General features: G+C 44.5%; 3 protein-coding genes, 1 long non-coding RNA gene and 1 pseudogene across 5 annotated transcripts in view; 2 read left to right on the forward strand and 3 right to left on the reverse strand.

Moving 5' to 3' along the window:
* The window catches only part of LOC135551536 (forkhead box protein G1-like), a 1606-nt gene extending 90 nt beyond the window's left edge, over window positions 1–1516 (reverse strand). Inside the window, exon 1 of the mRNA XM_064982743.1 lies at window positions 1–1516. This exon is cut by the window's left edge and continues 90 nt beyond it. Within this exon, the coding sequence (XP_064838815.1) occupies window positions 1–1287 (1287 nt within the window). The 5' untranslated portion in view covers window positions 1288–1516.
* A 349-nt stretch (window positions 1517–1865) lies between these two features.
* Window positions 1866–3392, reverse strand: LOC135553015 (uncharacterized). Of its 2 annotated transcripts, none has more exons than XR_010457544.1 (3): window positions 3190–3392; window positions 2857–3071; window positions 1866–2593 (listed from the first exon to the last, which is right to left on the reverse strand). It is a non-coding gene; the product is annotated as an uncharacterized LOC135553015 (long non-coding RNA). The 2 variants fall into 2 exon arrangements; XR_010457543.1 differs by having other exon boundaries at window positions 1867–2593; window positions 3223–3392.
* Window positions 3393–21283: 17891 nt separating this feature from the next.
* On the forward strand, window positions 21284–34916 carry LOC135553418 (uncharacterized). The gene is made up of 5 exons (XM_064985546.1): window positions 21284–21319; window positions 29927–30156; window positions 30418–30475; window positions 34328–34619; window positions 34846–34916. The coding sequence occupies exons 1-5, from the start codon at window positions 21284–21286 to the stop codon at window positions 34914–34916; spliced, it is 687 nt and encodes a 228-aa protein (XP_064841618.1).
* Window positions 34917–39266: 4350 nt separating this feature from the next.
* LOC135553016 (C5a anaphylatoxin chemotactic receptor 1-like) lies at window positions 39267–43332 on the forward strand. The gene is given in 3 exon segments (XM_064985052.1): window positions 39267–39369; window positions 41573–42262; window positions 42265–43332. Coding segments are annotated over 2 exon segments (1050 nt in total). The 5' UTR covers window positions 39267–39369; window positions 41573–41584; the 3' UTR covers window positions 42637–43332.
* Window positions 43333–44459: 1127 nt separating this feature from the next.
* On the reverse strand, window positions 44460–56828 carry LOC135551538 (dapper homolog 3-like; annotated as a pseudogene).
* Window positions 56829–64452: the final 7624 nt, after the last annotated feature.

The following is a 64452-nucleotide window of genomic DNA, read 5'->3' on the forward strand; positions in this document are numbered from 1 at the left end:
AAGATTTGTGTTGAGGGTGCTCGTGTGGCTGCTTGGAAGAAAATAATTAGGGAACCCCATGCATAAACTCCCCAAGCAATCCGATGGTCCATTCTTTCCGGAGTAAATGTGTCCGGCAGGAGATGCCTTGGATGAGGGGTAGTCCTCCTGGCACCATGCTTTGAACGTCACCGGGTGGGGTACCTGGTGATGCGAGTAAAAATAACTCGCTTGTCCGGAGAGCAGGTTAAAGGAACAAGGGTTAGGGAGAGACAAAGTGCATGGCAACGATGAAGAGGCGAATGTTGTGGCTGCGCTCATTTGGTGATGGCGACAGTACTGCGCATCTCCACCCATGCCAACATAAGACGACTCTTGGTTTGTTTGGAAGAGTCGGTCTGCCCTAGCATTTATGGCACTCACGGTGGTGTGGTGTGACCGTTGAGAAAGGATCGAGGTGGCATAGTTGGACTGATGGGGCCCTACATATGACCCTGTGCCCGGGTATGAGTGCGCAGGATGTTGAAGGTTTAGAAACGATGGCACCGGCCAATAAAATGACCCAGTGAACGCAAGCCCGGCGGCAGTGGTGATCAAACGGGAATCCCGTTTAATTGCCAGCTTTGCCCGGGTGCCTGCCGTGGAACGGCACCGGAGTTTACCAGTTGTGCCAGCTATGAACATGTTCTCACTTGAAGGGTCAAGCATCCAGTAGTTGCCTTTGCCTGGGTCATCATAATGGCGAGGTATTTTGACAAAGCACTTGTTCAGACTCAGGTTATGTCGGATGGAATTCTGCCATCCTTGTCTATTTTCTTGATAGTAAGGGAAATGACCTATGATGAACTCATAAATGCCGTTGAGGGTTAGCCTTCGCTCCGGGCTCTGGCTAATAGCCATCATTATCAGAGCGTTATAGCTGAAAGGAGGTTTCTCCGGTTTGGCTTTTCCCTCTACTCCTCCACATGTCTTCACCTCTCCAACTCTCTCCGTATCTTCTCCGTCTTCCCTTTTGAAATTTCTGGAGACTCGTTTGTCCTCTTGGACGGCGTATTCTTTATTATCACAGTTTTTGTCTCTATGTAAATCATATTTTCCATCTTGAGGACTAACTTCTTTAGGCCTAGCAGATAGCCCCGAAGAAATGTGTTTTCTGGAAAGGGGCTTAGAGCATCGGGAAAGGATCCCATCCAGTGCGGCGCCGTCGTCACTCATCACTCCCTCTCGTCGAAACAGCAGGCTGCTGATGCTGAATGAAGACTTGTTGAAAAATCTGACAGGGGCTTTCAAATCCTCCATATTCAACATCACCCAGTTCCCACGGTGTCTGGCAGTCTGAAGAGAAGGAATGTCTAAATCCACGAAATAAGACGCACAACGTGTTAGGGTGCGAAAGACAAAATGCGCCCCTTGTGCGCTGCCAACTTCACTGACTGATCGATGAACTCACAGGTTCAATTATAACACTTCCGAGGAGCGCGACACTCAAACCTCTCACCTGCGTCTCGCCCTTTGGTACTGCCTCTCTCTACTCCTTTCCATCTGTTTACACAATAACCTGGCAAACAGCCAATCAAAGACGAATTAGGTGAAGGTGTGTAAGTAATTCAGGAGGAGGTAAACTCTTAAGGTAAGTAAACAGAGAATTTAAAAGAGACAATAGGTGCGGGGCAGCTTGTGACGCCCAGACGTCTGCCTGCAGGGCATGCGGCTTCCTGCACAACAGTTGACAAGTAAGAATTGTTGTAACGTCAAGGCGTACAGCATGAAGCTGCATTTATGTTTCATATTTTCCTCTCTTTTCTCCCCCTTGATCCTACACCATGCAATACAAGCGTACACTTGTTTGGAATGTTGTGCCTTTAAACATCGCTTACAATGTTGAAACATTTACAGGTAGGCCTACAAGCTTTTCTCCCTTTGACAAATTATGTTTTATTTATTTTTTTGTGTGATTTACGAAGCCATTTCAATTAAATCCCAAAAGCCAGTTTTCTGTCAATAGTTAGCATTTTTTCAGCAGCATATTTTTTTGTGTGTATTTACTCTATTCATGTGAGTTACTCTTACACCTTTCTCAGTTCTTATTTCCTAGAAAACTTTATAGCAGCACACTCATAGAAAAAGGAATATAATGGTATGTGGACAATTTTATGTGAATACCAAAATAAATAATAACGTTTAGTCTTAATATTTCTACTAAACAGATGCATTTTACAACTTTAATATTTGACCTCTACAATTACACTGTGAATGGGTGGCAACTTACAACAGATCATTTCAGAATCTGTTTGCACATCAATTGCCACATCAATTTCCAGGACCGAGTTTAGGTAACCCTGCTAGTATCGGCCATGGCTACGATGTTCTGGGTAATCTCTTCCACCAGCCAACTCTGTCTTTCGAACCAGTAGCAATTGAGTCTGTGGATGATGTTATGTTCAGGGAAATTTGAGATGTTTTAGTGCAGCATATAGTCTCTCCCTAGGACATTCGGTATCCCTCAAGTCTCTGTGCCCAAGTAGGATAAATACAGGGTGAAAATGTCCCTGGGAAACCCCACACTGCAGGAGTTGTTTAACAGATGACAGGGCTGCTGGACTGGGGCTCTCATCTGAAACAGAGAAGCATAACCCATTGGTACCAAGGCCTTACACACTGTAAGGACCGAGACAATATTGTGTTTTTTACTGTTGAAGTTGCCCATGAAGGCAATGGCCAAAGAGTTGTGGTTGTTGCCCTTGGTATGTGTGCCCACAACACCACAGCCACGGCCCTCATACACTGTGCAATCTCTCCAATAAGAAAGCTGCAAATGCCAGAAAACAGTTATTATGCATATAGTATTATCCTAACACAATGAATGATGGAAAATACCTGGAAAGGAGAGGTCACTCACTTGTATCCAATGTCATCAAAGTTCCTATCCTGCATATGCATTCTCTCTATGTGGATGAGCTGGTCCATACATTATTGGATGCCCCCGCAATGCAGTGCCGTGTGGTGTACGACAACTCTTTGAGCAGGATACTTGAGGGTCTCCCGGCATTGAGGGGCTGCTGCTCCCCACTGTCCCCGAGTAACCACCTCTACTGAAATACATACACATGGGTAACTAACCACAATAAATCTGTACCATATCCAAACTGTAGACCTAACAATTCACTTTAGTTTACCCATTCATAACAAAGTATCATCAGAAATCATTACCTTTCGACGGAACTCATATAGGTACTTCCTTACCAGTGACTCTTGCGTCCATGTATTATACTATCCAGAATTACTTTTCATTTCGTCACTAGAGGTCATTGAAAAGAGGCAGTTTCCTTGACGTTCCTCAGAATAAGTGACTTGTTAACAACATATTGTTCAAGGGCATGTGGACTGTGTTTCTCCAGCGAGTTATTACATGTTCTGCGTACTTTCCTTTCATGTGCATGCCAATCATATTATTCATGCTTTCCCCAATGACACTAAAACACTCAGTGGGTCTAAAACGCATTGAAAAATACACTGCAGTGGCCAAACAGATATGCCTAGATACAAAAAGGGAAGTCGAAGCTACACCACTAAAGAGTAACATTTCATATGCCCATCTATAAAAGATAATACCTTTTTTACCTTCTATATTTTAGCTCTTTTTTTGGATGCAAGTATTGCAACAGAGATCAGGTCACATGATTGCGTAACAATGGACATTCAGGAAACATTTCAAATACACAACAGTGGCATGCAGTCTTAGAGAAGTCTTTCAATCAAGTTTTTGAAAGAAAACAGTAGCATTTCATAACAAAAGTTTGTCTTTTTTAATTTCAAATACATGTAAAAAGTACTAGAGCTAATACATTAACACAATTATGTCCCAACAGGTGTTCCTCCACAACATGGTAAGAAATGGCATTTAAATTGTCCATACAAATCTTAGCAGTTCCTGTACGTACACTCCAACAAGATGATGAAGATCTAACACACAAAGTTAGTATTCCTGTAAAAGTTTCTGATTTGGCAGAGTATTTTAGGCCCACACAACCACCAGTCTTTCTGTTTTCAGCAACAGTGAACCCCAGTGAGACATGGTGGACTGTTAGGCAACAGCAAAGATTGTGGATGCATACATCAGACCTCCTTGTGGCCACACTGCCACCTTGTGGCCGCATTTGAAAAGAGAGGGAAGAGATCAATATTTTAGATTTATCTGGGAGATACCTAGTCAATTGTACAACTGAATGCATTCACATGAAATGTATCTTCCACATATAACCCAACCCCTCTGAATCAGAGGTGCGGGGGCTGCCATAATCGACATCCACGTCTTCAGCGCCCGGGGAACAGTGGGTTAACTGCCTTGCTCAGGGGCAGAATGACAGATTTCTACCTTGTCAGCTGACATTATTTTGAAATGATAGTTTGTGAATATAAATAGTGTGGAGAAATTGCCTGGTTTCAGAGAGCTAGAGGAGGGAGATAGAGAACGAGGGTTTGTTTGAGTGTGTTTGTGTTGGCCACCGTCACTTTGGGCAGGGGTCCAAGTGTTGGATCCTGGAACACATCTGCAATGATCTGCTCAGCTCACTAAGGAGAGAAGAGATATAGAGAAGAGACAGACCTGCCAACCCTGTCCAAGTTTTAAGAGTACCCTCAGCGCTCGTGCGTGTGCTGTTTGTGATCGCAAAATTTCTTTATTGACAGCGTTCCATTTACACATATGGTGAAAGTCACAATCAATATCTAATTAGAAAGAACGCACAAAGGGCCTTTATTCTTGGAGTTTTTAAAAACATTTTATTAAACAAATAATAACAAGTTATTTGTTAAAAACCTCTTGAGGATAGGGAGACGCTAGCGTCTCAACTGGCCAATTGCCAGGGGAAATGCAGAGCGCCAGATTCAAATAAAATGATATAAAATTCAAACTTTCATTAAATCACACATGTAAGATACTCAATTAAAGCTACAATCGTTGTGAATCCAGCCAACATGTCAGATTTTAAAAATGATTTTCGGCGAAAACATAAGAAGCTATTATCTGATAGCATGCACCCATCTTCACCAGTAGTAAACAAAAGAGCTAGCGTAGCAGGCTCTACACAAAACGCTGAAATAAAATATAAAATATGCATTACCTTTGACGAGATTCTTTTGTTGGCACTCTAATATGTCCCATAAACATCACAATTGGTCCTTTTGTATGATTAATTCCGTCCATATATATCGAAAATGTACATTTATAAAGCCCGTTTGATCCATAAAAAAACAGCTTAAGAAAAACGCAACGTCACTACAAAATATTTCAAAAGTTGCCTATAAACTTTGCCAAAATATTTCAAACTACTTTTGTTATACAACGTTAGGTATTCTTAAACGTTAATAATCGATCAAATTGTAGACGGGGCAATCTGTATTCAATACATGAACGAAAAGAAACCAACTCACAAAAGGGTCCCCCGTTCCGAGTTGGCCTGCTTCCTGTTAAGACAAAGAAATAACCTCAGCCATATTCCAAACACTGGCGACATCGTGTGGAAGATGTAGGAACTGAAAGTATATTTCTATTAAATTTCTAATGGCAAAGATAATTTTAATTTTTTAAATTTTTATTTCACCTTTATTTAACCAGGTAGGCTAGTTGAGAACAAGTTCTCATTTGCAACTGCGACCTGGCCAAGATAAAGCATAGCAATGTAAGCAGACAACACATAGTTACACATGGAGTAAACAATTAACAAGTCAATAACACAGTAGGAGGGAAAAAAAGGGGGAGTCTATATACATTGTGTGCAAAAGGCATGAGGTAGGCGAATTTTGCAGATTAACACTGGAGTGATAAATGATCAGATGGTCATGTACAGGTAGAGATATTGGTGTGCAAAAGAGCAGAAAAGTAAATAAATAAAAACAGTATGGGGATGAGGTAGGTAAAAATGGGTGGGCTATTTGCCGATAGACTATGTACAGCTGCAGCGATCGGTTAGCTGCTCAGATAGCAGATGTTTGAAGTTGGTGAGGGAGATAAAAGTCTCCAACTTCAGCGATTTTTGCAATTCGTTCCAGTCACAAGCAGCAGAGAACTGGAACGAAAGGCGGTCAAATGAGGTGTTGGCTTTAGGGATGATCAGTGAGATTCACCTGCTCGAACGCGTGCTACGGATGGGTGTTGCCATTGTGACCAGTGAACTGAGATAAGGCGGAGCTTTACCTAGCATGGACTTGTAGATGACCTGGAGCCAGTGGGTCTGGCGACGAATATGTAGCGAGGGCCAGTCGACTAGAGCGTACAAGTCGCAGTGGTGGGTAGTATAAGGTGCTTTAGTGACAAAACGGATGGCACTGTGATAAACTGCATCCAGTTTGCTGAGTAGAGAGTTGGAAGCAATTTTGTAGATGACATCGCCGAAGTCGAGGATCGGTAGGATAGTCAGTTTTACTAGGGTAAGTTTGGCGGCGTGAGTGAAGGAGGCTTTGTTGCGGAATAGAAAGCCGACTCTTGATTTGATTTTCGATTGGAGATGTTTGATATGAGTCTGGAAGGAGAGTTTACAGTCTAGCCAGACACCTAGGTACTTATAGATGTCCACATATTCAAGGTTGGAACCATCCAGGGTGGTGATGCTGGTCAGGCGTGCGAGTGCAGGCATCGAACGGTTGAAAAGCACGCATTTGGTTTTACTAGCGTTTAAGAGCAGTTGGAGGCCACGGAAGGAGTGTTGTATGGCATCGAAGCTCGTTTGGAGGTTAGATAGCACAGTGTCCAAGGACGGGCCGGAAGTATATAGAATGGTGTCGTCTGCGTAGAGGTGGATCAGGGAAGCGCCCGCAGCAAGAGCAACATCATTGATATATACAGAAAAAAGAGTCGGCCCGAGGATTGAACCCTGTGGCACCCCCATAGAGACTTCCAGAGGACCGGACAGCATGCCCTCCGATTTGACACACTGAACTCTTGTCTGCAAAGTAATTGGTGAACCAGGCAAGGCAGTCATCCGAAAAACCGAGGCTACTGAGTCTGCCGATAAGAATATGGTGATTGACCGAGTCGAAAGCCTTGGCAAGGACGATGAAGACGGCTGCACAGTACTGTCTTTTATCGATGGCGGTTATGATATCGTTTAGTACCTTGAGCGTGGCTGAGATGCACCCGTGACCGGCTCGGAAACCAGATTGCACAGCGGAGAAGGTACGGTGGGATTCGAGATGGTCAGTGACCTGTTTGTTGACTTGGCTTTCGAAGACCTTAGATAGGCAGGGCAGGATGGATATAGGTCTGTAACAGTTTGGGTCCAGGGTGTCTCCCCCTTTGAAGATGGGGATGACTGCGGCAGCTTTCCAGTCCTTGGGGATCTCAGACGATATGAAAGAGAGGTTGAACAGGCTGGTAATAGGGGTTGCGACAATGGCGGCGGATAGTTTCAGAAATAGAGGGTCCAGATTGTCAAGCCCAGATGATTTGTACGGGTCCAGGTTTTGCAGCTCTTTCAGAACATCTGCTATCTGAATGTGGGTAAAGGAGAACCTGGAGAGGCTTGGGCGAGTAGCTGCGGGGGGGCGGAGCTGTTGTCTGAGGTTGGAGTAGCCAGGCGGAAGGCATGGCCAGCCGTTGAGAAATGCTTGTTGAAGTTTTCGATAATCATGGATTTATCGGTGGTGACCGTGTTACCTAGCCTCAGTGCAGTGGGCAGCTGGGAGGAGGTGCTCTTGTTCTCCATGGACTTCACAGTGTCCCAGAACTTTTTGGAGTTGGAGCTACAGGATGCAAACTTCTGCCTGAAGAAGCTGGCCTTAGCTTTCCTGACTGACTGCATGTATTGGTTCCTGACTTCCATGAACAGTTGCATATTGCGGGGACTGTTCGATGCTATTGCAGTCCGCCACAGGATGTTTTTGTGCTGGTCGAGGGCAGTCAGGTCTGGAGTGAACCAAGGGCTATATCTGTTCTTAGTTCTGCATTTTATGAACGGAGCATGCTTATCTAAAATGGTGAGGAAGTTACTTTTAAAGAATGACCAGGCATCCTCAACTGACGGGATGAGGTCAATGTCCTTCCAGGATACCCGGGCCTGGTCGATTAGAAAGGCCTGCTCACAGAAGTGTTTTAGGGAGCGTTTGACAGTGATGATGGGTGGTCGTTTGACTGCGGCTCCGTAGCGGATACAGGCAATGAGGCAGTGATCGCTGAGATCCTGGTTGAAGACAGCGGAGGTGTATTTGGAATGCCAGTTGGTCAGGATGACGTCTATGAGGGTGCCCTTGTTTACAGATTTAGGGTTGTACCTGGTGGGTTCCTTGATGATTTGTGTGAGATTGAGGGCATCTAGCTTAGATTGTAGGACTGCCGGGGTGTTAAGCATATCCCAGTTTAGGTCACCTAACAGAACAAACTCTGAAGCTAGATGGGGGGCAATCAAATCACAAATGGTGTCCAGGGCACAGCTGGGTGCTGAGGGGGGTCGGTAGCAGGCAGCAACAGTGAGAGACTTATTTCTGGAGAGAGTAATTTTCAGGATTAGTAGTTCGAACTGTTTGGGTATGGACCTGGAAAGTATGACATTACTTTGCAGGCTATCTCTGCAGTAGACTGCAACTCCTCCCCCTTTGGCAGTTCTATCTTGACGGAAGATGTTATAGTTGGGTATGGAAATCTCAGAATTTTTGGTGGCCTTCCTGAGCCAGGATTCAGACACGGCAAGGACATCAGGGTTAGCAGAGTGTGCTAAAGCAGTGAGTAAAACAAACTTAGGGAGGAGGCTTCTGATGTTGACATGCATGAAACCAAGGCTTTTTCGATCACAGAAGTCAACAAATGAGGGTGCCTGGGGACATGCAGGGCCTGGGTTTACCTCCACATCACCCGCGGAACAGAGGAGGAGTAGTATGAGGGTGCGGCTAAAGGCTATCAAAACTGGTCGCCTAGAGCGTTGGGGACAGAGAATGAAAGGAGCAGATTTCTGGGCATGGTAGAATATATTCAGGGCATAATGCCCAGACAGGGGTATGGGGTAATACAGGGAAGAGAGATGGGAACAAAAAACATAATAATTCTGAACAGTTAGTCCTCGGGGTTTTGCCTGCTACATAAGTTCTGTTATACTCCCATACATGATTCAAATAGTTTTAGAAACTTCAGAGTGTTTTCTATTCAAATCTATGAATAATATACATATTTTATATTCTTGGCATGAGTAGCAGGAAGTTGAAATTGGGCACGCTATTTACCCAAAAGTGAAAATTCTGCCCCCTAGCTTTTTAAAGTACAACATGTACAACGTCTTATCCGCGATAAAAAAAAAAAACATACTCTGATAAAAGAACAAATGTTTGATGCAGGGCATCAGTATCAAATAAACATGTTATCCATAATAAAAACAAAAAAGCTATGATAGGAAACAGTGGGTAGAGGAACGCTTGTCACCTCTCAAACAGGGCCAATCACTAGAGCCAGCTCACAAGTATTGGCTTTTTCGACACGGTTCCTAAACAACACTAAAAGCAAACTCATTTTGAAAGCATAAAAACAAAATCATATTATAGCATCGACACAGACGAAGGGAATCTGAACGCTGTTCGCTAGAAGAGTCAGGTGTTTCAGACTATGTAAAATTGCCTTTTGTATTTCTTTGAAGCGCCTACGTAATTTCAGATTTTCGAAATTGATAAAATCTCAAATCTAGTGCAAAGGCATTTTAGAAACATTGCCTCTATAGCTAATACCGGACACTCTTTAATTCTTCATCGCACAGTCTTCTAAACTCCCGACTCCATTTAATGCCAAGATGCTTATATTTATTATTATACCTTTGTAATGATTTTTGCGACGTGGATCATGAGTACAGTTCCAGTCTATCAGGTTGCGTGATCCTCGTAATGTTACGTGAAAAATGCAACTCATGGGACGCAAAATTAAATGTATATCACACTCGCACAAATGCGACCAGTTATTTTTCCTATTAGCATTTAATTTATTTCACTAGCAAATCTATTGAACTGCTGGCACTTTAGAGCCCACTGAATGTCCATATTATGTTCGCTAACGTTAGCTTAAAACAATTACTGTTTACCTTTCCACAACACACGGACTCGAAAATGGATTTGTCACGTGTTAACGTACAGCTGACAGTCGGCAAACTCAGCATCACAACAAACAGGAGGGGCAGACACGAGGTAGCTACGTCGAATGATGATGTATTAATTTTCATGTCCTTTGACGCAAACTCAGTACATGTTTGTGTGTTGCAGCTCGAGAATCGGGATGTTAGATTTACTCAGTGGATTTATTTTTTATTAAATGTTTTTTTTTTAAACAAAAAAAAACAGGCCCTATTAATTTCTTCGTACTTTGAACTCGGATCTCGTACCTGCATACATGGACAGAGAATTGCGTAGTTGGTACGCAACATGAGTGCTTGTTGGCAGCCCTGCAGATATGAGACAGATGTGAGACAGAGAGGATATAGATATGAGACAGGGAGAAGATACAGATACTAGACAGAGAGTGTGAGGGAGAGATGAGCAGTGCTTAATTTAAGCAGGACCCTTCACCTCTCAGATTTGACTGTATTTGTTCCGGCACCTATTTGTCCATATCCGGTACCTCTCGCGACATGATTTATACATTATTTCACTGTTCGCACTGTAGTCATTCTAATGAAAGCGATCAGCATTAAATCGAGCCTCCTCGTTATTTATCCCGTACCCCAGAAAGACCATCATGTAAAAGAGCGGTGAGCCTTCTATGTTATCCTCCTATCCTCTTATTTGTACATATAGGTTATGGGGTAGGGCCAGTGGCATAAGTAACGAAGAGTAGTGTCGTGAATATGTCTCTAAGTAATAACGCCACGTAGCCTAGTCGTCTCCCTACTGAATTTAAATCGTGGGAAAGCCAAACATTTTTTAAATAATCAAAGGCAAACAAGTTTGACATTTTTCAAGTCCAAAAAAATAGAGAAAGAAGGTGAATCGAACCCAGAACGAGCCAGAGAACTGTCAGTGCAGGACGAGAGGAGTGAGGGGCAAACTGTTCCTGATGGCGATGCTAATCCCGCCAGTTCAGCATCACCATCGGCACCTCCACTAGCTAGTAGGCCTATTAGCGAGTCAGACTCAGGGGGAGAGATGATACAGAAATGAGAAAGAGAGATGAGACAGAGAAAAGACAGATGGCCTAATTGGCCATGACAGAGGTTTATTTGAGTGTCTGAGCATAAGTGGTGGGAAATGGGGATCACCTACTCAACCTAGTGGTTGATCTTTTTTAAATAGATTTTTATTTCACCTTTATTTAACCAGGTAGGCCAGTTGAGAACAAGTTCTCATTTACAACTGCGACCTGGCCAAGATAAAGCAAAGCAGTGCGACAATAATAACAACACAGACTTACACATGTATAGTCAATAACACAATAGAAAATCTGTATACAGTGTGTGCAAATGAAGTAAGGAGGTTCGGCAATAAATAGGTCGTAGTGGCGAAGTAATGACAATTTAGCAGTTAACACTGGAGTGATAGATGTGTAGATGAGGATGTGCAAGTATAAATACTGATGTAAATACTGGTGTGCAAAAGAGCAGAGAAAAAACCAAAAATATGGAGATGAGGTATTTTTTATTTCACCTTTATTTAATTAACCAGGTAGGCAAGTTGAGAACAAGTTCTCATTTACAATTGCGACCTGGCCAAGATAAATCAAAGCAGTTCGACACATACAACGACACAGAGTTACACATGGAGTGAAGCAAACATACAGTCAATAAATACAGTATAAACAAGTCTATATACGATGTGAGCAAATGAGGTGAGATAAGGGAGGTAAAGGCAAAAAAAGGCCAAGGTGGCAAAGTAAATACAATATAGCAAGTAAAACACTGGAATGGTAGATTTGCAGTGGAAGAACGTGCAAAGTAGAAATAAAAATAATAGGGTGCAAAGGAGCAAAATAAATACAGTAGGGAAAGAGGTAGTTGTTTGGGCTAAATGATAGGTGGGCTATGTACAAGTGCAGTAATCTGTGAGCTGCTCTGACAGTTGGTGCTTAAAGCTAGTGAGGGAGATAAGTGTTTCCAGTTTCAGAGATTTTTGTAGTTCGTTCCAGTCATTGGCAGCAGAGAACTGGAAGGAGAGGCGGCCAAAGAAAGAATTGGTTTTGGGGGTGACCAGAGAGATATACCTGCTGGAGCGCGTGCTACAGGTGGGTGATGCTATGGTGACCAGCGAGCTGAGATAAAGGGGACTTTAACTAGCAGGGTCTTGTAGATGACATGGAGCCAGTGGGTTTGGCAACGAGTATGAAGCGAGGGCCAGCCAACGACAGCGTACAGGTCGCAATGGTGGGTAGTATATGGGGCTTTGGTGACAAAATGGATTGCACTGTGATAGACTGCATCCAATTTGTTGAGTAGGGTATTGGAGGCTATTTTGTAAATGACATCGCCGAAGTCGAGGATTGGTAGGATGGTCAGTTTTACAAGGGTATGTTTGGCAGCATGAGTGAAGGATGCTTTGTTGCGAAATAGGAAGCCAATTCTAGATTTAACTTTGGATTGGAGATGTTTGATGTGGGTCTGGAAGGAGAGTTTACAGTCTAATCAGACACCTAGGTATTTGTAGTTGTCCATGTATTCTAAGTCAGAGCCGTCCAGAGTAGTGATGTTGGACAGGCGGGCAGGTGCAGGCAGCGATCGGTTGAAGAGCATGCATTTAGTTTTACTTGTATTTAAGAGCAGTTGGAGGCTATGGAAGGAGAGTTGTATGGCATTGAAGCTTGCCTGGAGTGTTGTTAACAGTGTCCAAAGAAGGGCCAGAAGTATACAGAATGGTGTCGTCTGCGTAGAGGAACACTCCGACATCATTGATATATACAGAGAAAAGAGTCGGCCCGAGAATTGAACCCTGTGGCACCCCCATAGAGACTGCCAGAGGTCCGGACAACAGGCCCTCTGATTTGACACACTGAACTCTATCTGAGAAGTAGTTAGTGAACCAGGCGAGGCAGTCATTAGAGAAACCAAGGCTGTTGAGTCTGCCGATAAGAATACGGTGATTGACAGTCGAAAGGTCAGGTCGATGAAGACGGCTGCACAGTACTGTTTTTTATTAATGGTAGTTATGATATCGTTTAGGACCTTGAGCGTGTCTGAGGTGCACCCGTGACCAGCTCGGAAACCGGATTGCATAGCGGAGAAGGTACGGTGGGATTCGAGGTGGTCGATGATCTGTTTGTTCACTTGGCTTTCAAATACTTTAGAAAGGCAGGGCAGGATGGATATAGGTCTGTAACAGTTTGGGTCTAGAGTGCCTCCCCCTTTGAAGAGGGGGATGACCGCAGCCGCTTTCCAATCTTTTGGAATCTCAGACGATACGAAAGAGAGGTTGAACAGACTAGTAATAGGGGTTGCGACAATGGCGGTGGATAATTTTAGGATGAGAGTGAGAGTGAGAGTGTCCAGATTGTCTAGCCCAGCTGATTTGTAGGGATCCAAATTCTGCAGCTCCTTCAGGACATCAGCTGTCTGGATTTGGGTGAAGGAGAAGCGGGGGATCTATGCATCTATGTCTTATTGACATAGATGCAGCTGTTGTCTGCATCTGGTTGATAGTCACAGTTCCTGCACTGTCGAGATACACACAACAGTCAAAAATGTCTACTACATTCATGCATTTACTTGTTTAAACAATTTAATGCCCAAACACTTCCAAACCAATAAGGTAGTGCATGAAACTAGCTAGCTAATCCATTTGGAGGGGGTATGAATGAACATCAGTCATCACACTTACTGCATAGAGCAGGATGCGATTCTCCTTGTCTTCTTTGGGATACAACATGTTGTTGTTGTAACAGAATGGAACAATTTTGTTATAATATTATAACTAGGTAGACTATCCTGGTCCTGTCAGAGAAGAAGACTGCAACAAAATATAATCGCTACTAGCTAGTCTTTAGCTAGCAGGATAATGTTATCTAGCTACTACTAACTTAGTTATGCATCTTCTAACTTTAGAGCTTCTTACTGTTCTTGACAAAATCGGATCCCAACAAATCCTCTATAGCCATTTGAATTTGTTTACAAATATAATCTACTAAATAATATCATAACTCAGTTTCAGGCTATCAAGCTAGCTATCTAGCATCAGCATCACATAAATGGTTTTTACGGTTCACGGGATTTCAGAAACGTTCTAAATAAAAGTTCCCCACTTATTAGTAGAAAAGTGTCAATAACCTGTATTTGTTAATGATATATGAAAAATAATTTTCTAAACATTAACAATTATTCATATTTGTTCATATTTAAGTGGCATTTGCATTAAATTGCGGTCAAATAAATTCCCCCAATGTGAATCACTGCATATGGAATACATAATGGCTTATAGAGCAAAAACTATTCTGGGTGCTGCAGTAAACGTATTGTAGAGAATACTCAGTAGGCTCTGTCTATAGAATGTATATATGGTGTCATATCACGGGGCTCTGAATAATACGGAGTGTCCACCCATTCCATTGGCCACAGTGCACATTATTGTATATGGAATACATATTGGCATAAAGGGCAAAAGATATTGCAGTAAAAGTAATGTAGGCAATACTCAATAGGGTTTGTATATATACTCAATAGGTAAAGTATATATGGTGTCATTTCATGATGCTCTGAATAATTACTCCACCCTATAAACCAATATGTATTCCAAATACAGGGATTTACATTGAGGCCAATGTAATGAGCCGAGTAAAAGGCCAGCAACACTCAGTATTATTCAGAGCCCCGTGAAATGACAACAAATAGGTTCGACAGACCCTATTGAGTACTCTCCAACCCACTTTTACATCGGAACAAATCATATTTTTTCTCTATAAGCCAATATGTAATGCATATAAAGTGATTTGTACTTTGGCTGTAAGGGATTTCCTCCTCTTCTTCCGAAGAGGAGAGGCGAAAAGGATCAGAGGACCAACATGCGGCGTGGTAAGTGTCCATGGTTCTTTTTAATACGTAAAGGTACACATGAACAACTGACTACAAAAACAAGAAATGTGAAAAACCCCAAACAGTCCTATCTGGTGCAGACACAGAGACAGGAACAATCACCCACAAACACACAGTGAAACCCAGGCTACCTAAGTATGATTCTCAATCAGAGACAACTAATGACACCTGCCTCTGATTGAGAACCATACTAGGCCGAAACATAGAAATACCCAAATCATAGAAAAACAAACATAGACTGCCCACCCCAACTCACGCCCTGACCATACTAAATAAAGACAAAACAAAGGAAATAAAGGTCAGAACGTGACATTGGCTTATGTAATGGGTGGAGTAAAAGGTCAGCAACACTCCGTATTATCCAGAGCCCCATGAAATGACACCATATATACATTCTACAGACCCTACTGAGTACTCCCCAACCCACTACACATAAATAATAGTTTTTCCTGTACAGTGCTATATTGGTACCATTTCGTGTCCAGGCACTCCATTTTAAGCTGTTTGACCACAGTAAAAGTCCAGCAACACTTTCTATGAACTAGCTTTTGTTCTCTGATTTGCACTCATGAGTCTCTAGTAACTAGACTGGACTCTGGTTTTATGGACACACATCGATCGTTTTTGCTGTACAGTGCAATTTTTTGTGCAATCCAACAAAAATACAATAAGACTTTTTTTAAACATTCATTTCAAATTGCATCCTTGAACAATATATAGTAATAATGTAGTTATATGAACATAATTTTAACATTATGCACTATGCAAAGCTGCAAAAAATATAGATTTTGTATCATACACATAGCGTTTTACCGCACGCTTTTATTTTAAAGGCAAACTGGAAGTGTGGATAGATAACAGCTAGTGTTGACGCTAATCAATCTCCCGTTTTGATGTTTTATTAATTTAATATTTTAGAAAAAAATTATCGAAGTATATATTCTTGGGGGGTTCTTTTTTACATTTTATTTGTATTAACAACAAATCAATAAGTACATGAGGGACTTATAAATAAATTCTTATTTATAATGATAGCTTACCCCGACCAAACCCTAACGACGCTGGGCCAATTTTGCGCTGCAAATCACGGCCGGTTGTGATACAGACTGGAATCAAACCAGAGTCTGTAGTGACAACTCTAGCACTGAGATTACATTTGTGAATATGACATTTGGCCAAAAGGATAATGAAATTAATTACATAAGTGGTTTTACTTGCTCAGGTTCAAGGAGACATGCCATTCCACTGAACCTGCCCAGGAGACGCTTCCTTAGCCACTGAAGATCCTCCAGTGTGGGACCTTGGGACAGAGGGTTGTAGTCTTCGACTGGCTTCCTCCACTTGCATTCCCACATCCGTACGGCCGATATTGTGAACTGCCAAAATAGGCTGCATGGCTACACTTATGAGCTCCACAGAAGCATTCGCATGTGGCAGAGAGAATCCTCTGGTCACCTACCTGCCAAGAGGAAGGTGCCACATGCCTTTCAATGCATAACTTTGAACACCTTGAAATGCATTTGTTGTAAGTAATCTTCTATGTAAAAAAAGTTTGATTTGATTGATGACATTACAGCTGTAATTTTCACGAGGACAAGTAGTGTTTTTACAAACTTTTTATTGATAACTTTAGATTTTATTGCTTGACATATCAATCATATAGTGGGAAGAATCCTATAAAAACGGTTATAAACATGTCATAATGTCATAACAGCTGACATAACTTGTCATAACCTGTCATAATGTGGTCATAGCACTGTCATGACCCATATATTTACACCGGTTGTGACATATATTGCGTTATTTTATGGCTGGTTATGTCAAAACCTACATTTATTCAAATGATTTTTCCTTTAGTTTGAAAGTTTGTTTCTTAAATCTTTAGTAGTTTTTGTAATTAATTTTTTACAGTCATGTTTTTTTCATCATATTTTCAATAACTTGTAGAAAATACACTTTATGACACTCATGAAGAATTATGACCATCCTGTGTCATTTTACTTGGACTAAGAAAAAACACTATGACACGGTCAAGAAGCATTATGACCATCATAAGCAAATAAGCCAGTCATTTTACTGTCATCAGTCATCAGTCAAAAAGAGGGTGTCTTGTCCTGCTCCTGAAATCAGTTCCTCTATTCATCACAGTCATCAGCAACAGAGCATTGGGGTAGGTACATGTCTGACATAAATGTTTGCACAATTACAATGATAATTTAATGTGGTAAATAAAAAATAAATATATACAGTGACTTCAGAAAGTATTCAGGCCCCTTGACTTTCTCCACATTTTGTTACGTTACAGCCGAATCCTAAAATTGATTTTTTTTTTTTGTCTACAGACAATACCCCAGTAATGACCAAGCGAAAACAGATTTTTTTAAAATGTTTGCAAATATATTACAAATAAATAAACAGAACTACCTTATTTACATAAGTATTCAGACCCTTTGCTATGAGACTCGAAATTGAGGTCATGTGTATCTTGTTTCCATTGATCATCCTTGAGATGTTTCTATACCTTGATTGGAGTCCACCTGTGGTATATTCAATTGATTGAATATGATTTAGAAAGGCACACACTTGTCTATATAAGGTCCCACAATTGACAGTGCATGTCAGAGTAAAAACCAAGACATAAGGTCAAATGAATTGTCCGTAGAGCTCCGAGACAGGATTGTGTTGAGGCACAGATCTGGGGAAGGGTACCAAAGAATTTCTACAGCATTGAAGGTCCACAAGAACACAGTGGCCTCCACATCATTCTTAAATGGATGAAGTTTGGAACCACCAAGACTCTTCCTAGAGCTGGCCACCCGGCCAAACAGAGCAATCGGGGGAGAATGGCTTTGGTCAGGTCGGTGACCAAGAACCAGGTGGTCACTGTGACAGAGCTCTAGAATTCATCTGTGGAGATAGGAGAACCTTCCAGAAGGACAACCATCTCTGCAGCACTCCACCAATCAGGCTTTTATGATAGAGTGGCCAGACGGAAGCCACTCCTCAGTAAAAAGGCACATGACAGCCCACTTGGAGTTGGCCAAAAATGAGCTAAAGACTCAGACCATGAGAAACAAGATTCTCTGGTCTGATGTTACCAAGATTGAACGCTTTGGCCTGAATGCCAAGTGTAACGTCTGGTGGAAACCTGGCACCATCCCTACGGTGAAGCATTGTGGTGGCAGCAACATGCTGTGGGGAGGTTTTTCCATCGGCAGGGACTGAGAGACTAGTCAGGATCAAGGCAAAGATGAATGGAGCAAAGTACAGAGAGATCCTTGATGAAAATCTGCTCCAGAGCGCTCAGGACCTCAGACTGGGGCGAAGGTTCACCTTCCAACAGGACAACGACCCTAAGCACACAGCCAAAACAATGCAGTGGCTTCTGGACAAGTCTCTGAATGTCCTTGAGTGGCTCAGCCAGAGCCCGGACTTGAACACGATCGAACATCTCTGGAGAGACCTGAAAATAGCTGTGCAGCAACGCTCCCCATCCAACCTGACAGAGCTTGAGAGGATCTGCAGAGAAGAATGGGAGACTCCCTTAGGCTATGGTGTAATGGAATGTTTAGCCTTGTGTGGTAAGTTGTGGGTTTTGACACTCCTATGTATGTCATAACCAGCCATAAAATAACTACGGTGGTCGTTTTTGTGGGTTTTTGCACTCTTATGTAGCTAGGTGTCATAACCAGCCATAAAATGTGCAATATATTTCCCAACAGGTCTAAATATACTGTATGTGTCATGACAGTGTTATGACCATATTATAACAGGTTATGACAAGTTGTGTCAGCTGTTATGACATATTATGATATGGTTATGACCGTGTCATAACATGTTATGTTGCTGCAAGTAAAGCGTTCCCACATGTACCACTCCTTATAAATAAATACTGTGCCTTTGAAGATTTGTCTTGTGTCATGAAACTAGAATACAGGCTGGATGTCTAAACAAAGTCAATTCTGAATGTCAATACCACTCACGGAAACATGGACATGTTTTTCACATAGTCGGCTCAGTGATTTGAACTAGCGCCCTTTCAGTTACTGGCCCAATGCTCTTAACTGCTAGGCTACCTGGAATCGTTTCATTTCCTTCACCGACACTCAGACTATTTGAAGAGTACATGGAGTTTGGATTGCAGCCTATAGCCTAATTTCATCTGTCAAATAGGTAGGCCTACCTCTTATTTCTTAAATAGGAAGAAAATTGATCCAATATAAATCCCTCTTGTTGTTAGTAAAGTCAAACTATAATGAAGACAGTTTAAATGAATTATTCCTACTCTAATATGCCTACTTTCAGCACCATGATTGTTTCGATTTATTGTGCCGCGGCTGCCTGCTTTAAGTTTCAGCACCAAGTTACTTGAATCTGTGTTTCTGTGAGGTCAATACCTCTGATAAAAAAATATTGGGCAAAAAACATTGTTTTTCTTCAAATCAATTATAGTGGTAGCAAGCTATCAAAGTTAACATCAGGTCCTCCTTTTCATATTCATGCTGTCCTTCTCAGGCTGAACAGAACATATAGTCTAATCCGCAAGCACGATATCGCATTTGTTGGACTAGGCCTAAATCAACAATTATTTATCACACCATCCCAGCAGTGCAAAAGACTCAGGAAGGAAGTTAATTTCCTTAGAAATAGACTATGGATCATTTGAATCATTTGATTGAGACCACACTAAATAGCCTATAGGCGCACTTGATATTGTGCGCCCAGCGGCGAATCAGAGATGAGGGGTGGCATTGGACACACATATTTAACCTAATAAACCACAAATGCTAAAACAGAGAAATATTGACATTTCATCAATTACAAATTAGATGACCCTTCTCTAGACTAGAGTAAAGAAATTCAAAACCCTCCCCCTGACTGGAATGTAAAAAACATGATCCTCCCCCCTTTTCCTCCAGGTCCCCATTATGTAAATTGAGATCCATCCCTTTTATTCTCTGACAATTACAAATGCGTTATTGATGTTAACTGATAAAATATGATGAGTTGAACACAAGTAAATGGGCACTGCATACATACAGACCAGGACTACCCCATAAGAAACCCAACAAACACAGTGTCATTATCTTCAGTAGCAAAAATGTCATGCTTTGTAGGCCCCCACAGATTAACCCAAACATGGTCTCCTTTAGGGAGCTCAATCACACTACCAATGCTGGCTATCTGGCAACAATTGTCTGGCAGGCTGGTATGGTATGCTGAGACTACCCACTGGCCATTCTTTAAGATATTATACTGGGCACGCCCGTAGGTGGACATATACAGTGTGAAGTGGTACAAGCCAGCTAGTAGCCTTTTGTGACGAGGGGGCAGTATTTTCATTTTTGGAAAAATAACGTTTCCGTAGTAAACGGGATATTTTGTCAGGACAAGATGCTAGAATATGCATATAATTGACAGCTTAGGATAGAAAACACTCTAAAGTTTCCAAAACTGTAAAAATATTGTCTGTGAGTATAACAGAACTGATATTGCAGGCGAAAGCCTGAGAAAAATCCAATCCGGAAGTGCCTCATGTTTTGAAAGCGCTGCGTTCCAATGCGTCCCTATTGAGAAAGTGAATGGGCTATCACCCAGATTACTTTTTCTCCGTATTCCCCAAGGTGTCTACAGCATTGTGACGTAGTTTTACGCATTTATGTTGAAGAATACCTGTAAGCGGCTACATTGCGCAACTGGTCACCTGATGGGTCCCAGAGTGATTCTCGCGTAAAATACAGAGGTAGCCATTATTCCAATCGGTCCTACTGAAAAACCAATTATCCCGGTGGATATATTATCGAATAGATATTTGTAAAACACCTTGAGGATTGATTATAAACATTTGCCATGTTTCTGTCGATATTATGGAGCTAATTTGGAATATTTTTTCTGAGTTTGTGACTGCAATTTCCGGGTGATTTCTCAGCCAAACGTGAAGAACAAACTGAGCTATTTCACCTACAAAAATAATATTTTTGGAAAAAAGGAACATTGGCTATCTAACTGGGAGTCTCGTGAGTGAAAACATCCGAAGCTCATCAAAGGTAAACGATTTAATTTGATTGCTTTTCTGATTTCTGTGACCAAGTTACCTGCTGCTAGCTGGACAAAATGCTATGCAAGGCTATCGATAAACTTACACATATGCTTGTCTAGCTTTGGCTGTAAAGCATATTTTGAAAATCTGAGATGACAGGGTGATTAACAAAAGGCTAAGCTGTGTCTCAATATTTCACTTGTGATTTTCATGAATAGGAATATTTTCTAGGAATATTTATGTCCGTTGCGTTATGCTAATTAGTGTCAGTCGATGATTACGCACCCTCATGCGGGATGGGGAGTCACTAGAGACTAGCGAGCAGGTGAGTGGGAAAACAGGCTACCTAAGTATGGTTCTCAATCGGAGACAACGATTGACAGCTGCCTCTGATTTTGGAACCATACCAGGCCAAACACATAGAAATACAAACATAGAATACCCACCCACATCACACCCTGATCAAACTAAAAATAGAAACATACAAAGCAATCTACGGTCAGGGCGTGACACTCAAAGATTTGCCAATAAGATATGTACGAATTCTTCCTTTTCACAGCAATTATGATGATTAAATACAGGAAAATAAAGATGCCATAAGATATACAGTGCCTTGCGAAAGTAGTCGGCCCCCTTGAACTTTGCAACCTTTTGCCACATTTCAGACTTCAAACATAAAGATATAAAACTGTATTCTTTTGTGAAGAATCAACAACAAGTGGGACACAATCATGAAGTGGAACGACATTTATTGGATATTTCAAACTTTTTTAACAAATCAAAAACGGAAAAATTGGGCGTGCAAAATTATTCAGCCCCCATAAGTTAATACTTTGTAGCGCCACCTTTTGCTGCGATTACAGCTGTAAGTCGCTTGGGGTATGTGTTCAGGGTGATGAGCTGTGTTGCTTTTACGCCAAACATAACGTTTTGCATTGTTGACAAAAAGTTCAATTTTGGTTTCATCTGACCAGAGCACCTTCTTCCACATGTTTGGTGTGTCTCCCAGGTGGCTTGTGGCAAACTTTAAACAACAGTTTTTATGGATATCTTTAAGAAATGGCTTTCTTCTTGCCACTATTCCATAAAGGCCACATTTGTGCAATATACAACTGATTGTTGTCCTATGGACAGAGTCTCCCACCTCAGCTGTATATCTCTGCAGTTCATCCAGAGTGATCATGGGCCTCTTGGCTGCATCTCTGATCAGTCTTCTCCTTGTATGAGCTGAAAGTTGAGGGACGGCCAGGTCTTGGTAGATTTTCAGTGGTCTGGTACTCCTTCCATTTCAATATTATCGCTTGCACAGTGCTCCTTGGGATGTTTAAAGCTTGGGAAATCTTTTTGTATCCAAATCCAGCTTTAAACTTCTTCACAACAGTATCTCGGACCTGCCTGGTGTGTTCCTTGTTCTTCATGATGCTCTCTGCGCTTTTAACAGACCTCTGAGACTATCACAGTGCAGGTGCATTTATACGGAGACTTGATTACACACAGGTGGATTGTATTTATCATCATTAGTCATTTAGGTCAACATTGGATCATTCAGAGATCCTCACTGAACTTCTGGAGAGAGTTTGCTGCACTGAAAGTAAAGGGGCTGAATAATTTTGCACGCCCAATTCTTCAGTTTTTGATTCGTTAAAAAAGTTTGAAATATCCAATAAATGTCGGCAGTGTAGCCTAGTGGTTAGAGCGTTGGACTAGCAACCAGAAGGTTGTGAGTTCAAACCCCCGAGCTGACAAGGTACAAATCTGTTGTTCTGCCCCTGAACAGGCAGTTAACCCACTGTTCCCAGGCTGTCATTGAAAATAAAAATCTGTTCTTAACTGACTTGCCTGGTTAAATAAAGGTTAAAAAAAGAAAAAAAAAAGAAATGATTGTGTCCCACTTGTTGACTCTTCACAAAAAAAATACAGTTTTATATTTTTATGTTTGAAGCCTGAAATGTGGCAAAAGGTCGCAAAGTTCAAGGGGGCTGAATACTTTCGCAAGGCACTGTATATCTTATGCACTTATCTTGTCAACTTTATAACAGCATAAAACAGAGTTAGAAGGCCTACTTGGTATAGGACTCGCTGGGCCACCGCTGCAACCCTCGGTTGGATCAGGATTGGTGGGTTTGGGTTCTGTGTTCCAGAATACAATATAGTTGTTTAGCTCCCTTTCACTGTAAAGATTTGTCAGGGACATTCATCATATGCCATATACAAATGCATTGGACTATTGCATACACACAGAGATCTAGGATATATTGTATATATATATATATTTCTTATACATTTCACATCATAGGCCTCTTAAAAAACAACTACTTAGGTGAACAAAGGTTAAATGACATTCAATTACAAAGATTAATTGCACAACTAACCTGTATTTCATAAGAAATGTAGTTAGGTATTTAGGTCACTATTGTGTGTAGGTTAGTACCAGGCTTAAGGTTTCCATTATTGTCTCCACAGCCATGTTCAAAATCCATGTGCAACTACTGCTGAGGATGAGTTTCCTTCTATAGAAAAGATAAATGTATTGAAATGGAGCAGAGGCAAATTAATTGTTGTTGTGTTAGAAAGTCATATGTCATTTCATTCTGTTCTAATTACAGAGTAAATTTCTCACAGGCACTAGAGAAGCTTAACCAAGTTTAATTCTTCCCAAAGTGTCGACACAGCTGTGTCCAGACAAAGACATGTTCCCACCAGGATTGATGGGTTAAATACTCCACTTTGGACACTCCTCCTTCTCTCCAATCCTTACATCTTACGGTTCCACAGGAAGAAGATAGTAGGGTAATAAACCATAATTTCTCCCTTCAGGGGTTCTGACCTGACCTCAACCTCTCCTTCACCTAATCCACAGAATTCCTTTCGAGTTCCCCTATAGCAATGCTGTGACCTCCTCCCATCCACCCAACACATTCCAAAGCCATCTGTCTTTCTACAGAGAACCATTAACCGCTGACATATAAACCAGTCTCTTCCACTTTTGTTATATACTATGCTTATGCATATAACAATGTTCAAAGTTGACCCAGAATCCAACAATTCCCATGCATTAATGAACTAGCTGTTGTAAAATATGAATTATGTCTGCATTATGAATGTACATTTGGAAAGAAATCTCAATACATCAAATATATTTTTAATGTATACAACAGTAGTTAGTTTTACCTGTGAACATCTTGCAGAGGTGATGTTCTAAATATTCTGACTGGTTTGACAACTTGGCTGCTTACAGACAGACATGTAGAGTTGGGGCTAGTTTTAAGGTGTGCAAGATGTAACCAGAATGAAAGCTAGAATAAAACGATAAAGCTTGGAGATGATTTGCGTAAATTCCATTTAGATAATTAAGATAAGAGGAGAATGTGGTGTGTTTGAAAAATGTACAGTTAGAAACAGCTTTACGCCATCACAACATGCACTGTATATGCAGAGTGTAAGCAAAATAAACAGGAGTTGAACTGCACCTTTGAAAAAAGGTGTATTGTCAAGCATTCTCAAGCACATTCTTGAGATTCTTTTCAGCACTTTCAACACTCTAATAACAACAGCAGAGTTTTTGTGAGTGAAGTGTTGACATTCAGAAAATGTGTTACGTCATTTGATACAGGGATGAAAAGGAGATTTTGGAGTCCCCAAACTTTTTAATTACACTTTCATCAGAAATATATTGTCAAATTTCAACCTAAAGTAGTAGAACTCTGCCCCAAGTAAGTAAAAGGGAAGTGGACAAAAAAATGATTCAGACAGGAAACAAAAGAGCAGTTGGTGAGCTATGTTTCTGGATGAATGAACCAGTACAACGGGTACTGTTGGCAAAATGTGTCCACTGATAGTCAAACATGGTGACAACACTCGGACTCAACTACATTTTCACAAGATTGATACTGACAAAAATGTCAGAGGACAGAACGATTTGCTTGGTCCTCTGATTGTAAAAAGAGTATAGCAGGTGTCTGTAAAGGGGTGAGGTACACAATGATACAATGTGTTCTTACCCTAATAAACCGGTCAACATGAGGACATGGCATGGTCCTCTCCACTGTGGAGACTGTGTAGATATCACATAGATGGTATAGAAAACCATCTTTGTAGATACCATTCTGACTACATAACCTCATGGCTCTTGACCTCTCATGTCATGTCTCAATCTGTGTCTGAGGGTTGATATCATGATTTTGATTGTGACCATCGGGGGGGTTACATCAGAGAAATTGGGAACCAGTTCATATGCGTCATACCAAACTGTCAGTACTTCTTGTGACATCGACATAAACAGCTGAGCTGTTCTTGTTTATTCATGTTCTGTACGTAATATGTCATGGTTCATATTTTGTGTGGACCCCAGGAAGTGTGGCAGCTGCTTTTGCAACAACAAAAAAAAGAACCATTGACGTACATACTGTTAGGTTCTAAATTAACCTTATCAAATTTAACGGACAATTAGTAAAGCTCAAACCAAAATTATTCACCCATTGAGTCATTCAGCTACAGAAGAAAAAAAACATTGTCATGACGTTGGCCTGGGGGGTATGTTTATGACAGTCATAAATACCTCTTCCCCTCTTTTTCCTCTCTCTACCCTACTTCAAAACCCTTGGTTAACAGAGAGATTCGGGGAACATCAGAAGGTGGGGGGAAATGAACTATATTCTGGTAATGCGACCAATTGAACATATGCTGTGGTACTTAATGAATATGATGTCAGTTCAATGATCAGATGACATAAACTCTACAGTGGAAAGTCTACACATCAGAGTTATCGGATTCACATGGAATTGTTGTTCAATTTAAATGTTTGAATATGAAATTATTTGTGATGGGATGAAATGTGATTTTAGCTTCTAAAATGTGACCAGTGGCCCGCCCTGTGAAGGGACATGGGCTATAAAACTTTACAAACACGCCTTCCTCTCCCTTCCTATATAAGCCCTTGATGACAATATAACTTTCTGTTCCGAAGACGTGAGGATGACGGTCCTATGTCAGAATGGTTCAGATAATAACTACAGAATGAAGCCAACATCAGCGTGAGCTTTGGTTGTGAATGGTATGAACTTTGAACTCTTATCCACTACAGAAGTGATACCTCCTAGCCGTTGAGTTAGCAACAGCAGATGCAAACGAGGGTTAGGAAGGAACAGACAGAGTATCCCGTTTATCACACAACGACGTTACTACAACATATCCAATTGACCACCAGAGACATTCTTCAAAGGTCTCGGTTGGGCAACACGGCCTTCCATCTACCACCAACCTACCGAAGCGCAGCTCAGAGTAAATGTTTATTGCATTTTCCTTTTCCAAATGGGCAGTAATTTAGAATGCATAAGATACTGTATTTACGATAGCACAGCTTCTTCCCTTTGTTCCTCAGTCTTCCCTGTAACGGTTTACGGCCCCTGGCTGACTGGCGGCACTGGCGGCCCCTGGCTGACTGGCGGCACTGGCGGCCCCTGGCTGACTGGCGGCACTGGCGGCTCCTTGCAGACTGGTGGCACTGGCGGCTCCTTGCAGACTGGCGGCACTGGCGGCTCCTTGCAGACTGGCGGCACTGGCGGCGCTGGGCAGACTGGCGGCACTGGCGGCGCTGGGCAGATTGGCGGCACTGGCGGCGCTGGGCAGACGGGTGGCTCAGGCGGAGCTGGGCAGACGGGTGGCTCAGGCGGCGCTGGGAAGACGGGTAGCTCAGATGGCGCTGGGCAAATGGGTAGCTCAGGTGGCGTTGGGCAGACTGGCGATTCTGATGGCGTTGGGCAAACGGGAAGCTCCGGCAACGCTGGAGAGGAAGGCTCTGGCAGCGCTGGACTGAGTAGCTCTGGCGCCTCTGGAATGAGGGGCTCTAGCGCCTCTTGACTGAGGGGAGGGAGCTCTGGCAGCGCCGAACAGGCGGGAGACTCCGGCAGCGCTGGAGAGGAGGAAGTCTCTGGCAGCGCTGGACAGGCGGGGCGCACTGTAGGCCTGATGCATGGTGCTGGCACTGGCGGTACTGGGCCGAGGACACGCACAGGAAGCCTGGTGCGGGGAGCTGCCACCGGAGGGCTGGGCGTGGAGGTTGTACTGGATAGACCGGACCGTGCAGGCGCACTGGAGCTCTTGAGCACCAAGTCTGCCCAACCTTACCCGGTTGAATGCTCCCGGTCGCCCTGCCAGTGCGGCGAGGTGGAATAGCCCGCACTGGGCTATGCAGGCGAACCGGGGACACCGTGCGCAAGGCTGGTGCCATGTAAGCCGGCCCAAGGAGACGCACTGGAGACCAGATGCGTAGAGCCGGCTTCATGGCACTTGACTCAATGCTCACTCTAGCCCGGCCCGATACGCGGAGCTGGTATGTACCGCACCGGGCTATGCACCCGCACTGGAGATACTGTGCGCTCCACAGCATAACACAGTGCCTTCCCGGTTTCTCTCGCCCCCCGGTAAGCACAGGAAGTTGGCGCAGGTCTCCTACCTGGCTTCGCCACACTTCCTGTGTGCCACCCCCCAATAAATTTTTGGGGCTGACTCTCGGGCTTCCATCCACGCCGCCGTGCTGCCTCCTCATACCAGCGCCTCTCTGCCTTCACCGCCTCCAGCTCTTCTTTGGGGCGGCGATATTCTCCAGGCTGTGCCCAGGGTCCTTTTCCGTCCAATTCTTCCTCCCATGTCCATTCCTCCTCGCGCTGCTCCTGCTGCCGCTTCTCCTGCTGCACCTTGGGGCGGCGACACTCCCCTGGCTTTGCCCAGGGTCCTCTCCCGTCGAGGATTTCTTCCCAAGTCCAGAAGTCTTTATTTCGCTGCTCCTGCTGCTGCCCGTTACCATGCCGCTTGGTCCTGTTGTGGTGGGTGATTCTGTAACGGTTTTCTTGACTTGAAGGAGAGGTGGACCAACATGCAGCGTGGTTTCTATTCATGGTTCTTCAATTAAGAAAACTGTACATGAATAGACTAACAAAACAATAAACGTGAGAAAACCTAAACAGCCCTATCTGGTGCAAACACAGAGACAGGAACAATCACCCACAAACACACAGTGAAACCCAGGCTACCTAATTATGATTCTCAATCAGAGACAACTAATGACACCTGCCTCTGATTGAGAACCATACTAGGCCGAAACATAGAAATACCCAAATCATAGAAAAACAAACATAGACTGCCCACCCCAACTCACGCCCTGACCATACTAAATAATGACAAAACAAAGGAAATAAAGGTCAGAACGTGACATTCCCGCTCTTTCACTCAAACCCTGCCCCTTTTCTTTTGTGTAACCAGCTGTCATATTTGTTCCGCCAGCTAGGGACGTTTTGTAATCAAGTTATGATTGAATTATGTGTATGTGTAATTCTGTGTGATTAGTTAGGTATTTAGTAAATAAATAATTAAACCCAATTTTGTATTGCTGATTCAACTTGTTAGCCAGTATTTGTGCAGATCACTAAGAATTTACAACTTCCAGATGAGACTGAATTAAGATGAGGATTAATATTTACTGCTATTGATGTAAAATATTACTAGGTCTTTAAGAGGTTATTCGGAAGATAACAGCTCTATAAATATTATTTTGTGGTGTCCGATTCTCTAGTTTACATTTACATGATTAGCTCAATCAGGTGATATTAATTACGGAGAAATTATTTTATAGAATAGCATGTCATATCACTTAATCCGGCATAGCCAAAGACACAACACCATATTCACACAAGCACTGATATTTAACCCTTTCTCCTATGCTGAGCCCCTCCTTACACATCTGAACCAATAAACCTCTGTTGATATCCAGAAGATGAGTGATATATGTTCTTCCTCACTTCATCTAACCTGATTTCTTCCCAAATTCCTCACTCCTCTCCAACTCATGGCTGTCATGGTGACTTGTACCAGACTGTGTCTCTTCTCCTCCCATAGGATCCCTAATGGCTAACAATAACATATCCTGACATAATGTAAACATTATACATTACCCCCTCTCCCTCAGTGAAATTAATAAGTATATTTCATAATTTCAAATGTTAAGAAATCGAACCAATCAATTCTATGATGTCCTATAGTTCACTGAGATAAATCAATCAGGCAACTAGGTTAATAGTATCATGCGTTAACATATCAATCAGTGGCTTCTGCACAGGTGCGTGATTGGAAAATCAATCAGTGAGGCCATTAAACAGGTTGGCTGGCAGTGGTCGGTCCTTTCTCTGCCTGAACCACAGGATGTGTACTGTGGGGATTACAGTGCTGTGACTGATGTTGCGTTTGAGTGGACATGGCTTTCCTGCTGCCTGCTGCTATATATATCTCCACCACACCACTGAGCCTTTGATCCCAGGGCTAATTCCCTTGAATTGTCCAAATCCACTCTGACGAGAGTGACAGCACACACTGGGAGAGAGAGACAGAAAAAAATATATATGTAGAGAGAGAGGGGGAGAGAGAGAGAGGGATAGAGAGAGATGTGGTGGGGGCACAGCCTACCTATTCTTGACTGAAGGAGTGAAACGTCTCTTCAGCAGACTGCGTGTGAGCAGCCGCACACTTACACTCACTGAGCTAATGTAACAGTGCTCAGTCAACGCCGAGCTGTATGGTGTGCCTGTTTCATGTTCCCCAGAACTTCTGCACTGTGTGCCCACTTGGCGGAGGGACAAGCAGACCTGGCTGACGTCACCCACCCAGCCCGCGTAATCAAAAGAGACAATAATCCCACAATCACACTACTGCAAAGCCCTGCCCGTGGAGAGAGAGAGCGAGAGAGAGGGAGAGGGAAAAGGAGAGGTGGAGAGAGAGATAGAAAGAGGTGGAGGGAGAGAGGGAGAGGGAGAGGGTGAGGGAGAGAGGGGCAGCTGTTAGACAGAGAAGCCCGGAGGCTGTGGACTGGTGGACACATGTTTCTTGTCTTTTAGGTCAGTCCCGTGTTGACCCACAGAGGGAGCGACCTTACTGACCACAGAGTCTCCACCGTCAGAACCCCTCCCACGTGGACCCCATCACAGCCCATCCAGGCGTCGCCCTGGAGACCAGCTGCTCTCCTGAGGGGCCGGCAGAGGGAGAGTGCTGTAGGAGCTGCACCCCTCCGTCTGCACCACCTCCTCTGCCCTCTATGCCCACCATGGGAGTGACCACCTTGGAAGACCTGGAGGTGTGCCAGGATGGGGAGGACTTCTGCCTGGCCACAGAAGGGTAAGACTCCTCTCTGATTGTGTGTGTGGATCACACAGGTATGCAGTGATGCTTTAGTTGTAGTTGATGATGACTGTTATGGAGATGGAGACCTGTGTCAGGACCTCATAGTAGAGTGTAGAAATTATACTAAGAAGGCACCAGTAGCAAAGTTTATAGATAGTGTGGACTTTTGTGGAAGTAGAGAGTCAAACTGGTGAATGGGTGTGTGTATCAGTAGTGGAACTGAAAATGTTTGTGTTATCTGTGGTCTGTCATCAGTTTACACATGGTGATTTGTTCCTGTTTCCTGCCCCCAATCCTCCCATGCTACCGTGAAGTGAGTAACTGTGTTAGCTTGTTACTGACAGGCTGGCAGAGGATTGTTCAGGAGGCAGAGAGGAGATTACATCTAGGCTAAGCCAGCTGACAATTTTACGTCACAGACGACACACAAACAGCTTAGCCATGCACATAGCACAGATACTATGTCAATAACATATCATAAAATGAATCGGGTCAAGAACATGGTATCTGTTAAGCTGAAACCAACTTCACAGAAAACTGGACATGACTGTAAAAGTGGTTTATACAGTTGTTCTGCCACTTTGAAAGAGTCTCTTACAGCCCAGCCTCATTAGAACGAAAGACATGTCAACAGGAGTGAGTGAGGGCCACAGTGACAGCAGGCCATAATACTAGACTGGCACTGGGAGGAGCGGTGAGGGTTAGGAGACAGATATTCAGTCCCTCTCAATCCTCTGGCAGCTTTCATGGAAAACATAAACATATTTAAAGAGGATATAACTCAGGCTCATACAGTGAATGTGAAAATAAGTTTCTCCCTAATCACATGACTTAAGAGTGTTATCTAACATGGAAGTTGAAGGCCATAGATCCCCAGGTTAAGAAGGGACAGTCGAACCAGATGGGGGGTGTGTGTGTGTGTGTGTGTGTGTGTGTGTGTGTGTGTGTGTGTGTGTGTGTGTGTGTGTGTGTGTGTGTGTGTGTGTGTGTGTGGGGGGGGGGGGTTACATTTCACCTGGATCTGACCCATGTATGGCAAATGACTCTCGGGGAATGTGTCTGTTTGGCCATCAGAGGAAAGCTGGCATCACAGGGAAGTCATATGAGCTTTTAGCATGGAAGCTCAGCTTTGGACGCATTCTGATGGCCACATTCTGCCAGTCCGTGACATAATGAAAAAAAGATGGACGAGGACATATTCTATTTTTATATGATCAAACCGCCCTGGCAGCCATAAGCAATCTAATCTGAAGCTCAGCACTCAGTGCTAAGTGTGTGTGTGTGTGTAGGGGCCATGTGAAAGTGGTGACTAAGTTCACCACAACTGGGATTCACTCTGGTACCCCAAAGACCAGCCCCAGCCAATCAGCTATTGCACTGACCCCTCTGGCCAAAGAAGGGCCTGTTTCAAATTGATAAGGGGCATGTAATGTGGCCTCCATTTATGGGCATGAGGGGCTAGAGAGAATTATGCTGAGAAAACCAGATGTGGTTGTCATGAGGTACACTAGTGAATATGTACTTAAAGAGGTCATTGGGGTGAGTAGTTTCCTGCTGTCCGTTTGTAACTGGCAATATGCTTGAGCCAGTTTGACAAGACCAGAGTGACAGAGACAGTGTGTGTATAGTACTCGCACCAAGTTGGTCTCACTGGGAAAGGTGTGTGTACGGGAGGGGTTGGTCGATGAGAGGGATAAGGGGAGCAACAGGAAGAGGGAGGGAGGGATAGAGGGCAAGCAAGCATCTGTCAACAACAACTGTGTGACTGCAGGATGTCCAGAGCCTGCTGGTTGAAGTGACAAGGCTTCTGAGCATCGTGAGAAAGTCAATTAGTCATCCAGGTAAAAACATGATGATCCTTCAAGGTTGTGTCTGGTAAACACAGGGAGGGTTCCATATAAGGGAAAAATCTAGGGTTTTTCTGGTGCAGGATAGCCAAACGAGGGTTCAATCAGTTCCACCTGTTCCAAGGTTTTCTGTAGGTCAATAGAATGTATTCCTCTCTGAGACACTTGTGAATGCAGAATTGTGTATGTGTACAGTGTAGTGTCATTTATTCCACTCTGAGACACTTGTGCATGCAGAATTGTGTATGTGTACAGTGTAGTGTCATGTATTCCTCTCTGAGACACTTGTGCGTGCAGAATTGTGTATGTGTACAGTGTTGTCTCATGACTTCGGTCATAAAACCCCCTTTCCCTCTCTTCCCCCCATCGGTTTATAACCCCCATAAATACCTTTCCGCTTCTCTCTCCACTCTACAAAAATGTACTTTTGAAAATCCATTGTTACCACAGAGAGAGACTTTGCAATACAGTAACATCAAAAGGTTGGGAATGGAACAATATTCCTGTAATCCAACCAGTTGAAAGTATCCGTTGGTACTGAAAGAATATAATGTCAGATCAGTTGTTGTCTGGGACATTTTTACCGATGACAGGACAACATAAATTGTATCTTGGAAAAGTCTACACATCCTAGTTATCAGATTTACATGGAATTGTTGTGCAATTTAAATGTTTAAATATGACACTTTTTGTGAAAAGATTAAATGTAATTTTAGCCTTCTAAATTAGATAATTGTTTTCACAAGTAAACTATGCTTACTCAGTGGCCACGCTGAAGTGAACAGATATTGGTTGGAGAGGGATGAAACCTCTCTCTTCTCTTCTCTTTTACGTAATGAAATTTACATGAGACCAGAACAGGTGAAGATGACGATCAGCATGCTGGAAGGATGAATTTCTACTAGACCAGCCAGAATTCAGCACAAGCTGATTATGGCAAAATTGTATGAACTCTTATTCACTAAAGAAGAAGTTATACATCCTAGAAGTTGATTTATCAGCTGCAGCTGTAAGCAGATCGTCATCTTCACGTGTTCTGGTCTCATGTAAATTTCATTATGTAGAAGAGAAGAGAAGAGAGGGGTTTCATCCCTCTCCAACCAAGGAAAGGACAGACAACCTCCTGAGAACGACAGACTTCAACGTATCCGCTCTACAACACTACGACCAGAAATATTCTGCAAAGGACAATTGTGATCTCTGCTGGGCAAACCAGTCTTCCATCTTCGACTCACCTATCGAAGTGCAGCTCAGTGTAAAATATATATCTTGTCTTTTCCTTTTCAGAATGAGCAGTTATTAGAATGCATACGATTCTGTATTTACGGTAGCATAGCTTCTCAAGGTCCGATAGAGACCCAATCCCCTTTATCCCTCAGTCTTCCCGCTCTTTCATTCAAACCCAACCCCCTTTCTTTGTGTAACCAGCCGTCATATCGGTTTCGTCCGCTAGGGACTTTTTCTTTTATGACATGATTAGTAATCGATGTATGATCCATCCTATGTATATGTAATTATGTGATTATTTAGGTGTTTAGTAAATAAATAATTATGCCAATTTTTGTATTGCTGATTCAACTTGTTAGCTAGCATTCGTGAAGATAACCAAGAGTTTTACGACATTCATATGAGACTGAGTAAGGTGACAATTAATAATTGACTGCTATTGATATACAAGATCTTCAGATCTTTAAGCGTTTATTTGGAACCTGGTGCCCCAGGTTATTAACGAGTTAATTGTTGCAATGTATAATTCAATCAAGTAATCAATCAAACGTTAGGTAATCGATTTGATAAAATAGCCTGTCATATAATTTAATCGGTCAGAGACACTACATTAGTATGAGTATGCGTCTGTCTACTCAGCCATGTAAAGTGATACATCAATGTTGAGTGTGAATGTGTTTCTGTCTTCATGTGCCGTGTTCCTGTAGTTCATCCCAGTGGCTTTGTATACTGTGTGTGTTATCAGTTAGCTGAACTATCTTTTACACACAGAAGGATGGAGGTGCTTGGTGCCCAGGAGTCATCGATGGGCGAGATGTCACCGCAGAGGAATAACGAGAACAGGTTATCTTTCCAGGTACATATCCGCCCAGCCGCCCAGCCACCCATCCACCTCTGCATCAATATTCAACATCACAGACATGGTTCTCGTTCCAAACACCCTTAATAAATGGCATGCTGTTGAACAATAGATCCTGATGGGTCTTTTAACTCATTTTTACAATACAAGAATCTATACCGGTGAATTAATGTCACCATCCATGTCACCCAACATTCAATCACCCACCTGTGGACCCTCCCTCTGCCTCCAGATCTTCCCAGACCCAGTGGAGGTGTATCTGAGTCCAGAGGGCTCTCCCAATCACCTGCAGCAGTTTAGTCCCTCTGAGAAGGAGCGGCTTCCCTCCATCGTGGTGGAACCCACGGACGTGAGCGAAGTGGAGAGTGGCGAGTTACGGTGGCCCCCGGAGGACATGGACTTCTGTTCTGAGGAGGATGAAGATCTGTTCCTGGAGCAGTGTATCCCCCCGGCCAATATTGCAGACTGGGGAGAGGAGGAAGAGACGTCTGTTCTCAACCACGAGCAAAGCACATCCCTCATTGGTACGTTGTGTGTGGATTTCTTTGTCTGTATTTCTGTCTGTCTCTCTTTCACTCCCTCTTAAATCGCTCTCTCGCTCAATCTCTGTAAATGCGTGTTCTCATTCTCTTTTCAGGATCTCTTACTTTCATACATCCATGCTTCTTTGCTTGGATAGATGAAAGATCAATAGGTAATCAGTCGTTCTTTATAAGTCTTTGGTAAAGTATTATTATTTCTGTCTTACAGACCTCCAGTCAGATGCGTTCAGGGATGAAACACCCATTCTACCACCAAGCAGTTCACCTGCTCTGAACTGAGCCACCAACCTCACCCCTATACCCCTGCTATCTTCCTGAGGAAACCCCTCACAGACCATGGGTCACAAGTCAACATGAAACAGATTCCTGGACAGAATGGAACTACAGTTCAAATATTGTCCAACAATGAAAGGGGATAAGCTTCTATGTTATGTAAATAAGTTAAGTTAGACAGTAGTGTAATGTTCTATGCAAAATGTCATAAATAAAACCAAGGACAGCTCTGAGGGAGAAGTGTTATCTGAAGGAGTAGTGTGAAGGAGAATATCTAACAATATCTAGCAAGGGTATTTAAAAAAATCACTGATACTCATCTGTGGAGAGAAGGACATTTTTGTTTGGACACACCTACTAACACACCTACTAACACACCTACTAATTCAAGGCGTGTTCTTTATTTTTACTATTTTCTACATTGTAGAATAGTGAAGACATCACAACAATGAAATAACACATGGAATCATGTAGTAACCAAAAAAGTGTTAAACAAAGCAAGGTATATTTTAGATTATTCAAAGTAGCCACCCTTTGCCATGATGACAGCTTTGCACACTATTGACATTCTCTCAACCAGCTTCATAAAGAATGCTTTTCCAACAGTCTTGAAGGAGTTCCCACATATGCTGAGCACTTGTTGGCTGCTTTTTCTTCACTCTGCGGTCCAACTCATCCCAAACCATCTCAATTGGGTTGAGGTTGGGTGATTGTGGAGGACAGATCATCTGATGCAGCAGCCCATCAGTCTCCTTCTTGGTCAAATAGCCCTTACAAAGCCTGGAGGTGTGTTTGGGGTCATTGTCCTGTTGAAAAACAAATGATAGTGCAAATCAGATGGGATGGCGTATTGCTGCAGAATGCTGTGGTAGCCATTCTGGTTAAGTGTGCCTTAATATCTAAATAAATCACAGACAGTGTCACCAGCAAAGCACCCCCGCACCATCACATCTCCTCCTCCATGCTTCACGGTGGGAACCACACATGCAGAGATCATCTGTTCACCTACTCTGCGTCTCACAAAGACACGGTGGTAGGAACCAAAATTCTCAAATTTGGACTTATCAGACGAAAGGACAAATTTCCACTGTTCTAATGTCCACTGCTCGTGGTTTTGGCCCAAGCAAGTCTCTTCTTCTTATTGTGTCCTACCTTGCAGCATTTGACCATGAAGGCCTGATTCACACAGTCTCCTCTGAACAGTTGATGTGGAGATGTGTCTGTTACTTGAACTCTGTAAAGCATTTATTTGGGCTGCAATTTCTGAGGATGGTAACTCTAATGAACTTATCCTCTGCAGCAGAGGCAACTTTGGGTATTCATTTCCTGTGGCAATCCTCATGATAGTCAGTTTCATCATAGCGCTTGATGGTTTTTGCGACTGCACTTGAAGAAACATTCAAAGTGATTGAAATGTTCTGGATTGACTGACCTTCAAGTATTAAAGTAATGATGCATTGTCATTTCTCTTTGCCTATTTGAGCTGTTCTTACCATAATATGGACTTGGTATTTTACCAAACAGGGCTATCTTCTGTATACCACCCCTACCTTGTCACAACTGATTGGCTCAAACGGAAATAAATTCCACAAATTCACTTGTAACAAGGCACACCTGTTTATTAAAATGCATTCCAGGTGACTACCTCATGAAGCTAGTTGAGAGAATGCCAAGAGTGTACAAAGCTGTCATCAAGGTAAAGGGTGGCTACTTTGAAGAATCTCAAATGTCAAATTGATTTGTTTAACACTTTTGTTCACTACATGATTCCATATGTGTTATTTCATAGTTGATGTCTTCACTATTATTTTACAATGCAGAAAATAGTAAAAATAAAGAAAAACCCTTGAATGAGTAGGTGTGTCCAAGCTTTTGACTGGTACTGTATTTATTTAATTGTTTTAATTATGGGGTTGAAGCCAGGTACTCCACACCACTTTGGGCAAAAGAGTTGTCAGCCAGGTTAGCGAATATGTGTACTCCACTGGGTATGGGTACCCAGTGGAATATGGGTACTCCACTGCTTTTTTTCATTGTTCCCCTCTTATCACTGACCGATTTAGACCTGGGACACACTGGGTGAACGTCTAGATTTTTGCCCTAGCACTACACAGCTGATTCAAATATTCAAAGCTTAATAATGTGTTGGTTATTTGAATCAGCTGTGTAGTGTTAGGGCAAAAATCTAGACCACTGTTTTATGGACACCCATGGCCTAGTCAGTCGATAGTGGTCGCTAGATCTAGTGGTCGCTACATGGTCTAGGATTGATGTGCATTCCCAGTAAATACACTCCGGTCCCCATGGACTGGCTCGTACATAAAGCATCCACCATTCAGGCTGCAAAAGACATCACTTTCCTCCTTATCTAGCTTAAATGGCGAGGTGACGGAAAAAGACGGAAGAAAACTGGAAAATGTGTGTTAGTTGAATACGGTGTGCAACATTTTAAACTGCCCGAAAATGGTGGTGGATTTTTTTCTTTATTAAGACAGTACACATATTTGACCTTTTGTTTTTGGGCAGCTCGCCCTTAAAGCTCGTCGGCTTCCTAGGCTAGGGCACGCACATGAGTAAACACATGCAAACCCTGAAGGTGCTTGTTGATATCAAAAGGGAACACAGCTGTTGTATCTGCTGTTGACAGTTTAATATGCAGATACATCTAGATATTAAACAAATTTGCAGTACAGGTGCTGTCATCATACTCAACATGTGTGTATAGCTTTGGCTTCCCAGCAAATTGTAAATATAAAACAATGTTGTCAACATATTTTATGTAACAGTACAGTAATAACCATAATGACTTTAACAATAAAATTGTGAAATTCAGATTTAATAGTGTAGTTGGAATATGATTTTATAAGGCTTGATGTGACATAACATTGATAGTAATAGGTGCTAGCATTAGTAATGTGGCTCTGGGGAAATTCCTTCATTTCTTTTGGATAAGCTATGCACAAGTACTAGGCCACAATATACGGTGCCTTCGGAAAGTATTCAGACCCCTTGATTTCTTTCCACATTTTATTACGTTACACTAAAATGGATTTTTAAAAATTATCTTCAACAATCTACACACAATAAACCATAATGACAAAGCGAAAACGGGTTATTAGAATTTTTTGCAAATGTATTAAAAATAAAATACAGAAATACCTTATTTACATAAGTATTCAGACCCTTTGCTATGTTTCTACAACTTGATGCAGCATTGAAGGTCCCCAAAAGCACAGTAGCCTCCATCATTCTTAAATGGAAGAAGTTTGGAACCACCAAGACTCTTCCTAGAGCTGGCTGCCCGCCCAAACTGAGCAATCGTGTGAGAAGGGTCTCGGTCAGGGAGGTGACCAAGAACCAGATGGTCACTCTGACAGAGCTGTAGAGATGGGAGAATCTTCCAGAACGACAACCATCTCTGCAGCACTCCACCAATCAGGCCTTTATGGTAGAGTGGTCAGACGGAATCCACTCATCAGTAAAATGCACATGACAGCCCGCTTGCAGTTTGCCAAAAGGCACCTAAAGTCTCTCAGACCATGAGAAACAAGATCCTCTGGTCTGATGAAACCAAGATTGAACTCTCTGGCCTGAATGCCAAGCATCACGTCAGAAGGAAACCTGGCACCATCCCTACGGTGAAGCATAGTAGTGGCAGCATCACTCTGTGGGGGTGTTTTTCAGCAGCAGGGACTGTGAGACTAGTCAGGATCAAGGCAAAGATGGATGCAGAAAGTTCAGAGAGATCCTGGATGAAAACCCATTCCAGACCTCAGACTGGGATGAAGGTTCACTTTCCAACAGGACAACGACCCTAAGCACACAGCCAAGAAAACACAGGAGTGGCTTCGGGACAAGTCTCTGAATGTCCTTGAGTGGCCCAGCCAGAGCCTGGACTTGAACCCGATCGAAGAGACCTGAAAATAGTTGTGCAGCAACGCTCCCCATCCAACCTAACAGAGATTGAGAGGATCTGCAGAGAAAAATGGGAGAAACTCCCCAAATACAAGTGTGCCAAGCTTGTCGCATTATACCCAAAATGACTCGAGGCTGCAATTGCTGTCCAAGGTGCTTCAACAAAGTACTGGGTAAAGGGTCTGAATACTTATGTGATATATACATCTTTTGTATATATATATCTTTTGTATATGTATATATATATATATATATATATATATATACATATTAAAAAATAAATCAATTTTAGAATAAGGCTGTAAGCTAACAGAAATGTGGATAAAGGTCAAGGGGTCTGAATACTTTCCAAAGGCACTGTATCTGCCTGTCTATATTTGGCAATGTTTTGACATTTTGACAATTCCTGACCATAAGGAGGTTCGGTCATAATTGTCAAAGGTTTGTGGACAGAAATTGTGCAAAAGAAGAACAGTTCCTCGTTTTAAAGGGTGTGTACAGTCATCAACAAGAGGCCGTCTGAGCCATACGTCTGAAATCTAAGGTAAAGGACAACCTATACTGTAACCTTAACTTTAGTGTTTGGTGATTAGTTATCTGATTCTAATTATTTCATTTTAGAGGTATTGTTCACTTGAATGATGACTTTTAAAAGTCATATTGTTTAGTAAAATTCTGCCTGGATTTGTGTCACTTCATAACTAAGCCAGCATGAATGACCAAGATAAATCAAAGCAGTTTGACACATACAACGACACAGAGTTACACATGGAGTAAAACAAACATAGAGTCAATAATACAGTATAAACAAGTCTATATACGATGTGAGCAAATGAGGTGAGATAAGGGAGGTAAAGGCAAAAAAAGGTCATGGTGGCAAAGTAAATACAAAATAGCAAGTAAAACACTGGAATGGTAGATTTGCAGTGGAAGAATGTGCAAAGTAGAAATAAAAATAATGGGGTGCAAAGGAGCAAAATAAATAAATAAATAAATAAAATACAGTAGGGAAAGAGGTAGTTGTTTGGGCTAAATGATAGGTGGGCTATGTACAGGTGCAGTAATCTGTGAGCTGCTCTGACAGTTGGTGCTTAAAGTTAGTGAGGGAGATAAGTGTTTCCAGTTTCAGAGTTTTTTGTAGTTTGCTTTTGGAAATTTCAAAATATTTTCAATATTGTTCATTTCCATGTGGGCTCTATGCCCAGAAATGCCCTTGTCCAGAGCAAAGGATCCCAATTTCAAACTCTTGTAAAAACGAGCAATAATTCATATGAACTGAATAGGAATGTTATGCAATTTCTTGCTTCTGGTTACCACGCTGCTTGGTCTGGTTGTGGTGGGTGGTTCTGTAACGAATCTCTTCGTCGTCTGAGGAGTAGGAAATATCGGACCAATATGCAGCGTGGTAAGTGTTCGTAATATTTATTACACTGAACACAGGAAACAAAAGAACAAGCGAATAAAGAAAAACCGAACCAGTCCCGAATGGTGAAAAACACTGAAACGGAAAATAACCACCCACAAACAAGAGTGGGAAAACAGGCTACCTAAGTATGGTTCTCAATCAGAGACAACGATTGACAGCTGCCTCTGATTGGGAACCATACCAGGCTAAACACAAATAAATATAAACACAAGAACAAAACATAGAATGCCCACCCCAACTCACGCCTAGACCAACCTAAAATAGAAACATTCAAAAGAAACTAAGGTCAGGACGTGACAGGTTCCTAAAAAACGTGTCTGAAGATTTGGGGCTCTATTCAGTATGTGTCACGGAAGTTCAGTATTAAAACATGATTGAAATATAAAGACAATGTTCTCGCTTTAGTGGAGACTGCGTTTGATTTCAAAAGAAATTACCTTAAAATGTTGTTATGCTACAACGATACAGATGGAATAGAGCCCTTGGTCACCTGTAAAGTTTTCTACTTTTGATAGAATTAAACAAATAATATTGAAATTACCATGGTCACATCCATAATCTGTCAACTTCATCTCCCTTATACACTGAACAAAAATATAAACGCAACATGTAAAGTGTTGATCCCATGTTTCATGATTTGAAATAAAAGATCCCAGAAATTTTACATACACACAAAAAGCGTATGACTCTCAAATTTGTTTACATCCCTGTTAGTGAGCATGTATCCCTTTTAATCCACCCACCTGACAGGTGTGGCATATCAATAAACTGATTGAACAGCATGATCATTACACAGGTAAACCTTGAGTTGGGGACAATAACAGGCCACTCTAAAAAAAATTTGTCAACTCAAACATAAACTCGTCTAACGTTACCTCCGTCAGAGTGCTGAAAGATCTGATTGGATGTTTTTATTGGGGATTTACAAATTAAGGATTTTCTATATGTGACAAATAATGTTATAGAACTTTTATTTTTAGAGGCAAAAATATGTCTGTTTTAAATGTTTTTGTCAACTCTGTTAGTAGCTTGTCAACAAAATTAAACAAAAATAAGTTTGGAGATTTGTATTACATATTTGAAAAATCTAATGTTATCATGAAACTATCAATGCCTTTAAACACATTTTGGATAATACATGTAAAAATGAAATGCCTTTTAAGGTGACTGACAGAGTTTATATACATCCTATGAAAATATATATTTCAAATGTGGTTAATATTAGGTAAAGTATTTGTGAAAAAAGTAGAGATTGTCCCTTCTATCAAGAATTATATTATAGTAGCTATCAAATGACTGTCTTTTCCTTTCCCCTCAACAGTCACCTCCAATCATGGATGATATGTGCTCGATTTTCACTGAAGAGGAGTTGAGTCTCTACAACATCACTGATTGTGAATTCGTCAAGCCTGGGGGCCTTGGTCCTGTGCTCGGGCCCCGTCACCTGTCCGCCCTGGTGTTCTATGGCTTGGTCTTCCTGCTGGGGGTCCCGGGCAACGCTCTGGTGGTGTGGGTGACGGGCTTCCGCATGCCGCGCTCCGTCACCTCTCTGTGGTTCCTCAACCTGGCCCTGGCTGACCTGCTGTGCTGCCTGTCCCTGCCCCTCCTCATGGTGCCCCTGACCATGGACCAGCACTGGCCCTTTGGCCCCGTGGCCTGCAAGCTGCTCAAGGGTCTCCTCTACCTGATTATGTTCTGTAGCGTGCTGCTGCTGGTACTCATCAGCCTGGACCGCTTTCTGCTGGTCAGCCGGCCCGTGTGGTGCCAGAACTGGAGGAGGCCTCGCAAGGCTGGCTGGGTATGTGTTGGGGTGTGGCTCCTGGCCCTGCTGGGCAGCATCCCCCAGTTTGTCTATGTGAAGGAGGTCCAGTTAAGCACCAGTAAGTCAGAGTGCCTGGGATTGTACACTGTAGCCAGCGCCTGGGCTAACACTACAGTACGCTTCCTGGTGGGTTTCGTGCTGCCATTCATCACCATTGTGACTTGTCATTGGGTTGTGTACAGCAGGGCCAGGGGGGGGTCAGGGTGGGGCCTGGGAGGGGGAGTGAGGCGCGTACAAGACGCACCTTGAGGGTCATTGTTGCCGTGTCGCTGAGCTTCTTCCTGTGCTGGCTTCCACTGCACATACTGGACTTCCTGGTTCTATCAACCCCCCGGCACTCATCGCACAGCGCCAACGTACAGCTGGTCCACACTCTGGCCCTCTGTCTGGCCTACTGTAACAGCTGCCTCAACCCTCTGCTCTATGTGTGTCTGGGACGAGGCTTTAAGCAGAGTATCAATCGCTCCCTGCGCAATATGTTCAACTTTGCCACAGAGGAGTCGGTAACCAGACAGAGCATGTTCAAGAGCACATCAGAAAGAACCCAGGAGATGAATATGTGAAGTTCTGTGTGTGTGCATGTGTGTTTTTGCGTGTCGGAGGTGGAACTGCATTAGAGCTGTCAAATCCACAAGTGGCTCCTGGCATTATAACTAAAGTGGACATTGCAAATTTGCTGCATGGAGTCGCATTAAGAGAAATCCCATGCAGCCTTGTTTACAAGTTTTAACACTGGAATGTGAGATGCAATCTACACCTTGATTAGGCTGATAGAAATCCTCATTAAATATTTTAAGGATTTTCAACATAAGCATAATAACGTTATATATATCCTAACGCAAGGGGGACAGGTGTGGCTTCGTGACAAGGATCAAGAGCAGCTGCTCACCGAATTGACAGCTCCAACGCATTTACCCCTCCATAACATCAGCTATGTTTAGATTTTACTTCATTTTCATAGATATGTCATTTTGACAAATATGTCATGTTTTTGCTTTCAGATAACAACAAGAACTGTTAATGAGCACACCAGAACATGAATTGTGTTAAACATTTAAATTAAGAAAATAAGTACATGTATTTCTGTTGAAATCAAATGTTTTATGAAACAAATTTGCTCTTTAAAATGCTTTCCTCCCATCATCCCACACCCATGTCGTCTTCCTCTGGCACAACTGTGATAAACTCTCTCTTTCAGATATCACCTGTGGTAATCAGCAGTGCAACTTTCTCAATAAATCACCCCTGCATTTCCTAGAGTTCACTGGAGTGCCACATTCACAATCTCTGTGCTCTGTGCTTGCCTAAAGATGAGGGGGTTCAGAAACTCTAATACGGGAACTTTAATACAGTGTTGTGCAACAGAACAGGAAGCCCTGTCCTCTCTGCAATATGTCTCTGCCAGCAATCACACTTGTGCAATTACAGGCTTTATTCAATCAGATCCGATTTAGCTGACATCCCCATTGCGGTTGTTTTGGAGTGTCGGAGGTGGAACTGTGTCAGGGCGGTTAAACCGACAAGCGACTCCTGGTATTATACCTAAATTGGACATTTACCATATGTGGTAATCAACAGTGCCACTTCCTCAATAAATCACCCCTGTATTCCCTAGAAATACAGTTCACTGGTGCCATTTTGAAATGGTTGTTAACACTTTATTTGGATAGTCCATATGTAGATGCTCTATAGACTATCAGTAACATTTCAACTAACTACTAACCCTAACCTTTAACGTAACCCTAGCCCTAACCTTATCCTAACCCTTATTCTAAACCTAATTCTAACCGCAAGCTTAGCAGGCAGTTTGTTGACAGTATGACCATCTGTAGAGCATCTACAGATGGAAAATCCGGACTATCCAAATAAAGTGTGACCAAATTGTTTATCATTCACAAGCTCTGTGCTCTGTGCCCTGTGCTTGCCTAAAGATGAGGGGGTTCGCATGAGACATAAACAAACGAAGAGAAATAAAAAGCTTAAGGCCTGGGATAGGGTTAGTATACCATGCTCTCAATGATGTACAAAATCTTAGAATGAACATATTTTCATATCTTGGTACATGAAAATATGCAGCAGATGTTCTGAGCAAAGTTTAAAGCAGTTTTACTGATACACCACAGGGGGGTGATGTACACTTTCTGTTATACAACTAGCACACTGAAAGCAGTTTAGGCTGCCAGGGAGAGGCTATGTCTAACAGGCAGCTCAATCCTGATATTTTTGTCATTGATCTTTGATCAATCAGATCAGCTCTGAATAAGATCTAATGTGAAAATAACTGTATTTATGTGTGAGAAATATCCAGCAGGCATTCTGGAGTCCACTATTCTAGGTTGAATACTAGAAAGTGTAAAATGAATCACATGGTCTAAAAGACCACAACATCTTTATTTACAAACTACATTCATACAAACAAGGCCACAGGTAGGTATTTACAGAAATGAGTATGTTGACCCCTCACTATAGTCACCAACAGGGCCAGTGCTACAGTGATGGGCTTCAGGTCCAGGTGGTGGTGGTGCAGCTGAGAGAGGCGAAGTAGTGGTTCACTTTCAGGTGTCCATATGTGACATGGCAGTGTTACCATCAGTGGATGACTTTCATAAACAAATGAATGGTTAATGCAGAGTTAATGCACAGTCTGATGGTGAAATGTGGTTTAGCTAGATGATATCATGATACTGATCTTGTTTTTATGACAATGCTGCACGGACCAGCAGAGGTAGACATTAGGGTGTGAACTGTAGGTGATGTAGGTTGAACCATCAGACTGTGCAGGATATGGGCAGTAGAAACAATCAGTGACTGACATATTTTCAGACTGTTGTCATGACTTTGAGAGAGCCGGCGCGGAATCGCAGAATCTTCTTCTTCAGGGCATGAGAGGCTTTGATTTTAACAAAGGCCTTGGGCTGCGTGGAGTCCTTTGAGGAGGCCTGAGGTGAGGAGGAAGAGGAGGAAGAGGAGGGGGCCAGACAAGGGGCAGCTGCTGGGGCCACACCAGCCCCCCCTCATCGGAGTCACTAGAGAGGGAGCTGGAAGCAGGGGAGTACACCTCACTCATGCTGAACTCTGACTCCCCAGGGGCAGCCTGCACACGGCCCTCCTCTCCCCGACACAGAGGTGCTCTCTCCGGGTACTCTGAGAGGCGAGGCTGGGCATGGACCTGAGAGTGGTGGTTTGGGTTTGCATGAGAGCAGGCCTGGGTGTAGCGGACCCTACGAGGTGGGCATCTGTGGGCCTGCTCACCCTGGGTCTCCCCTTCCTCCTGGCTGAGCTCCAGGGTGGAGCACCAGCGTTGCCCCCCAACGGTGTTGTTGTGCTGGGGGCCTGTGTGTGGACCCCGGCACCTCTGGTGCTGGGGGCGCTCGGCAGTGCTGTACCTGTGCTTAGGGAAAGCCCTCTGCCCCATCAAACTGTTCTCAGACTGGGAGCGGCAGGTCCTGTCGTCAGGCTTCTTGAAGCTCTGTCCCTCCTCATGACTCTTCTTCCCCGTGGCCCTGGCCTTTGAGCTGCTTTGGTCTGGGGACACAAAGGTTTGGCTGGGCTTGGAAGGCTCTGGAGGATAATGTGAGGGGGAGTATTCTGGAGGATAGTGTGAGGATAGTACAGGGGCGTGGCATGCCTGCCCAGGAATGTACTGCGCTCTGACAAGGTGTTTATGTGAAGCTGGGGAGTGGGACAGTGGATAGCGCTGGGGGGAATCAGACTCACTACTTAAACAAGGGTCCATTGCTCCACAAGGGGGGTCCAGGGAGGGTGGATGCCCCCCGGCCAGGGAGTGAGGTCTGGAGTGAGGGTAAGGTAAAGACAGATAACAGTCCTCCTCCATGGATGGGGCCTCTCCCCCCCACGCCTCCCTGTCTAGAGGGTCACACCCCCAGGCCTGGCACTCACGGTCAGGGTAGAGGTCCTGTGGGTCAGGGATGCAGTGCTCAGGTGTGTGAAGAGGTGGTTTCCTTTGCAGGCTGCTCTGCCTGTTAATGCTGGATGAGGAGGAGATGGAGGGGTCAGGCCCCAGGCTGGTACGAGGCATGCAGGGCCGGGGTGAGAACGTGTAGCGATGGATGAGACCCAGGATGTAGCCTTCTACCCTCAGAGCCTGCTGGAAATCCTCCTCAGTGGCCTGGTCCTCCCAACCCTGGGCAGAGTGTGGGTCCCACTGCCAGGGCTCCTCAGCCATCACCTCCTCAGCGATGCCCTCCAGGGGTGGATAGGGGGCAGAGATGGAGTGGGGCACAGGGGCACGAGGGGCTGGTTCCATCAGACTCTCACTTGTCAGTTGGAGGGCATCTTCTGTAGATGGAGAGCACAGAGAGAAGTTGTGTTTGTTTTACTACTGATACCAGTACCTAATGCAACTATAATAACAATGTAATAAAGTAAAGACAGCCCATGGTATTGTTGCTATGATACCATGAACCCTATTGGGGTTGAAAGAGAGCTGTTGATAGTGAGAGTGAGCTGAACTCACTCAGAGACTTGGGCCTCTCAGTGCTGCTGTAGCCCCAGCCAGAAGGGGGCTCTGGAAACTCAGAGGGACAGAAATGCCCCTTTGGAGACTGGCCCTCACTCGACTCATAGAACCCTGGGAAACACAGATGACGTCACTCATTAGACCTCGGCTCTTTCAGGCTTTCTCAAACCATATGTTGACAAACTAATTTCTGACGTCTCGGCTCTTTCACAAATCACAGAACCAATAACAGCAGAAAGTAGAGCATACAAACATTTGTTCAAACTAATGAAATGTTAAAAGTCATTATACATGTACTTCAAAGAAATATAGGGCCACAATTAATGTAAAAAGAGTATACAAAAAATATACAGAACATGAGTCAAATTGTGTTACTACATTAAGAAAAATATAAGTACCCCATGCCCCTCTGATGTGGTTCAGGGGTTAAAGTTCTGAGGTCAGACATTGACAGGTGGTAGCATAAGAAGTTGAAAAATAAAAGGAGAGCTGCACACTCTAGGAGCTCGGATGTAATAATTTAATAACCAACGTTTTGACAGACAAGCTGTCTTCATCAGGGTATTATCATGACACAAGGCAAGACCCAGATGCAGACACAGGATCAAATCAAATTTTATTTGTCACATACACATGGTTAGCAGATGTTAATGCGAGTGTAGAGAAATGCTTGTGCTTCCAGTTCCGACAATGCAGTAATAACCAACAAGTAATCTAACAAACAATTCCAAAACTAATTTCTTGTACACAGTGTAAGGGGATAAAGAATATGTACATAAAGATATGAATGAGTGGTGGTGCAGAGCAGCATAGGCAAGATACAGTAGATGGTATCGAGTACAGTATCTACAGTGCCTTGCGAAAGTATTCGGCCCCCTTGAACTTTGCGACCTTTTGCCACATTTCAGGCTTCAAACATGAAGATATAAAACTGTATTTTTTTGTGAAGAATCAACAACAAGTGGGACACAATCATGAAGTGGAACGACATTTATTGGATATTTCAAACTTTTTTAACAAATCAAAAACTGAAGCATGTGGGAACAGCAGACTGGTATATGGATTGATTGAATATGTCCGTAAACACACCAACCAGCTGGTCTGCGCATGCTCTGAGGGCGCGGCTGGGGATGCCGTCTGGGCCTGCAGCCTTGCGAGGGTTAACACGTTTAAATGTTTTACTCACCTCGGCTGCAGTGAAGGAGAGACCGGCAGATGGTTGGAGTCTTACGATATTTGTTAATCCAATAGGGCAAGGCAAGAGAATGGTTGTGGACAGGAAAAAGGGTCAAAATCAGTTCAGAGTCCAAACGGGCAGGCAGAATCAAGGTCAGGGCAGGCAGGATGATCAGGTAGGCAGGAAAGTAGTCCAGAGTCAGGCAGGAGCCACACCAGGAAGAGTATCAAAAAGAGAATAGCAAAAGGAGTACGGGAAAACACGCTGGTTGACTTGACTAACATACAAGACGAACCTGCACAGAGAGACAGGAAACACAGGGATAAATACACTGGGAAAAGTAAGTGACACCTGGAGGGGGTGGAGACAATCACAGGAACAGGTGAAACAGATCAGGGCGTGACAGGTATAATGACAAACACTGCGGGTCACCAAATTATTTTTCAATCTTCAACATAGAAATGCTACCAACATTTTTCTATTGATACATGTTTCAAATGATGGAGTCACGCATGATTCACTGAATGATATTTTGAAAGAGGAAGTAAAGTACTTTAAGAATATGTTTTCGTTTCAGTCTCCTCCGTCTCCACTAACCGAAGCTAATTGTATGGATTTTTTTATATTAATAATGTAAAATTAACATCTGTACAGAAAGACTCATGTGAAGGCCAAATTACAGAGGAGGAACGTCTTGATTCAATTAAAGCCTTTAAGGCTGTGAAAACTCCAGGGCTGGATGGCATACCAGTGGAAGTATATCAAACTTTTTTTTGATATACTCAGAGGACCATTATTAGCATTTTTTTAACCACTCCTATATAAACAGTAGATTATCGGACACACAACAAGAAGGTCTGATTTTATTATTACTGAAACAGGATCCAAGTGGTATACAGTGGGAATATTTTTTATTTAGTCAGCCACCAATTGTGCAAGTTCTTCCACTTAAAACGATGAGAGAGGCCTGTAATTTTCATCATAGGTACACTTCAACTATGACAGACAAAATGAGGGAATAAAATCCAGAAAATCACATTGTAGGATTTTTTATGAATTTATTTGCAAATTATGGTGGAAAATAAGTATTTGGTCACCTACAAACAAGCAAGATTTCTGGCTCTCACAGACCTGTAACTTCTTCTTTAAGAGGCTCCTCTGTCCTTCACTTGTTTCCTGTATTAATGGCACCTGTTTGAAGTTGTTATCAGTATAAAAGACACCTGTCCAGAACTTCAAACAGTCACACCCCAAACTCCACTATGGCCAAGACCAAAGAGCTGTCAAAGGACACCAGAAACAAAATTGTAGACCTGCACCAGGCTGGGAAGACTGAATCTGCAATAGGTAAGCAGCTTGGTTTGAAGAAATCAACTGTGGGAGCAATTATTAGGAAATGGAAGACATACAAGACCACTGATAATCTCTTTCGATCTGGGGCTCCATGCAAGATCTCACCCCGTGGGGTCAAAATGATCACAAGACCGGTGAGCAAAAATCCGAGAACCACACGGGGGGACCTAGTGAATGTCCTGCAGAGAGCTGGGACCAAAGTAACAAAGCCTACCATCAGCAAGGGCATTGAAGATGAAATGTGGCTGGGTCTTTCAGTATGACAATGATCCTAAACACACCGCCCGGGCAACGAAGGAGTGGCTTCATAAGAAGCATTTAAAGGTCCTGGAGTGGTCTAGCCAGTCTCCAGATCTCAACCCCATAGAAAATCTTTGGAGGGAGTTGAAAGTCTGTGTTGCCCAGCAACAGTCCCAAAACATCACTGCTCTAGAGGAGATCTGCATGGAGGAATGGGCCAAAATACCAGAAACAGTGTGTGATAACCTTGTGATGACTTACAGAAAACGTTTGACCTCTGTCATTGCCAACAAAGGGTATATAACTAAGTATTGAGAAACTTTTGTTATTGACCAAATACTTATTTTCCACCATAATTTGCAAATAAATTCATTAAAAATTCTACAATTTTCTGGATTTTGTTTCTCATTTTGTCTGTCATAGTTGAAGTGTACCTATTATGAAAATTACAGGCCTCTCTCATCTTTTTAAGTGGGAGAACTTGCACAATTGGTGGCTGACTAAATACTTTTTTGCCCCACTGTATATAAAGATCCAGTCCATTAAAAAAATTGGAGGCCTCTTACACTTCAGTGTTTTCATAGCTGATTTTGAAAAGGCTTTTGATAAAGTATGACTGGAGTTCATATATAAATGCCTAGAATATTTAAATTTTGGAGAATCTCTTATAAAATGTGTTAAAGTTATGTATAGTAACCCTAGGTGTAAAATAGTAAATCATGGCTCCATCTTAGAAAGTATACAAATCCTGAAAGAAAGAAATGATCTCACTCCAAAACATTTTTATAGAAAGTTAGCAAAAATAGATTATATATTGCTACCATGGAAAGGAAAATACCTGTCTATTTGTGGAAAAAGCACCCTGATTAACTCTTTAGTCATATCACATATTTGCTTATGGTTTAGCCTACACCTAGTGACCTGCTTTTTAAATTATATGAACAAAAGATATTACATTTTATTTGGAATGGCAAACCAGACAAAAATTAAAAGGGCCTATTTATATAACGTATGTGAATTCGGAGGGCAGACATGAATAAATATTAAAGCATTAGACCTCTCACTAAAGGCATCAGTCATCCCAAAATTATACTTAAATCTGAAATGGTTCTCTAGTAAACAATTAAGAATGGCTGACCCCATGTTCAAGAATGATCTTTTTCCCTTTATTCAGATTACAACTGCTCAACCAGTAAGAATTCCGGCTCTCACAGACCTGTTAGTTTTTCTTTAAGAAGCCCTCCTGTTCTCCACTCATTACCTGTTTTAACTGCACCTGTTTGAACTCGCCACCTGTATAAAAGACATCTGTCCACACACTCAATCAAACAGACTCCAACCTCTCCACAATGGCCAAGACCAGAGAGCTGAGACATCAGGGATAAAATTGTAGACCTGCACAAGGCTGGGATGGGCTACAGGACAATAGGCAAGCAGCTTGGTGAGAAGGCAACAACTGTTGGCGCAATTATTAGAAAATGTAAGAAGTTCAAGATGACGGTCAATCACCCTCGGTCTGGGGCTCCATGCAAGATCTCACCTCGTGGGGCATCAATGATCACAAGGAAGGTGAGGGATCAGCTCAGAACTACACGGCAGGACCTGTTCAATGACCTGAAGAGAGCTGGGACCACAGTCTCAAAGAAAACCATTAGTAACACACTACGCCGACATGGATTAAAATCCTGCAGTGCACGCAAGGTCCCCCTGCTCAAGCCAGCGCAAGTCCAGACCCGTCTAAAGTTTGCCAATGACCATCTGGATGATCCAGAGGAGGAACGGGAGAAGATCATGTGGTCGGATGAGACAAAAATAGAGCTTTTTGGTCTAAACTCCACTCGCCGTGTTTGGAGGAAGAAGAAGGATGACTACAACCCCAAGAACACCATCCCAACCTTGAAGCATGGAGGTGGAAACATCATTCTTTGGGGATGCCTTTCTGCAAAGGGGACAGGACGATGGCACCGTATTGAGGGGAGGATGGATGGGGCCATGTATCACGAGATCTTGGCCAACAACCTCCTTCCCTCAGTAAGAGCATTTAAGATGGATCGTGGCTGGGTCTTCCAGCATGACAACGACCCAAAACACACAGCCAGGGCAACTAAGGAGTGACTCCGTGAGAAGCATCTCAAGGTCCTGGAGTGGCCTAGGCAGTCTCCAGACCTGAATCCAATAGAAAACCTTTGGAGGGAGCTGAAAGTCCGTATTGCCCAGCGACAGCCCCGAAACCTGAAGGATCTGGAGAAGGTCTGTATGGAGGAGTGGGCCAAAATCCCTGCTGCAGTGTGTGCAAACCTGGTCAAGAACTACAGGAAACGTATGATCTCTGTAATTGCAAACAAAAGTTTCTGTACCAAATATTAAGTTCTGCTTTTCGCCAGTGTATCAAATACTTGTTCTCCCCACTGTATATGGATGAGCGGCTAAGGACTGTGCCTAAGAATATGGTATATTGGCCATATACCACACCTCGTCGGTTCTTATTGCTTAATTGTACCCTGATGAAGACAGCTTGTCTGTCGAAACATTAGTTATTAGGTTATGAAATTATTGCATCTGAGCTCCGAGAGTGTTAGGCTCTCCTGTCCTTTTTCAAGTATTCTACTCTGCTAGCCAGCACCTTGCCTAAACAGGTGTACATTTATTTTGCCTCCAGGTTGCATGAGGAGTACCTGAGCTGGGCCGACTGTCCATCGTGTCACCTTGGGTCCCCTCATAGGTGACATCATCTGTGTCCACTCTCAGCTCACAAACCTGCTGTTCCAGTGCCAGCATTAGCCCCCAGGGGGAGCTCTGGAGCGCCCTCTGAAACAGACCAACATGCTGGCATGATAACACATACACTAGACATACATATTTATAAGTCAATGTGAATTATGACCAAGTGTAGTAATTTTTCATACATTTACCTGGATGACCAAAACACACCATTAACCTTAAACAAATAACCGTATACAGAATGTTTTATTCACACCTTTGGATAGTGGTCGTAGTATAGGCCTATACACATCAGTGTGCATGGCTGCATGCATGCTACTATAGCCCAATCCCAGTTATGTAAGATACCTGAGGATGCAGCCAGTTGGAACATGAATAATTCACTGTAGTGGGAACTGTGTCGAGATGTTATTTTTGTGGATGCACATGCAGCAGGACACACACATCTCATACACCAGGGGGTTGTTTAATCAGCCAGTCAATTTCAGGTCATCTGAGTACTCACAGTCAACACACACTATGCATGGCCTCCCCAGCACACACGCACACACACTTCAATTTGTCTGTTCTGACTTTTGCTACATTAAATTATGTAATTAACAGATGTCAGCAAAATGATGTGACACTCTACATTACAGAGTCTTGGGGATGGAGAGGCTGTTAGACAACTGACAGGAGACGCTTCACTGTAGAGTGTGTGTGTGTCTGAGTGTGTGTGTGTGTATGTGTATGGTGGTGGTGGGGGGGGGGGCTTACTTAAAAAGGATGTAGCTGTACACTGCTGGGATGCAAATTATTAATTGAAAGTTACCAAGGTTTCAGCAGTGTGGCGGGGAGGGGAAATTCTTCCTTGAATTAAATGAGCATACAGTATGTGGAGCGTGCAGTGACAGAAGAATGAAAAATACAGCCTGTAATTTTGGCATTACAAGGAGCCAACCTTCACATGAGCCAAACCAGCATCATACCAATGAAAGCTAACATAATGAGCTAGAAAGTATAAAAACACTCCACATACTGTAGATATCAACTTTCCTATTCATATCGACACTGAGTAAAAAAACAACAAGCAGCACCATATCTGGTCATCAGGGTGGCTGTTTTTTTGGTCACTCAGCAGCGCTGGAATAATTGCTGGGATTCTGGGTGCTTTGTCTCAGACAGATTAGAATAGATCAGTTTGATAGCGGCGCTGTGTTTATGAACAGGCAAAAGACCCAAGCCAGGCTGTCCGCCTAAGCATTCATTATGCAATAAAACCTACTGGAGAGATGTTTTCTGCCACTAAACTAATATCAAATACAAAAACTTTGTATTATGGTGGTTCCTAATAGGAGAGTGGAAGAGATCTCTAGGTTTTTATATCTACCTGAGTCCGAACAAAATAAATAATACGAGGAAGGAAGGAAAGAGAGAGAGGAAAAGAGAGAGGAAAACAGTGTATTGGAAATCAATTTATCCGTGACACACTTTCACAAAATGGATCATTAGGCCTAGGTCCTCTGGCAAGCTATCCTCACACGGATAGAACTAGCAGACACTGTGAAAGGCTGGCTTATTAAAACGTAATGACACAGAACACAAACAAAGCTTTGAGGACACACAAACAAACATACAGTCAACATACTGCTGACTTCCAGACTGTGTAGCTCTGGAGGATCTCAAGCGGGCTCCCTTTCATGCGATAACTTTGATTCTGCTGCATTATTAATTGACGCCTCCTGGCTCCTAGATCTCATACCACACACTGCCTGTCATCATTACTATTTGACTGCCTCCTGTGCTCTCTCCGTTAGAGAGGGGGATGGGAAGGGGAGCAGCCAGGCAGCTTTGTGGCAGAGAGTCGGGGAGCCATGGAATCAGGAACACAGCCCCACTATAATTAAAGCAATGTTGTGACTGGCACCAAAGGGAGGACTATGGGAGGCCGGAAACTACTGCTATACAATACCACCCTGGCCCCCACTACTCCACCGCTTGACTAAGCCACCGTTCACACACAGACACACATACGCGCACACACACATGCATGCATGCACACACACCATGTTTACATAACAGGCGTGAATGGGCCATGCAGGCTGCACACTCTGGCCTCAGTGGCCTGCCTCCTCAGCAGGGACAACTGCCTCTGAATGGACTCTATATCCAGCTTGACTTCCCAATCAGTCAGTCAGTCAGTGCTCAGGTGACACAGCTGCTAAGAGCCTCCAGCTCAGGGGGAAGCTAGGCTAATGAAGAAGGGGGATGTTACGAGAACAAAGCCCCAGGCTCAGGCAGCTCTCACCCACCCAGACATCAGTCACTCACCGCTGAGAGGGGTAGTCTCACTAATTATGTTGCCCTCTATGGAAAACACATGGGCACAGGACGTCTTAGACATGCCAAAAACACCACAAACTGAGGCCAAGCACATACACCAATAGAGACACACACACACACACACACACACACCCACACCCACACACACACATGCCCATTCAGTGAATATGAACACACAAAGGTGAGCTAATGATTGAGATCTTCAAACACACACAGCAGGGTGTCTCATAGTGGGGTCAATGTCTTGTGCTTTACCAGCTGCTGTCTGGCATGGCATGGCTGTCAGCAACTTCACACTGGGTCATTATCAACAGGACTGGCAGCCCTGGGGCTAGAGCCACTGCCAAGGGAACTGTCCCCCCCCCCCCCCTTCCAGGAGAGGGCAGCATGGGTCAGTTGCTTCTGTGTGAACCTGTCTTAAAGCCTCCACACAACATTGAGTCTCTACATGCAATATGAGATTGGGTCCAGTGGTGAACATGGAGAAGTGATGTTTGGGTTGGGTAGATGAGCTGAATAGAGGTGGTTCAATTAGACCTTGATGTCAGATCATTCTCCAACCAATACTCCCCAAGGAATTTTCTGTGTAATTACTTGCATGCTTGGATAGACAATGTAGTTAATATCCATCGATCCAAATGACAGATCCCTCTAATGGACCGACCAGAATGACTTAATGAAATGCGCACTGCACATTGTGAGAAAATATGCAGCATTTAGGGGTACTCAGTCACTCCACGCACAGTCTAAGAAATAGTCTTTACCATACCATTCGAAGCAGAGACCGTTTGCTCTACGTTGACATCTCATTGGTGATCTGTTTCAGTTGTGTTTTTAAAGTTGCGGCATGATTCCCCTGTCTGCGCACCGAGGCCCTTGGGTTCATTAGTATTCTGCTCCATATGCGCCCATTGTTTGGGCCGCGGCGGAGGAGAGGAACGCGGGGGAGTCTGGAGGAGAGGAAGGTGGCTGATTTAATTGCTTTCACCCTCTTTTATATGAGCTTTCTATTGAAGACAGTGGGACGTGTGCGAGTCGAGGGTGTAGTGTAGTCTGAAGGCTACTAAACCTGCGTGTATTTTAGAGGATAGATGGAGAAAGTTGGGCAAAAGGAGAAAATCGACATCCCATTCATTCCAAAGAAAATATGTATTATTTGAAGAGGTTTTAGTATTTACAGGAGCCCATTAGCTCCATAATGGGCTAATGCTATGCGTGTGTAATAGTTGCCGTCATGGATAGCTAGAGATATTTTTATGATTATTTGGGATGACATCGGTTGGATGGCCGGATTCTCTATACGCGTGGTGATAGCCTACTCATTTGAGTGGTGGGACACGGATAACGCCCATTTCTGGCAGCACAATCATAGGCTAGTTCCCATAAGGACGTCGAAAATCTCCACATGCGAAAGAAACGTGCCTCTTAACTTATATGTACATTATATATGATGCTATGCTATTAATATCACATAAAGACATCGGCCTGTCAACATTGATTTAATAGAAATGTAACTGTTCATATAGTCCATCATCTCCCGTTATAGACAAATTTGAAAAAGAAAAGTCAACGAATTAATTGGTATAAACACTTGCTAAGTAAAATACCACATACATGTAGGGCCATGTAGGGAACAATGGGTAATTAAACGGTGGACCACTCCACCCCCCATTTCGTTGCTCCAAGGCATAAATCTGCGCCCGAAGGATGGGAACGATTAGATCCTTTCAGATGGGGATACCATTAATCAAGTTAAGTAACTTGCAGATAAGTGTCGTCGCTGAACAATAGGCGCACACCACCAATGCATTGACCATCTAACGGCAAAAATACGCTACATAGCCTATATAAAATACGACTTTTTTAAAACCGGTAGTCGACAAAGCATTGGTGGTGGGGGTTAATCGCGGTGGCGACCGACCACCCTGGGCAAATAACCATTCTGCGCACTACAACGATGTTTCCACGAAGTATATTTGCGTACCAATTTGCCACAAAAAAAACCAACAATGTCCAAACTACCTCCATCTCTCTAACTTCTTACCAGCTGACGTCTCAATGTCAAGTTCTCTTGCCCCCAGCTGCTGAAACCCGATAGCTCGTTCCTTATGGAATTTTCGAGCATAGGCTCCCCCAGAGCCAGAGCACCGAGGACCAGGCACTCCTGCCTCTGCTTGCTGAGCTCCAGCTCACCGAGTCCGGCCAGACTGGCCTCCAGGCGCTCCTTATTCCGACTGCGCTCCGCAGTCATTGGGAAATTAAAAGCATGATACATGGTTCCAAAACCTCTTCCAATAGTTTGATAGAAAAACCTGAATTACTTTCAATATTTATTTTACAGAAAGGTTTTAACTCCAGTCCGTATCTTATATGGTTTTTAACCCCGGTGTTGCATCCAATTTTGTTCTTCATCGCACATGTGGATATCCATTCTGCTTTCTTTGCATTCGGCTATAGTGATGGTTGCCTATTTGCAGCAAGGTGACTGTGACTGTGGGCTAAACCGTTTCTATTTCGCAGCTGCCAGACGTAGAATGGTGTGCTCCGCCCTTCTTCACACCCTATTGGCTCTTATATAACAGTGATGATTAAAACCGGGACGGCATCCACCTCTTGCAATCATGCCTCAACTGGCATGGGATGAAACATGCCGTGTGTCTTGATGGGTTGGCTATAGCCCATTCCCTATGTATGTTCTCACTACTTTTAAGCACTACACATCTACCCCAGCCATACACATTCGAATATTGTGGGTTGAGGCTGGCTGGATATCTGGTTATCCTGTCGATGGCATGCTTTACTGGGACATATTGAATTAAATATGACGATAAATAACAAGGTATAGAGATATGGAGAGGCCATTAACCCTTATTATCAACGGTTTCTTTGGGCATATCCCAGAAAGCAAAATGAAGTAAAACATATATTTCAGAATTATTTTCTAGACGTTGACATCAACGGTGCATTTTAGGTGCTGAATGAAAGATGAAAAGACATCGAAAATACATATTTTCCAGATGTTGAAAATACAAAATGACTTTGACAATACGTTTTTGTTGTCATTTATTCTATGGCGAAATTTAAATTACACATACATTCTCAATAAAGTAAGCGCTATATCACAATATATTTTCTCAAGCCATTTAATATTGGAAAGAGGAGCCACCTGAAAATTGTAACAGAATATTTATTTTTGATTCCACTTGTCAGATCCAATTACAAATCTGAACCCATTATAAACATCTATGCTTTGGCCAAATATAGCCCAGTCGGGGATTTTTCAAAAGGTTTAAATCTGGCAGCAATGACGTCCAAATTTAAAGAATAAACCAACAGACCACTTCAACTGGAATAACATTCTCAATAATGGTTTTCAAAAACTTATTTTATTGCTATGACTGTCAGCCTATAGGTTGTTGTTTATCTACCTTAGTTGAATGCACTGATTGTAAGTCACTCTGGATAAGAGCATCTACTGATTGACCAAAATGCAAATGTAAAACCAAGCAATTGCAAAGCATGCTGAATATCATTCTAAGGAGCTCAGCCCCCAAACAAGTACCAATTTTGGTCGTTGCAGACCACATCCAAAACTAAAGGAATCATAGCCTAGAAGTCTATGTTTCACAAGTTTTAACATCACAGTACGTTATGGTACAGGACAGTAGCGTTTTATTCAGTAGAGTACAGTAGAGTACAGTACAGTATAGTTTACTCTACTTTACTGCCCTGTGTACTGTATTGTAATGCAGGGGTTCCCAAACTTTTTCACTCAGGCCCTCCTTCCAGCATTGGGGAACATCCCATGCACCCCTGCGCACCAGATGTATTTCTATTTCTATGTAGTTCCCACCCCTCTTGTTGGCAGAGAGAACATTTTGCAGGCTGAAAGCTTATTTCCTGTAATTGTACGCATTTTGTCATGGGGTGCAGAGAACATTTATGTTTTAAAGCTAATTTTCTTGCAATTCTATACATGTGATAGTTGAGTGACTCAAACATTACAACCAATTCTATGGGATGAAAAGCCTAGCTAAAAATCGTTTATGACAATTTATAAATAGCTTTCTACAGTCTGCAATGACTAACATGACAAGAGAAAAACTGATGATGCACTACCCAATTTTGAAATTGCACCTTGTGCTTTCTACTATTACAACTTTCAAGAGTAATTTGAAAGCCGGACTGAGTTCCTTAAAATTATTATTATTATTATTTATTTAATTGGATTAGGACCCCCGTGCCCTGCCTGCCGACCATTCACGCCCAATCACTGTTTGGGAACCACTGGTATGATGTAATGTATTCTGCCGTATTCTACTGAGCTCTGTTGTGCTGTACTGTACTGTCCAAACTTGTGAAACATACGTAGATGCATTTAATTGGTTCAGATTTGGTCCGATCCACACCAAATCTGAACCAATGATAGACGTGTATGTTTGTGCCAAATCAAGGCCGGTCCGGACCAGATCAAATCTGATAGATGTCTATGTTTGGGCCAAATATACGCAGGTCTGGACTGGACTTCTGTAAATGTTGAAATCAAGGCCGGTCCAGATCCGACAAAATCGTAACCAAACATAGACATCTATTATTAATTCAGATTTGGCCCAGGTCTGACCAAAATTGAAATCCTTAGATGTTGAAATCAAGGCCGGTCCAGACTGCACCAAAAATAAAGACAAAAAAAGACGTCCTAAACGTTGGTAAATGCTTAGTCAGATCTTTGTAAGCAATTCATCATATCAGAATGGGTCTGAATCTGAAACCTCCAACAGACCATCCCACAAGCCTAATGCCTCCTTCTGCCCCCACACAGCCTAATGACTCCTTCTGCCCCCACACAGCCTAACGCCTCCTTCTGCCCCCACACAGCCTAACGCCTCCTTCTGCCCCCACACAGCCTAACGCCTCCTTCTGCCCCCACACAGCCTAATGCCTCCTTCTGCCCCCACACAGCCTAATGCCTCCTTCTGCCCCCACACAGCCTAACGCCTCCTTCTGCCCCCACACAGCCTAACGCCTCCTTCTGCCCCCACACAGCCTAACGCCTCCTTCTGCCCCCACACAGCCTAACGCCTCCTTCTGCCCCCACACAGCCTAACGCCTCCTTCTGCCCCCACACAGCCTAATGCCTCCTTCTGCCCCCACACAGCCTAATAACTCCTTCTGCCCCCACACAGCCTAATGCCTCCTTCTGCTCCCACACAGCCTAACGCCTCCTTCTGCCCCCACACAGCCTAATGCCTCCTTCTGCCCCCACACAGCCTAACGCCTCCTTCTGCCCCCACACAGCCTAACGCCTCCTTCTGCCCCCACACAGCCTAACGCCTCCTTCTGCCCCCACACAGCCTAACGCCTCCTTCTGCCCCCACACAGCCTAACGCCTCCTTCTGCCCCCACACAGCCTAACGCCTCCTTCTGCCCCCACACAGCCTAACGCCTCCTTCTGCCCCCACACAGCCTAACGCCTCCTTCTGCCCCCACACAGCCTAATGCCTCCTTCTGCTCCCACACAGCCTAATGCCTCCTTCTGCCCCCACACAGCCTAATGCCTCCTTCTGCTCCCACACAGCCTAACGCCTCCTTCTGCCCCCACACAGCCTAATGCCTCCTTCTGCCCCCACACAGCCTAACGCCTCCTTCTGCCCCCACACAGCCTAATGCCTCCTTCTGCCCCCACACAGCCTAACGCCTCCTTCTGCCCCCACACAGCCTAACGCCTCCTTCTGCCCCCACACAGCCTAACGCCTCCTTCTGCCCCCACACAGCCTAACGCCTCCTTCTGCCCCCACACAGCCTAACGCCTCCTTCTGCCCCCACACAGCCTAACGCCTCCTTCTGCCCCCACACAGCCTAACGCCTCCTTCTGCCCCCACACAGCCTAACGCCTCCTTCTGCCCCCACACAGCCTAACGCCTCCTTCTGCCCCCACACAGCCTAACGCCTCCTTCTGCCCCCACACAGCCTAACGCCTCCTTCTGCCCCCACACAGCCTAACGCCTCCTTCTGCCCCCACACAGCCTAACGCCTCCTTCTGCCCCCACACAGCCTAATGCCTCCTTCTGCCCCCACACAGCCTAATGCCTCCTTCTGCCCCCACACAGCCTAACGCCTCCTTCTGCCCCCACACAGCCTAACGCCTCCTTCTGCCCCCACACAGCCTAACGCCTCCTTCTGCCCCCACACAGCCTAACGCCTCCTTCTGCCCCCACACAGCCTAACGCCTCCTTCTGCCCCCACACAGCCTAATGCCTCCTTCTGCCCCCACACAGCCTAATGCCTCCTTCTGCCCCCACACAGCCTAATGCCTCCTTCTGCCCCCACACAGCCAAATAACTCCTTCTGCCCCCACACAGCCTAATGCCTCCTTCTGCTCCCACACAGCCTAACGCCTCCTTCTGCCCCCACACAGCCTAATGCCTCCTTCTGCCCCCACACAGCCTAACGCCTCCTTCTGCCCCCACATAGCCTAATGCCTCCTTCTGCCCCCACACAGCCTAACGCCTCCTTCTGCCCCCACACAGCCTAACACCTCCTTCTGCCCCCACACAGCCTAACGCCTCCTTCTGCCCCCACACAGCCTAACGCCTCCTTCTGCCCCCACACAGCCTAATGCCTCCTTCTGCCCCCACACAGCCTAACGCCTCCTTCTGCCCCCACACAGCCTAACACTTCCTTCTGCCCCCACACAGCCTAACACCTCCTTCTGCCCCCACACAGCCTAACGCCTCCTTCTGCCCCCACACAGCCTAACGCCTCCTTCTGCCCCCACACAGCCTAATGCCTCCTTCTGCCCCCACACAGCCTAATGCCTCCTTCTGCCCCCACACAGCCTAATGCCTCCTTCTGCCCCCACACAGCCTAACGCCTCCTTCTGCCCCCACACAGCCTAACGCCTCCTTCTGCCCCCACACAGCCTAACGCCTCCTTCTGCCCCCACACAGCCTAACGCCTCCTTCTGCCCCCACACAGCCTAATGCCTCCTTCTGCCCCCACACAGCCTAATAACTCCTTCTGCCCCCACACAGCCTAATGCCTCCTTATGCTCCCACACAGCCTAACGCCTCCTTCTGCCCCCACACAGCCTAATGCCTCCTTCTGCCCCCACACAGCCTAACGCCTCCTTCTGCCCCCACACAGCCTAATGCCTCCTTCTGCCCCCACACAGCCTAATGCCTCCTTCTGCCCCCACACAGCCTAATGCCTCCTTCTGCCCCCACACAGCCAAATAACTCCTTCTGCCCCCACACAGCCTAATGCCTCCTTCTGCTCCCACACAGCCTAACGCCTCCTTCTGCCCCCACACAGCCTAATGCCTCCTTCTGCCCCCACACAGCCTAACGCCTCCTTCTGCCCCCACACAGCCTAATGCCTCCTTCTGCCCCCACACAGCCTAACGCCTCCTTCTGCCCCCACACAGCCTAACACCTCCTTCTGCCCCCACACAGCCTAACGCCTCCTTCTGCCCCCACACAGCCTAACGCCTCCTTCTGCCCCCACACAGCCTAATGCCTCCTTCTGCCCCCACACAGCCTAACGCCTCCTTCTGCCCCCACACAGCCTAACACTTCCTTCTGCCCCCACACAGCCTAACACTTCCTTCTGCCCCCACACAGCCTAACGCCTCCTTCTGCCCCCACACAGCCTAACGCCTCCTTCTGCCCCCACACAGCCTAACGCCTCCTTCTGCCCCCACACAGCCTAATGCCTCCTTCTGCCCCCACACAGCCTAATGCCTCCTTCTGCCCCCACACAGCCTAATAACTCCTTCTGCCCCCACACAGCCTAACGCCTCCTTCTGCCCCCACACAGCCTAATGCCTCCTTCTGCCCCCACACAGCCTAATGCCTCCTTCTGCCCCCACACAGCCTAACGCCTCCTTCTGCCCCCACACAGCCTAATGCCTCCTTCTGCCCCCACACAGCCTAACGCCTCCTTCTGCCCCCACACAGCCTAACGCCTCCTTCTGCCCCCACACAGCCTAATGCCTCCTTCTGCCCCCACACAGCCTAATGCCTCCTTCTGCCCCCACACAGCCTAATAACTCCTTCTGCCCCCACACAGCCTAATGCCTCCTTCTGCTCCCACACAGCCTAACGCCTCCTTCTGCCCCCACACAGCCTAATGCCTCCTTCTGCCCCCACACAGCCTAACGCCTCCTTCTGCCCCCACACAGCCTAACGCCTCCTTCTGCCCCCACACAGCCTAACACCTCCTTCTGCCCCCACACAGCCTAACACCTCCTTCTGCCCCCACACAGCCTAATGCCTCCTTCTGCCCCCACACAGCCTAACGCCTCCTTCTGCCCCCACACAGCCTAATGCCTCCTTCTGCCCCCACACAGCCTAACGCCTCCTTCTGCCCCCACACAGCCTAACACTTCCTTCTGCCCCCACACAGCCTAACGCCTCCTTCTGCCCCCACACAGCCTAATGCCTCCTTCTGCTCCCACACAGCCTAACGCCTCCTTCTGCCCCCACACAGCCTAACGCCTCCTTCTGCCCCCACACAGCCTAATGCCTCCTTCTGCCCCCACACAGCCTAATGCCTCCTTCTGCCCCCACACAGCCTAATGCCTCCTTCTGCCCCCACACAGCCTAACACCTCCTTCTGCCCCCACACAGCCTAATGCCTCCTTCTTTCCCCACACAGCCTAACGCCTCCTTCTGCCCCCACACAGCCTAATGCCTCCTTCTGCCCCCACACAGCCTAACACCTCCTTCTGCCCCCACACAGCCTAATGCCTCCTTCTGCCCCCACACAGCCTAATGCCTCCTTCTGCCCCCACACAGCCTAATGCCTCCTTCTGCCCCCACACAGCCTAATGCCTCCTTCTGCCCCCACACAGCCTAATGCCTCCTTCTGCCCCCACACAGCCTAATGCCTCCTTCTGCCCCCACACAGCCTAATGCCTCCTTCTGCCCCCACACAGCCTAATGCCTCCTTCTGCCCCCACACAGCCTAACGCCTCCTTCTGCCCCCACACAGCCTAATGCCTCCTTCTGCCCCCACACAGCCTAACGCCTCCTTCTGCCCCCACACAGCCTAACTCCTCCTTCTGCCCCCACACAGCCTAACGCCTCCTTCTGCCCCCACACAGCCTAATGCCTCCTTCTGCCCCCACACAGCCTAATGCCTCCTTCTGCCCCCACACAGCCTAACGCCTCCTTCTGCCCCCACACAGCCTAATGCCTCCTTCTGCCCCCACACAGCCTAACGCCTCCTTCTGCCCCCACACAGCCTAACGCCTCCTTCTGCCCCCACACAGCCTAATGCCTCCTTCTGCCCCCACACAGCCTAATGCCTCCTTCTGCCCCCACACAGCCTAATAACTCCTTCTGCCCCCACACAGCCTAATGCCTCCTTCTGCTCCCACACAGCCTAACGCCTCCTTCTGCCCCCACACAGCCTAATGCCGCCTTCTGCCCCCACACAGCCTAACGCCTCCTTCTGCCCCCACACAGCCTAACGCCTCCTTCTGCCCCCACACAGCCTAACACCTCCTTCTGCCCCCACACAGCCTAACACCTCCTTCTGCCCCCACACAGCCTAATGCCTCCTTCTGCCCCCACACAGCCTAACGCCTCCTTCTGCCCCCACACAGCCTAATGCCTCCTTCTGCCCCCACACAGCCTAACGCCTCCTTCTGCCCCCACACAGCCTAACACTTCCTTCTGCCCCCACACAGCCTAACGCCTCCTTCTGCCCCCACACAGCCTAATGCCTCCTTCTGCTCCCACACAGCCTAACGCCTCCTTCTGCCCCCACACAGCCTAACGCCTCCTTCTGCCCCCACACAGCCTAATGCCTCCTTCTGCCCCCACACAGCCTAATGCCTCCTTCTGCCCCCACACAGCCTAATGCCTCCTTCTGCCCCCACACAGCCTAACACCTCCTTCTGCCCCCACACAGCCTAATGCCTCCTTCTTTCCCCACACAGCCTAACGCCTCCTTCTGCCCCCACACAGCCTAATGCCTCCTTCTGCCCCCACACAGCCTAACACCTCCTTCTGCCCCCACACAGCCTAATGCCTCCTTCTGCCCCCACACAGCCTAATGCCTCCTTCTGCCCCCACACAGCCT

The sequence above is a fragment of the Oncorhynchus masou genome, chromosome 13 (genome assembly GCF_036934945.1).
Source record: "Oncorhynchus masou masou isolate Uvic2021 chromosome 13, UVic_Omas_1.1, whole genome shotgun sequence".
In the NCBI taxonomy this organism is placed as follows: domain Eukaryota; kingdom Metazoa; phylum Chordata; class Actinopteri; order Salmoniformes; family Salmonidae; genus Oncorhynchus; species Oncorhynchus masou.

Bases quoted from the DNA above. Each gene is read 5' to 3' on its own strand.
- LOC135553418 (XM_064985546.1), top strand. From the start codon at position 21,284: ATGCGGGATGGGGAGTCACTAGAGACTAGCGAGCAG. The intron at 21,320-29,926 runs GTGAGTGGGAAA...TACTGACCACAG, and splicing joins CACTAGAGACTAGCGAGCAG to AGTCTCCACCGTCAGAACCC. The intron at 30,476-34,327 runs GTGAGTAACTGT...CTCTGCCTCCAG, and splicing joins TCCTCCCATGCTACCGTGAA to ATCTTCCCAGACCCAGTGGA.